Here is a 68,177-nt window from a genome sequence, read left to right on the forward strand (position 1 = left end):
CAGGGGGGTGCGGGCAGCGGCCTGGAGTGGAGGGTCTGCTGTCCGCAGGGAGGGGCGGATGGCCAAGCCCCGCCCACACCCTTCTCGGGGAGCCGCCTCTGCAGGTGACCACCCTGCCCGGCCCACTGGCCTGGACCCCCGTCTCATCTTCCCCAGGACCCCCCTCGCCCTGCCCAGTGGCCTCTCCAGTGGGCCTGGGTGACCTGGGTGCACCCACCCCCAGCCCACACCCCCTCCCCACCCTCATCCTGGGCGGCGGAGGGGTGTGGATGTCCCTGACTTCGCGCTGCCCCAGGTGCAGCCTGGGAGCTGGGGCCCAGGCACCCCAGCCTGGCCATCGCCTGTTCCCAGGGCTCCAGGCCAGCAGCCCAGAGGCGGCCCTGGGGTCGCTCACACCGTGCACAGCCCGGCCCCTGCACCCTGCCCACACGCGTGCTCGGCTCGGGGCCTCGGGGCCTTGGCACATGCTGGTGCCCTGCCCTTGCCCCACAGGCCAGTGGTCGCCCGCCTCAGCCTTTCCTCCGAGGCCCGCTCGGCCCCCAGGTGCTTGGGTCTCGGACCTGCCCAGCGTGGTGCCCGGCGTGGTGCCCGGCGTGGTGCCCGGCGTGGCACCAGCACACACAGGTGCCCAAGCAGAGGATGGGTGCTTCTAGGACCTGGGTGGGGAAGGTGGAGGGAGTGCTAAGGACATAGGCCACACGGAAGGGTGGACGTGCCCGTGGACAGCGGCGCTGCTCTGAGTGGCCACAGGTGGGGACACCCAAATTCGCATCGACGGGTGGAGCACAAAACACGTCTCCTGGTCTTAAAACCTCGGCGAACGTGAGCCAGACCAGAGGCCAGACGTGTGGCTGCCCTGTGTGAACGGTGCACAAAGGCAGGTGCACGCACGCAGAAGCAGACGCGGGCTCCTGGGGCCGGAGGGTGGGGGCGGCCGCCCATGGGCACCAGTCCTTCGTGGGTGACGATGGTGGCCTGCAGTCAGGGGCAGTGGTTGCACCACCTGGTTACGATACTGAGACACCGAGTTGTGCGTTTTGAAAGAGTGGCTCTATGGGGTGTGAATTATACCTCCATGGGGGTTATTAGGAGGAGAAGGGGGTCGGTGCCCGTCACGCCAGCCCCCCCGCCCCCGTGCCCATCCCGGGCCTGTGGTTTCTCCAGTGGCGGCTCCACTCTCCTGAGGAAACCCTCTGTCTGTCTTCTCTCCCAGCCTGTTGCCTCTGGCTCCTCTTTTGCACCAAATTCCTAGAGAAAGCTGTTCATTGCCCGAGTCCCACTGCACCTGCATCCGTCCGTTGCCCGTGGCGCTGGCGTGGCTCACTCTCCTGCGCACGGGCCTGAGCGATGCCCTCTGCCCGCCCTCGCCTGGGCTGCAGGTGTCCTCCCTCCAGTCACTCCGACACCCGACAGCCCCTCTCAGAAAGCACTCCGAAGATGAGCCCCACCCCACTGCCACCAGGTCCCAGCCACCGTCCCCTCAGGGGGTCCCCACTTCTGCCCTCGTGCCCCCAGTCCATTCACCCCGCAGCCACCAGAGTGGCCCTTAAAGCCTAAGGCCAGGTCACGTGACCCCTTCACCCAAGCACTCGCTCCCATCCCAGAGAAAACAAAATATTTCGCACTGGGCACAGGGCCTCCCTGACCCCCGAAGGCGGGTGTTTGAAATAAGATTGATGAGCTTCTGCCTGGACTGATCAAGACAAGCAAGCAGAGGCCCAGTGCTGGGGACGTCAGTACAGGTCACACAGAGCTCACCTACTGCGCTCCAGCGCCCAGAAACGTGCAGAATGTCCCGCCCGCCCGGGGGCTCTGTCAGGAACGCAAGGGCTAACCATTCAGATCGTCAAGGCAATTCTTCAACAGAATACGGGAGGAGAACACGGTGATTTCTGGAGGTGAAGAAAAGCAGCTTTGACGCAAGGCGTGGGCTTAGAAAGGTCGAAGGACACAAGATGCACAAAACAAGTCTATGTCCCCGTTACCATTCGGGAACAAATTGTAAAGTTAAACTTAACAGTTACGTCTGCAGTAGCATTAAAGACCGTGACATACTCGGGTGAACAGAATATGTGCGCTGGGAACTGTCAAGCGTGGACGACGCGATGAAAGGTCTGAATGTGGGAGACGGTTCTGAGTTCACAGCTGGGAGGGCTTAGTGTCGTCAGGGTTTTTCAGAGCCTGTATGGACTCGGCTGTGCCCCGCGCCCAGGTGGCTGTCTTTGGAGGTGACGAAGGTGAAGTCGGGCCAGAAGGGCGCGGCCCGGGTCCCCCAGGACTGCTACCCAGCATTCTCCCTCCCTCCCAGGAAGAGGGCCTCACCGGGAACCAGCCCGCAGGCACCTTGATCTTGGACATCTGGCCTCCAGAATTGAGAAAAATGCCTTTCTGTTGTGATGGTCACCTGCACAGACTACAGCCCCACACTGATCTATAGATTCAGCGTAATCCCGATTGAAATCCTAGCTTTTTTATAGACTTTTACTCGAGGCCCGGTGGACAAAATTTGTGCACTCGGTGGGGGGTGGGGGTCCACAGTCCAGGAGCCCTTGGGGGATGTCCGACTGATGGCTTAGGCCCGCTCCCCGTCAGCTGGACATCCTTAGTGCTGCCGTGGGGTGGGAGAGGCTTCTGCCACCACCACTTCGCTTGCCAGCTGTGAACCTGGCTTCTGGCTGAGCAGCACTCCCCCTGCGGGAGCACACTAACCACCGGGGGGCAGCTCCTGCATTGATCGTCTGCCCCCTGGTGGTCAGTGCGCGTTATAGCAGCTGGTCATTCTGCCATTCGGTAGATTTGCATATTAGGCTTTTATTATATAGGATAAGCTGATTCTAAAATTTATGCAAGGAAACTAGAAAAGCCAAAATAACTCTGAAGAAGTAGAAAATAAGTATTGCCAAAGGGACTCACACTCCCTTTCAAGACTGACTTGAGCCCGGCTGGTGTGGCTCACTGGTTGAGCATCGACCCATGAACCAGGAGCTCAGGATTTGATTCTTGGTCAAGGGCTGTACCTGGATTGTAGGTTTGATCCCGGCCATCGGAGCATGTGCAGGAGGCAACCCATCAATGTATCTCTCTCTCATCAATATTTCTCTTTCCCTCTTCCCTCACTTCCACTCTAAAAATCAATGGGAAAAAAAATGTCCTTGGGTGAGGATTTAAAATAAAGTCTTACAACTAAAGATTCCTGAGGAACTGCTGCGGAGGGAGCCCTTGCTGCTGGCGGGGCCCAGCGTGTGTGCCTGGTTCACCCCGAGGTCAAGGGGGGACCCGGGCCAAGTGGCGGAGGCGAAGGCGCTGGTGCACACGCTGGACAACTGGTCGGTGGTGGAGACGGTGGTGGTGCCGACCAAGGCGCCCAACATGAAGCTCATCTCTTCGGCACAGGCGCTTGGAGCAGCTGACGGAGAAAATTGGAAGCTTGTTGGAAGCGGCAGCTGTCGTTCTGAATGTGGAGAGGATGTCTCTGCCCACCAAGAAAGAACTGGAGGCCACCTGGTGCGTGCAGGTGTTCGACCGATACACGGTGGTCCTGCACATCTTCACTGCAACGCCCGGACCAAGGAGGCGCAGCTGCAGGTGGCCCTGGCCGAGCTCCCCCGCCTCAGGTCCGACATGAAGAACGACCTTGCCCACCTGGACAGACTCGCTACCTCGTGGGGTCAGGAGAACCTTTCATGCAGGTGCAGCAGCGTCTGATGAAAGAAAAGGAGATGCAAATCCACGAGGCCCTGGAGACTCCGGCAGGAGAGGCAGCTGCTGGGCAGGCAGCACGGGCAGCGGGAGTTCCTGGTGGGGAAGCACCAGCTGTGGGAAGACCACGCTGATCAAGGCTCTGACGGGTGACAGCGCCATGCAGCCCCGGGACCAACTGTTTGTGAAGCTGCACATCATGGTGCACGTGGGCTCCCTGCCGTCCTGCATGACCGTCATCTACACGGATCATTGGCTTCCTGTCCCAGCTGCCCCACAGCCTCATCGAGTCCTCGGCCACCCTGCAGGACGTGGCCCACTCTGACGTAATCCTGCATGTGAGGGACGTGAGCCACCCCAAGGCAGAGCTGCAGAAGGCCAGCGTGCTCACTGCCCTGTGCGGCCTGTGGCCGCCTGCACCGATGCAGGACTCGGTGCTGGAGGCACACAATATGGACCTGGTGCCCGGGTACCACCCATCGGGGCTGCGTGCCCTGGCTGTGTCTGCCCTCCGGCTGGGCCTGGAGGAGCTGAAGGCTGAGCTGGAAGTGGCCATGCTGAGTGCCACGGAGGCGAGTGGTGACCCTCCGTGTGCAGCTGGCGGGGCCACAGCTCAGCTAGCTGCACGGGGAGGCCACGGTGCAGAACAGGCAGGTGGTCCCTGAGACAGGCGTGGCCGTCACCATCATCAGCAATGCCACCTGTGGCAGGTTCCGGAAGCTCTTTCCAGAATGATCTTCAGACAGTCCTCCCGGCTGGAGATGATGTAGGTCCCACCTCAGTGTTGTGGCCGGAGGTTGGTGGGCAGATGTCCGGGTTCTGACCCTGCCAGGCGGTGCATCGAGGGGGGGACGCACTGTGGGGACCAGCCTCCCTTCTGACGGTTTGGCTACAGGACGCTCCCCCTCGGTCCTCATGTCCGTAAATCAGTCTTTGTCCAAAGGAAACCAGACCAAGGGCCTTGTGTCCAGAGCAGGAAGTCAGTTCTTGCAGCAAAACTGCAGCGTCGGCCACTCCAGGTGCCGAGCGCCCCCAGACCGAGGCCTGGACCTCAGACGCGGCTGCAGAACCGACGGCAGAACCGGCCCAGGTCCTTCAGGTCCCGGACACTCAGGTGCTCCTCAGAGCCCAGCGAGCTGAGTGTGTTGCTGGGGAGGTGCTCAGGGCAGGGAGTCTCCTTTTCTCACGCTGAAGCATGAGTGTGGTTCCCCCTAGACCGTGCTCACCTTTGCACGGCTGTTCCTTACGTTGTCCGGCGTCACCCGCATCCTGGGATCATAAAGGATAACCCCGACCCTCTCCTGACCAAAAATCAGAAAAAGATTCCTACAAGAAAAAATAACCCGATAAAAATGGGCGAAGACGAACAGATGCAGGCAGCACATCCGAAGGAGCTCTGGCATCATGTCGTCAGGGAAACGCACCTCTGCACCCTGTACAGCCCAGTGCACCTGCCCCAACGCTCACCGCAGCACCAGGGTTGGCAGAGTGTGCCCAGCGGGACCCTCGTGGCTGTGTCGCTGGGAAGACGTGGCCTTGGGAAGCTAGATGCACAGCAGCACCATGGCTTTCACCCCACTTCCAGGCACCCCTCCAGCAATGGACATACCGCCCACAAAGACATGCACCGTCCATCACAGGCAAAACTCGGGAACAAGCAGCACCCGTCACACAGAGATAAGGAACAGCGTGTGGTTACTGTGGGCTCACTCAGCAGCACGCAGGGACCTGCCTCACGGCACCGACGGGCTCAGGACTTGCGGAAACTCACACCGGACCATCCACAGTTGGGGTGGGGTGCGGCCGGTCTGGGGGAGACTCGGTGACATTCTGGGGTCTGGGAATGCTGCAGCCGGGCTTGGGGGTTACAAGTCCACATTCATCAAAACTCATTGCATTGTTTAAAGTCTGTGTTTCCTGTGTATGTGGTCTTTACAATTAAAACCTCGCAGTGAGCTGACGACCAACAGGCTGTGTGAACTCAGATGAGGGTGCCCGGCCAGCGCGGCCGCCGCGGGTGCTTCCACACTTGGGTGGCGAGCCCGGCGCCCTGCTCCAGGGTGTGGCCACGCCCGCTGCCCGCACACAGGATAACCGCCGTGCGCTCGGGTCTGGTGGGCACGGCCCAGCCGCGGCGAGGACGAGGTCGGCTTACCCGCCTGCCGTCAGGAGCCACGCTGCCACTGTGTCCGTGAGGGCTGAGAACTCGCCCAGCTGCTCTGGCGGGATGACCATCCCTGCGGGTGCTGGCGGGGGAAGGCCTGCTCTGGGTGCCTGCAGGCTGTGCACCCATCTTTACTCCGAGGAGGGAAGAGGCAAGGGACAGGCTGGAGGGTGAACGGGGATCCTGCGCACAGCTGCCCCGCTACCCCAGCGTGGCCAGGCAGCCCCAGGGCAGGCAGGCAGGCACGGCCCGTAGACCATGAGGCTGCGCACAGGCCAGCTGCAGGGCCCACGCTGTGCTGCCATGCTGTGCCCCCATGAAGCAGCACGGCGACCGCCTGCAGGCTGTCTCTCAGGGGTGTGATCCCAGGCACAGGTTGGGAGCAGAGGACAACCAGCACCCAAGAGTGGGGGCCAGGGGAGGAGTGCAGACAGGCAGGGTCCAGGAAGCAGCCCAGGTGGGGAGCAGGCCGGGTGGGGCTGTAAGGGCTGTGGAGGCCATCTGTGGCTTTAGCAGGCCTCAAAGGAGCAATGGGGGTGCAAGTTAACCCCAGAGCGCATCAGGGTCAGGTGCTGAGGGATGGTCCAGCTGCGTCTGAGCCCCACTTCGGCCAATGACAGAAGCTACACAAATTAGGAGGAATTGGCCAAAGTGAGCTGGGCAGTTCCTGGGGCCAGCAGAGAGCAGGGCCCTCCGCAAAGGGAGTCCTACCTGAGGCTGCGTGCAGCCAGCCCTGGCTCCCCGGCCCCTGGCGTGTGCTGACTGGGGCAGGCCGGACGGTGCGTGACCCAGCGCCCAGTCCCTGCTCAGCAACTTCTCAGAAGGAGCCCGGCCCCAGTGAGGCCTCACCAGCCGAGGGGGTGGGGGTGACGCCGCCCGCTCCCAAGTTCAGCAGGTGCCTAGGGGGCGGAGGGTGGGGGGAAGGGTCCTGCTGGTGGCCCAGCCCCTGGACAGTGCACTGCTCAGTAGGGGACAGCCCTTCTTCAGGAGCCTGAGACCCAGGGGACCCGTAGCAGGGGCCGCCTTCGAGCTGCTGACTAACGGGGTGTGTGTGTGTGTGTGTGTGTGTGTGTGTGTACAGCAGACAGGGCCAAGGCGTCAGGAAGGCAGAGCAGCTTCCGCTCACACAGAAACGAGAAATAGAAACCCTTTTATTGACATGGTTACTTGTACAGTTTATTAGCTAAGCAACATCCACATGCAACTGAGCACTAAGCACAAACCTATGGACAGCGGCGTCGGCTACTCGGTTCCCTGGATCCCAAGACGTTGTGGTTACTCAGCTGGACGTTCGTCTGTGCCAACAGCGTTTGGAGCTGAGTGCCACCACCACGCAGGCCTCGCAGGTGGCCATGGGGCCCCACGGGGGGCACAGCCACGCCAGCGAGCGACGAGAGCCGTCCATGCGAGGCACCACCACGCAGGACACGCCTGCTCCCAGGCTGGTCACGAGCAACAGGGAGGAAACTGTTCCTGAAACGTCCTGGGGTCTCCCTGGTGTCCAGTGGGTCTCCAGTCTCTGGAAGGTGCCGGAAGGTGTCGGTCCTCCCTGGACGTATCAGCTCGTCGACTCCCGTTACCAAGTCCTACGATCAAGTGTGGCTCCCAGTACAGGCTGCCCCTCTCCTTCCTCTGCTCCTAAGCGTCTGCCGTTGCTCACGGATCTTTGGTCGCAAGAAACAGGCACCGCGAGGCAGGCGCCGCCTACATGATGTACACCTTCTCGGCCTGGGAGAAGTGGAAGACCTCTTTGGTTCTCGGGCAGACGACCTTGTCGTCTTGACGGATGGAGAGCAGAGACTGCGAGATAAGACGGACGCATGAGGACAGACCACAGTGACCCCAGGCACCGAGCCGTCCCCTCACCAGCGACTTCCTGCAGGAGGCGCCCCCCCCGCCCCCCCACTCCCGTGGCCCCGGCTCACGTTGTAGCCGTAGACGTAGCCGTTGGGCAGCATCATGGGCGGGTTGTTCTCGTTCATCACGTCGCCCGAGATCTTGCAGACCAGGCGGGAGTTGGCGCAGTGGGCCATGGGCAGGGGCTGCGCCAGCTTGTTCAGGGAGCGGCTGCACACGGGGCAGTCGGGGCTCCGGGAGCTGCCGTCCTCCTTGTAGCACTGCCTGTGCATGGGTTAAGGAAGGGTCCGGGGACGGCCCCGCTGCACACAGGCCCAGGCTGGAAGCAGCAGAATTCTCCGAGGCAGAGACCTGGGCTCAGCGGGAATGCAGCCAGAGGCCGAGGGACCCAGAGGCCAGAGCCCACTGGGAGCAGGGGACCCGCATCCCAGGGAGCCCACGCCCTCACGGCGGGAGCACGCACACGGCCCAGGACGGCCACCTGTCCCCACAGGCAGGGCCTGCCCACCATGCCAGCGTCAGATGACGAGCAAGAGGCACACGGCCCTGATGGGGTCCTGGAGGGGACCCCCTGGTGCACTTGAGGGACCCACAGACCAGCATGGGGTCTGGGTCAGCTCTTTGGCCACAGGAAGGCTCCGCTCTGGGGAGCATAGCCCCTGGGACAGCAGACACTTCAGGACCTGGAACCCACCGGAAGGCTATTCTAAATGGCCCAGTCCCAGCTGCCAGGGGACACAGCCCAGAAGGATACGGCGTCTTTATGGCCGAGAGGCCGGCCTGCAGGGTGAGGGTGAACACGGAGTTGTTCCCCAGCTGGTGCAGCCGGTAGTTGTCGTACCGGAACTGCTGGATCAGCATCCTCCACCGGGCCGGGTCCAGCAGGTCCTGGAAGGGAAGGCAGAGCTGGGCCACCGGACGGCCCTCCAGCCCACGGGCGCTCAGAGGGTGGGGTCCCACGGCCTCGGGACGGACAGGTCTCCATGAGCAAGTCTGAGCCTCCTGCTGGGCACTGAGTGAACGGAAACTCCTCCTCCCGGGAAATAAGGCTAAGCCTGGCCCATGTCTGCCCCTACAACTGTCGAGTTCACACTCAAAGGCGTGTGTTTGCGTGTGTGTGTGGGGGGGGCACACAGATGAAAGGGAAATCCCTGCCCTCAGCCTGGAAGATGCAACCAGACCCCTGCCAGCCTCCAGCCAGGCGCGCAGCACCCCAAACCCAGCGGCCACCACGCCGCCCTCCCTGTTCTCAACCCAGCACAGTGCCCGGAGGTGGGGCCCTCAGCCAGGCCCGCGCTGGAGGGCAGCTCTGTGCCTCCTCTCGGCCCTCACACGCCCAGGACTCCCCGCCAGGGCCAGGCAGTCTCTCCAGGACATTCCGCAGCCTCAGCTCTATGCTTCCTGTGCTGGAAGCTGCCCATTTCCTGAGCCAAGGTTCTCCCGTGTGCCGTGGGAAGTGCCACCACAAGGACCCGCAGGGAGGAAGGCCCAGGCCCCCAACGGACGCCTGCTCCCAGGGCAGGTTGGCCTTTCTGGCCTAGCGCTTCCCCCAGAGCAGGGCGGTGCCGTGGTCCAGCCTGCGTGTGGGCTCACCACCCAGGAGCTCCAGGACCCGGGACTGACTGGGAATTCAGTCGGGGAAGCTTCCAATGCCCTGCAGAGGGGTGGGCCCCGCCTGGGGTGGGAGAGGCTGCAGGGGAAGCCCTGGGCGCAGCAGCTTCAAGGCCTGACAGCAGGGCTGGTTCAGGCCAAGGGAGGAAGTCACTTGGGTCCCAGGGCACAGGCAGGTCCTCAGATCCATGTGGCGAGGCCGGGCGGGAGGAAGGGGGCCCTGGGGAGGGGCTCAGAGCTCGTGGCCCCTTCCTGATGAGCAGCGCCCACCCCCACCCTCACCCCCCCAGCCTCCAGGACGGAGATGACCCTGGGCGGCTGCACAGCACAGGAGCTGCTCTGGACTCTGGACGGGGACAGGAGGCGGGAAGGGCTCGGGGGCGCGGGTACCTTGTAGGGGGAGATGTGGGTGTCGGGCGGGAAGGCCAGCATGCCCATGACCTGCCGCACCTCGTCCAGCTGGCTCCCCTCGGCCTGGCTGAAGTGCTTCCGTGCGTGTCTACGAGACAACGGGTCGCTCTCCTCAGGCTGGTCCCGCCTTTCAGAGCGTGAGCTCCGTCTACACTCAGTGCCCGGCCGGGGTCTGCGGGAAGCGAGCTCACCAGCGCCCGACCCCACCGAGGGACCGGGATGGGGACAGTGTGAGATGCACCAGGTGGAGTCCCACAGACACACCGGAGATAGTTACGCAGGCCCCGGCCCGAGCCCTTCCCGGGACCCTGGTCTACACAAACCCGACCCCCAAGGACCCACACGGCACCCGGACCCGGGTGACAGGACGGGTCAGCCCTCCCGTGCGTGACTGCCCGTCCGGACCCCGTGCGCCCATCTCTCTGCACACCTCACGGCGTCCAGTCTCTTGTTCTGCCGGATGAGCTCAATAAACTCCTGAATCCTGAGGCTGAACTCCAGGCAGCTCTGAGGGCAAAGACAAGACAAAGGCTCACCCGGTGGCACCGCGGAGCCCGGCTGCCCGGCCAACCCCAGACCAGCTTGATGCTGTGCACACAGCGCCCCGGGCAGGCCTGCCACCCGGCCCCGCCCGCCGTCCACAGCCCACGGCTCCAGGGTCTGCGGTTCCGGGCCCAGCCTCCCATGGTGCAGCCTCAGCAAAGCGTGGTGGGAGCAGCACGGCCACCCATGGCCCAGGCCCTCAGGGACAGCTGGGTGGACCCCACAGGTGTGACCAGGTGAGAAGCTGCCAGGGTCACGGCAAGGCTGCTGGGCCCCCAGCAGTTCACAGTGTGGTAGACACAACGTCCTGGGTGAAGCAGGTGCCCACACGGGGACAGCTCCCTCTCTGCACCTCAGAGTCACAGAATCAAAGCCACACCCACCCTGACCTGCCAGGCTGTCCCACACCAGGGCTGCTGGGGGGCGGGGGGGGAGGCCAGCCCTGTGCTGAAGCCCCAACCCCTGGCACCTGGCAGGAGAGGCTGGAAGGTGGCATCTTACATGAACAGGGGGGTGGGCAGGTGCAGGGGCCGCAGGGGGGTGGGGGTGGGGGTAGGGGGGACACAGACACCCGGGGAGGCTGGCCTAGGCAGAGCCGGCAGAGTGGTGAGGGGTCAGGAGCCCCAGGACTGGCCCAGGCCGGCTGCGTGTCTGACAGGTGCCGGCCCACAAGCTGCACACAAATTCTGGGGCACGAGCACAGCAGAGTCCCACACAGCGACACCGGAGACAGTTCTGGGAAATTCTGGGGCACCAGGAGCAGGGTCCTGGTACAGACACCCAAACGCTCTGTCGAGATCTCGGTGCCCTCCAGCCCTGTGGGTGGGGAGGGAGCAAGACGACTCTGCACCCTAAGGTGCCAGGCCGGGCGGCTTCACAGAGCGGTCACTCCCTGTGCCGTCTCCACGCCATTTCAGAGAACTGTGTCCCAACCAGCAGCGAGTCATGTGGAACGGACAGGAGGCAAGGCCTAGGGCTCCCTCTCATCCTTCGAGTCCCCAACACCCAGACCCAGGAGGCCTGACTGGAGACTGCCCACAGCAGTGAGGTCAGTCCTCCCACACGGCCGAATCTGTTTACCGCTCACGCGTGCTTCTCCCGCCCGAACCCTGGCTGCAGGCCGCCCCAGCTCAGCAGTGACTCAGCCCCATCCCTGTGCCTCGGACCACGTGGCACACCATGGACGTGCTGCCCAGACCCTGGGGCCAGCAGGCAAAGATGCGGAGAGCCACTTACCTGGTGCCCACACGCCCACTCCACAGCAGGCTCCCCTGCTCTCCCTTCCCCCTCCGCACGGGGCGGCCTTTCCCACACCTGACCTGCCTGGTGAGCAGGTGCGTGTGCTGAGTGGCAGGGTCCCGTGGGGAGAGAACGGCCTGCCTCCCAGGAGGCACCGCGGACAGGGGGCTGTGGGTGACACCAGGGGCAGCTCGCGCAGGACGCGCTCTATCGCTCACGGGGCTCTTTGCTCCCAGGCTCACTTTCAAACACAGCAGCTCCTGACCCGCCTCTTCTCACGATAATGGTGATGGGGGGGGCCACAGGACCGGGCTCTTCTCTGTGCCAATCACCCCGAGAACAACTGTCCCATTGGCCAGACCCGCGGACGCGTCAGGCGAGGACCGACTGCAGGCCGCTCATAGGCGGCTGTGTCACAGAAGCACTGTGGTTGGTGATCGAGAGCACTGACCACCGGCCACGCCTGTGCTGCCCGGGCTTCCAGACACGCAGAGTCACAGGGCTCTGCGCACACGGCCTCAAGTGTCTGGAGACCCCAGTCAGCTCCCCAGGCACTAACCTGGCACCTCCAACTACGGGACACTCGAGCCTCCGAGCTCCTTCCCTCCTCCAGGCTCCTGACTGACCTGAGACCCCGCTGGCCCTGGTGTGACCCTCCCGGCCTGTGTGCACACACAGGCACACGTGGAGAGGCAGTCGGGGCCCTGATCTGTCCAGTCGATGCCCATGAGTGTGCTGCCAGGGCGTGAGGGCGTCTTCCAAGCACACCGTGTGTGACTGCTCTTCCACGTGCACCGGCCGCCGGGCTCAGCCTGGCCCGCTCGCCCACACTGGCTGCGAGGCCGTCTGAGCACCGAGTGGCGCCCTCGCCCAGCAGCCGTGGGTCTGGGAGGCAAGGGGCTCGCAGGGACAACCTGCCCAGACAGAAGCCCATTTCCTTCCGACCCGGTTCCCGCTCTGCGGGCGGCACGGCTGTGGGACAGGCAGGGGCGGGGCGGGCGGGGGTTACGTACCAATTCTGGCTTTCCTTTTATGGTTTCCATACCAAGATCCTCACTCTCCTTAGGGGAGCCACTGGCCACTCTACTTTTCCGTCCCGGCTTCGCGTCATGCTCGCCCTGGCGGCCCTGAGTGGCAGAGAGTGTCACCCTGGCTGTCACCACGTGCACACGACAAGCTCACACGGGAGGGGAGGCGCTTGGGTTAGCACAGAAGACAGGCTTTCTAACGGAGGCGGAGGGTTAACAGGCTACACGTTCCTGCAAGCCCCACGTGGGAGCACCTTCCGTCAGCAGGTCTAACCCTGCGGCTGCAGGTGCCGTTTCTAAGCTGCTGCTGGGTCTCAAATGAAGCTGCGTTCACGAACATCCCGGCCCGGAACTCTGCCCCCTGCAGGCGGACACCAGCCTCCCTGCAATGCAGGCGGGCGGGATGGGGCTCCAACCCCAGCGGCGCCCGTGCTGCTTACACGTGGCCGCCACTGGCTCCCTCAGAGCCTCATGCTTAGGGTATCGGTCCAAACCCCAATGCAGAAGGGGGTGCGCCACCCGAAATTTCAAAACCCCACACCAAACCCAGCAGCCCCGCCCGTCCCTCCGGGAGCCCCAAGCACCTTCATCTTGCGCAGCCGGGACTTGTTGTCGTGGCACCAGGCCAGGCAGGTGGCCGTCTCGCGCCTCTCCAGGGACTCCTCCACCTCCTTGGCCGTCAGGAACATCTCGATGTTCACCAGGTCCTTGGGGGGACGAGGGGTGGGGCAGCGGCGCACGCTCAGAGCACTGACCCCGGCACCCGGACCCGCGGCCAGCAGACATCCGGGACCCTCTCCCAGGGCCCCTCTGATGGTGCATACCCACCTTGCCGGCCGCTCCCAGAGGCGCGCAGGGGTCTGCCCAGGGCAGGGTTGGGCCACAGGGGAGCCCCCCACCCAGCAGGCCCTTTGACACAGAAGGAGCTGAGGCTGGCCCACCCCCCACCCTTCACAAGAAGCCGGGAAACCCCAGCAGCTCATCCCCTCTCTTCGTTGTTCCCCTGGCCTCAGGGGAACTTAAACTGGAGGTTTTCTAAAAAGGGTGACCAGAGGGGGTGGGTGGGTGGGGCTGCGGCTGCGGTTCCGGGAGAGCCCAGCAGCGCAAGGCGGCAGGACCGGCACCAGGCCAGGCAGAAGGGTTCCTGGGGCACAGGCCGTGCACCCAGGCTCGGACGTCAGAAAGGCCCCTGGAGGGAACGGACACTTGGCGGTAAACGTCCCTCCACTGGGATGGGCTGCGGAACGTCCGACAGGAAGGCCCTGGGCTCAGGCGAACCAGCTCGGGGCGCCGCTGGTCCTGCGCGGGACCCCGGGGCCCAGGCCACGTCCCCACCAGCGCCCCGCCCTGGAAAAAGGTCCCACCAGCGAGAGCAGCACACGGGGCGGGGGGTGGGGGGTCCCGAGAGCCGTGCCGCTCATCAGGTCAGGCCCTCAGGTTCAGGGACGGGGACGCGCAGGGCGGGGCGGGGCGCAGGGCCCGCCCAGGACGCCCACCTCGATGCCGCTCTGCCGCGCCAGCTTCACCGCCGTGTTGTAGTAGCCGCAGCGCAGCAGGTGCTCCACCATCATGCGGTCCATGCGCTTCCGCTTCCACAGGCTGGCGGCCGCCGGCTGGTCGCTGCTGTGCTCCTTGAGGTGCTCGATCCTGCGCTTGCACAGCTTGGCGCTCTCGTCCTCGGCCTGGATGGACTCCACCGCCTGCGACAGGGGAGGGGTGCTCAGCGCGAAGGCCAGCAGCCCGCGGGCCGCACTGCCCCCCAACCCGTGGCGCCCCTCCCGGCGGTGCGCTGGTGCAGGTGCTGCCCTCACTCCCCCGTGGACCGCACCTCAGTTGGCTGCTGGCTTAGGCATTCTGCAGCTACGCTGCCACGCACGTGTAATTTAACGTTACAGCTTCTTAACCAGACCGTTTGTCATTGCAAACTCTCTTCCTTAAAGTCAGTTTTGTCCAAATGAACACAGCTGCCCTGCAATGTCCTAGCCCAGGCCGTCCGCACAGCCCGCCCGCCAAGTGTGGCAGGGGTGCGGCCAGCGCGGGCCAGGCGGGCACTCTTCCCACAGGCGCCACTCTCTGGGGCAGCCAGCTGCTGTCAGGGTACCTGCTGCTCTTTACAAGGGGCATCTCTCTCGCTGCTTTTAAGGTTTGTCTCAGGGTTCCACTGTTTCGTTTACTGCTTAGGGCAGCGGTTCTCAACCTGTGGGTCGCGACCCCTTTGGGGGTCGAAGGACCCTTTCACAGGGGTCGCCTAAGACCATCGGAAAACACACATATAATTAATTACATATTGTTTTTGTGATTAATCACTGTGCTTTATGTTCAATTTGTAACCATGAAAATACATCCTGCGTATCTGATATTTACATTACGATTCATAACAGTAGCAAAATTACAGTTACGAAGTAGCAACGAAAATAATTTTATGGTTGGGGGTCACCACAACATGAGGAACTGTGTTAAAGGGCCGCGGCACTAGGAAGGTTGAGAACCACTGGCTTCGGGTATGAACTGGTGCTGCTCCCGCCTGCCCTCCTCCGGACCTTTGCATCCCTGCGCTGCTCCCGGAGGCTCCTGAGGCTCCGCAGCCCACTCCCGGCTCACTAGTTCTCCCTGGAGCTGTCTGACGCACAAGTGCTCGAATGTGTCATAAGCAAACATCTGAGTTTTTCATGTCATTTGTTTTTTCTTTTCTTGAAGTTTCTTTTTAAATATAAATATATATTTTATTGATTTTTTACATAGAGGAAGGAAGAGGGATAGAGAGTTAGAAACATCGATGAGAGAGAAACATCAATCAGCTGCCTCAAGGTACATGCCCTTGACCAGAATCGAACCTGGGACCCTTGAGTCTGCAGGCCGACGCTCTATCCACTGAGCCAAACCAGTCAGGGCCATTTCTTGAAGTTTTACTTGCTCTTTTGAAACTGAATCACGTGGTCTACTTTCTGCAGAAACTTTCAAGCTGTTCTTTAGTCCTTAAACACAGCAAACCAGGGTCTCTGACAGCTGCTGAGTCTGAAGTCTGTGCAGCCCTCGCTGCACTGTCTTCCGCCTGTCCATGGTGCCCCGGGGGCCTGTACAGCACGTGGAGGATGAGACGCACACCTCACACCTCAGAACTGCGTTTACTCTGCCTGGCGCCCCTGCCAGGACAGCTACGCCAGGAAGGGCTGCAATGCCTTGTTGGGGGCATCCACTCCTGGGCACCCTCCAGAGGGGCAGTGCTCAGGGCCCCGGGTCACTGTCTGCCAGGCTCCCGTGCGCGCATGGTGGCCAGCACAGCCTCCTCCCCTCGGGCCCCTGCCCTCCTGGGGAACCCTTCTTCTCAGGAGGGCTCTGATATTTTAAAGTATCACAATCTTTGGGTTGTCTCAGTGGCATATCAGTGCCAACACCCCACCTACCATTCCCAGAAACAAAACCCCCACGTGCTGTTCTAGGTGAAATTCTAAATACATCACCCCGCTCCCGTCCAGCCTGCCCTGGGGGCTTGGGCACCGTGGAGTCGGCACGGCCGGACCCCAGGAAGAAGAAGGGACCGGAGGCCGGCCTGAGGCTCTGAGTGCAGGCGGCAGGGAGGGCCGCCGGTCAGCACAGCCGCCCGCCTCGGGCCAGGACCCCCAGCCCTCTCCGGGCAGCGTGGGCGGGCAGGCCCGGCCCAGGACCCACCTTCCTCTTGAGGACGCTGAGCTTCTCCACCACGCCATCCAGAAGGCTGACCACGGAGTCCACGGCAGGGCAGCTGCTCAGGGTCTTCTCCAGCTCGGCCACCACCATGGTGACGTGGCTGGTCTCACGGTCGATGTTCTTCTGAGCAGCTCGGAAGCGTTTGTTCAGTGTTTCATAAGGCACCTGGGGGAGAGAGGGCGCTGAGACCACCAGTGCCACGGGCACCCCCTTAGGGCTCTGGTTCTCTGACCCTGAGACCCGAAAGGAGTGAAAGACGGCATGGATGGAGGGAGGGTCCCTGGGGTTCCTGAACGCACAGACCAACGCAAAAAAGCAAACCGCCCGGGCCGGGTGGCTCAGCTGGTTGGAGCGGCATCCTGTTGCCAAAAGGTTGCCGGTTCAACCCTCAGTCGAGATGCATATGGGAGGCACCCGATTAATCTTTCTTCTTCTCTGTCCCTTCCTCTCTCTAAATTCAATAAACCGTATCCTTGGGCGAGGATAAAAAAATTTAAAAAGCAAACCGTCCCCAAACCCACAGAGCTGACCAAAACAGGGGAGATGCCACGGCCAGTTTCACAGTAGGGCCCGGATGTCCAAAGAGGAACAGGAGACGCATGATTCCACCTCCAGGCCGTCAGCAGGGCCCAGGCCCGCGGTTTACACCCTGCGGTCAGAGTCAAACTGACTGTTTACCAGGTGATGAAGAAACCACTGGGACGCACTGCTGCACAGAATCGCGGGTGGGCCCGAGGCCGTGTCCACAGACACAGCGCGGGCGCCCCCTGGGGTCACGGCACCATCATGCTCCTACAGCCGCAAACACTCCTCCTCAGCGCCCTGCTCTGGGCCGAGCCAGCCCCTACAGCTCCACTCACTCACCTCCAAGTGGCCCTGACCCGGACTTCCTGCCCCACCCCTCCCACACAAGGACTGCTTCCTTCAGGCTCCACCTTCAGCCACCCCACCCTCCCCACAGTCTGGCCAGAGCCCAGGACCTTGGGTGTGTCCAAGGTCAGGGGTGGGGCTGGCCCCACCCCCGCAGGAGCTCCTGGAGGTGGCCTCCCTGGGCCGGGTGGCTGCTGAGCCACGTGGCGGCCGCTCCTGCCAGCTGCTCCTCAGCCTCCGCCCAGGCACCCAGCCCAGCCGCTCCTGGCCTCCCACAGCCACCCTGCGGTTTGGTCCCACGGCTCCTTGCCTGGCTCCTCCTCCCCAAAGGGCTTTTGCCAAATGAAAGAAATGGAATTTCAGAGACGCTGAGGATTCCGACCACAGCAAACGATCACTGGAACGAGGGGAAGGAGGGCAGTGCAGGCGCTCGGGGACGCCAGGGTTAGCACCCACCACCCTGGGAGGAAGAGGACTCAAGGGGCCGCATGCTGACCTGACAAGCTCAGGGGAGGCCTGCATGGCAGTTTTGCAGACTCGGAGACCTAAAGTCACCACAAAGGATGGCCTGAAATTAAACGTTAACTAAAGCAGGTATGGTGGGCAGTTACGTCCTAAGCCGATATCTTCACTGACAAGGTCAACCTTTACCGTAACTGAGCCTGTCTGTCTTTTTGCATCTATGAGAACACACCCTTGAAGTGTCTGGGTAACTTGTGACTTCCCTTTTAATGGAGCCCCTGGGGCACAACCAGGTGTGCTGGGTCCCAGGACAGAGACCACAGATTCCTTCATCATCATGTTCATTGTTCCTGCACCCACCTAAGTGTGTGTCCATCATTTTACTTTTTATCCCATCACAGAGGTTTCCTGGCTTCGCTTAATCCCACCTCCTTAAATCTGTCACCAATGAATTTCATGTATAAATACAGATGTGACCTGCCATTCTCCGGAGCACTATCTCAATTCGTTGAGGTTCTGCTTCCCGGCATATGTCGACAGTTTGGCTCAAATAAACTCACAAAAATTCTTTACAGGTTTCAATGGTTTTTTTTACGTTAACATTAATTGGCGTAGTCGGCAGGATTCCAAAGAAGCTCACCCAGGACCATCCCTTGGACTTTGACTCGGTGCTAGGATCCAGCAAAGGGCCCATTGAGCCCGCCGGTTCTCCGCCCATTGGGTGAACGTGGGTGAGTGTTCTCTTGGATCCAGAACCTCCCCTTCCTTTGGTCGAAGGTCGGACTTTATTTGAGCTGTTTAAAATCCTTGAGGTGGAACCAGGGTTGCTAAGACCCCAGGTTAAGGGTTCACAGCGGAACCCAGGGTAAGGCAGGACTGGAGGAAAAAATGGGAGGCTGGTTTTGATTTCGGCTCTTCAGACTAGAATTGCTTTCTGAGAGTCTGAGCAAAAAGGAAAACCTTCGCTGTATAAATGGCTTATCTGGGGGGCCACCTTAAGGCTTGGTCTGCCGGGGCCCTAAACCTTTCCTGAGGTTTTAGACAGCCGGGAGAGAAACGGAGGCCACATTTGACCCACTGCATAACATGTCTAGAAAGTTTGCTCAGACTACAGATATTCAATAAAAATAAAGAAAATTAACATGGGAAATTGTGCCTCCAAGGCCAGAAGCTCCCGTGACCCCAGCCCTCATTTAATACTCCTGATGGGAAGCCTTTACTTGCAAGTACTTTACAGAAATGGGAAGATTTAATTAGAAAATATTAACTGAGAAATGGCTAAAATGCAGTTTGTTTGGGGTACCTATGTTAATATTTTGCATGTAAAAATTAGAAAATGCCGGCTCTGAAATTAAACTGGATGAGTACATGGGAAGCATATCTTGATTTGGAAATTAGAAGCTTCTAGAGAAAAGCATAGAAAAAATTTACTCTAATAAGATGAAAATTAATAAAATTTTAGAGACTGTCTCAGAACTATTCTGAAGTTAATTAATGTGTACACCTTGTTTTTCCTTTAGCCCATTGTTTGTTTGTTTTTTGAATAGTCCATTGGGAATATACTGAAATTCTAGAAAGGGGAAGTTCCTGAACCAGGTACAAAAGACACTGCTTTGGTAGTTTCTAATGCTGGACATTCTCTGGTGTAAACTTTGAGTGTGTTCTGTGCGCCTGGATGTTTTTGTGTCTTTGTTGTAATGAAATAGGAAAAAATTTAAAATGTCTTAGTATTAATCATGACTTTGGGGAAAATACGCCATTTGAGTCATTTGCTGAAACTTCCCCCAAGCAGGGTGTGGGGAAGGGGAGAAGGGAACACATGGCGGTCCAATATGGACGCCTCCTCCCCGAGTATTCTGATTTAAAATCTCCTTCTCGTAATTGAAAAGTTTCACAAAATTTAAAAATGCGTCTGGTACTTCTGTTCACAGGTAAAGAGAAAAGCTGGTTTAAAACTAATGCGCGCAATTGTCCTGTTTTTGGACATTTAGGTAGAGTTTTGAACTAGAGTCTCTAAACACGTGTACAGAATAAAACCCAAGACTGATTATTTCCTAAGGAAAATGGCGAATTTTACCCAGGTAAGCAATGCAGGCCTGTTCTAGCAACAAGCCTCCAAAAGAAAATTCAGTAAGATTGCCTCTGTTACAAAATTTGCCAAAGTAAATGCCTTAATAATAATAATTGGATTTGAACCTCAAGAAATTATGTAGCTACAAGTTTGCTTCTGGACTTTCCCCAGAGAAAAATGGTCGTTTTAAAGTCAAGGGCTGGGCCAGGCCTGTTTGCCAGCCTCAGGTGTGGTTTTCCAGAGCTGCTGGGAACTTGAGACCTTAAAGTTTACTGAATCAAACGATAAAACTTATGTCTAGGTATTTTGAAGTGACATAATACATAATATTGATCTGAGTGTGCCTCGTACGAAATCTAGGGAGTGGAATTGAATCTGTTGGTTGATTGTGTCTTATATTTTTGAAGTTTATTCTTAAAAATGTTACTGATTAAGAAATGCTAAATATTTGACTTGCCAGCTAAAAGTTTAAGGTTTGGATTGAATTGGGAGAAATTGTGTAGTTGTGGTAGCTAGATGCCTAAAATGTAGAAATTTTTAAGAAAATAACTGGCTTTCTCTGAAATAATTAGGAATTCAAAAAATGCTGCTTATTGGTCTGATTAAAAGGAGGATTAACTCTGTGATCTCAACTGAAATTCTTAAAACCAGTTTAAATTTAATTGCAGAGAACAGTGTAGACAGCCACTTTGGGCTGCGTGATTTGGCAGCCGCCATGATGGCCGCATGGCTTGCCCCTCCCCTGGGGGCCACCATCTTGAAACAGCAAAGGCCGACCCCTCCCTTTTAATTAGCCAATCGGGAGAGACCATGCGCCTGAGCTCCAGTCAGGAGTAAAGGGATGGTCACTGGGTTGTAACAGATTGGGAGTTTATGAATTATTTTCAATTCTGAAGACACTGCTTACAATAAGCCATGGGCCTCATTTAAAGGTATACAAATTTTATATTTTCCATGTCATTTAACCAAAAATTGTTGTCTTGGAATGTTAAAAGCAGTTTTTATCAAATCTATAACCATGCCACTTTTAAATTTTGTCATTCGTGGACAGCTTTATTCTGATGCATTTGTAGGTGTATGTTTAGAAAATTCCACGAAAAGGACTCTGACTTAATCTAAATTGCAGGCTTGTAAGCAGGTCATATTTTTGAACTGGATGAAGATTTATAGAACTTCAAGGAATAACTGAATTCAAAACCTGCTGGCAAATAATCAGGATAAACAAAAATATACTGTTGACTTTTAAATCTTTTGTTTCCCAAGTATAAGGAAAAGTAAAGAGCAGACATTCTACATTGTAGGAACTAACAAATTGGTAACAGATTCATTTCATAGTGCGCTCCTGGGAGAAGAAGATTTCAAAGATCATGGCTTACAACCAGGAGATTTGGTGTAGTGGAAAGGACACCAGATAAAAGACTCTCTCCAACCTCATTGGAGAGGACCCTACCAGCGGAGATCAAAGACTTTTCAAGGACGAGAAACAGCAGAGGTCTTTCAAGGATGAGAAGTTGCTGACCACGAAGGCAGACAGCTATCCCAAGACACGTCAACAAGGCCTGTATGCTCACAAACTGATACTGCTTGCTGTGGTGATTCAAAGTTTTTAATGGAAAATGTTATCTGTCTTTATTGTTTAAATATGTCTTTGTTGTTTAAAATTATTTAGCTAGTGAAATTTGTTTGTGTCTCTTAAAAAAAAATATGAATGTATTGCTAATCTGAGGAATGTTAATTATTTACATGTCACCTAAAAATTAAGGCTAAGAGTTCTAACTAACTGGAAAGTATGGCTTAGGTGTGATGGAGGAAAAAGAGAAATACTTCATGGAAGGTCTGAGGCATGGTTATGCATTTTTGAAGGACATAGAAAGAAGGTTTGAAAGTGTGAAATTTGTGAAGGTTTTATATGTAATGAGAAGGAAAGGAAAAATGTTGAAAGAGAGTTGAATGCATGATAAGCCAGTAAGCTGGAACAAGTAGAATAGGGAAACTGAGCAGAAATCCTATCTTCCTTAAACCAAGAACACTTGGGAGTAAATGATTTGCATTTGCCTCCCTAAACAACGGTTAAATCGTTTGTCAATCTGATTAGTGTCATTTGCTGTCCACACCCAAGGACAAATGAAGTTAAAAAAATAAGCCTTATTTTGATTAGTTCTTTTAGAATGTATGTTAAGGATTTTAAAATTGCTCAAACCTTGCCGCCTTGGGTCCGGTTCTGCGTCTGTAAGAAGGGACTGAGTCAGGTTTAGTAGCAGGAGTGGAGAGGCAGGCAGGGCAGGAGCAGGCCAGAAGAAGCTGGCAAGGCCATCCAAACCACCCGGCCGCTATTGGCCAGAGCCGCCTGAGGCAGACCTCCTCCCACTGGCAACAGCTGACTCCGACTAGGACAGGCTGGGCTCTTTCCAACTGGGCCCCCATGAGCCGATGGTCGAAATGAAGATCAGGGGCCAGACTGTGAACTTTATGATTGACACAGGGGCAGAGCACTCGGTAGTTACTCAGAAGGTAGCTCCCCTCTCAGGACAGGAAGTCACCATTATTGGAGATACCGGGACCACAGCTGCAGACTGTCTGCCGCCCCCGCCGATGTCAGTTGGGCGGCCACCGGGGGTTCATGAATTCCTGTATTTGCCAGTTGGCCTGGTCCCTCTAATGGGCAGGGACCTTTTAGCCAAGATGGAAGCAGAAACCACTTTTGCCCCAGATGGCTCAGCACAGCCCTGCCCAGGTGAAGAGACCTCCCCAATGATCCTGCCCTTAGCAGTGCCGAGGGAGGAAGAATGGAGACTTTATACCCCCCAGGCATAGGCCCCCACATCTGTTCTTGTCAGGCCCCCATCAGGGGACTTGGGCGGTGTTCCTGTTATCTGCTCAAGATCCCAAGACTGTAAAAGTACTTGTTCACTGAAAGGGTGTAAGTGTGGATGTTTATTTGATGTTTGTACGTCTACTTAGGTATAATTATTTGTCCATGTAAGTGTGGAAGTCTGCGAGGAAAAAATGTTTGATTTAAGGCTGAATGCTCTGACCGATAGCAAATGCCCCAAGCGGCCGCTAGGTTCCTTTCCCAAAGGTGCTTGCTCCCTGTCAGAGGTGGAATCGGCCCACCCAACAAAATTTCTGTCTGTTTGCTTACTGGAGATATTGATTTGCTCTGTGATATTTCTATGTTGGGTTGAAATTTTGGAATTCTGGGGTAGATTCAAAAGTATTTGTGGATAAATAGGACCCCCGGTTAGTTTCCTGGTGTATTCTGGAGCAGCCTATTCAGTCTTGACAGAGCCAATGGGACCCGTAACATCTAAGAAGACACCAGTTCTAGGAGCCACCGGACAAACTGCCTTCTTCCTTGGACATCAGAGAGGACTGTGGACCTCAGAAAGAACACGATAACTCATACGTTTCTAGTCGTGCCAGAATGCCTGCACCCCTTACTTGGACGTGATCTCTTACAGAAATTACAAGCCATCCATAAGCTTGTTCGAGATGCCCTGCCAGTGCCACCTCGGACTCTGTACATCCTTTCCAGCCTGGGACTCGGTGTGGGTAAAGTTCACGACCCAAGGACTCACCCCAACTTGAAGAGGACTATACACTGTCGCCCTGCTGACGGCATCCAGACCTGGCTACACCACTCCCAGCTCCTGCACCAGGAAATGGCCTTGATCCCGGCAGCCAGCGGCTTCATCCGTGAGATCCCTAACCTGGGCTCCACGCAGGCCAGGAGGAGGCTCGATGCCCGCAGGAGGGGAACTGGACTTCAGTGAGGACAGTACTGATGGGAACCGTGGCACTAGGGCACTTGGTAACTGTAAGAACATTTTTTTTTTTTTCCTAGCCAGTGAGCAAGTCCAGGGCCAACGGGGACTAGATGTGCTAGGGGACAGGAGAGCAGGAACAGAATAGAAAATGCTCCTAAAAGAAGTGGGGTGCCAAGCTGGCAGTTTAGAAAAATTGATTCGGTCAAACTACTTGTAGTTAGGGGCAGTACAATCCCCTCACTAGTAAGGATGAGTCCATGATTTGACTCATGTACATAAAACCAGTGGGGAATGAAATATGGTACCTATTTGCTTTGTTTAACAATGGACAGATTACTTTGATTTTCTAAATTGTATAAGTCATCCCATTTGATTGAATGCCTTATTGGTTGTAACATGACTATCCCATTGATTGTGATCTTACTGGTTATCGAAGCACATTCTTCTGTACCTGGGAAACAGGACAGCACAATTATCCTAAATTGTTTTAGTGGCCACAGATGATGCGTTCCAGTTGACTCAGTGGTCCCAAGACCAGGACAGCGCATTTATTCTAAATTACCTCAATGGCTCTAGATAATGAGTTCCTGACAACTCGTGGTCTCAGGACCCGAGGCTCTAGATGGAATGTTTCTGTCAATTCAGTGACCCCAGACCCAAAACTATAACATGCTTAAATTCTGCTTCAGTAAACTGCTTTTTTGGGGGGAACCAGTTTCCTCATTCCAAGCCCTGGGATGTAATCAATACCTTTGTGATTTTTGTGTTCATGATATGTAAATGTTATACTAGATGCAGAAAAGCAAAATTTAAGACAAACAGCAAAAAGACTCGGATCATGATGGCTCAAAAAAAAATTAGAAATGATCCAGAATACTTTTTAACAAGGACGTATAGGACCTGACTGCCTCCCATTTACCTGCCCTTTTAAAAATAATAATAATTTGACCTTAAATGCCATCTAAGGTTATGGTCTTGCCCCATCCCAGGTGGTCCACCTGTTCAGCAAGACATGCTGACACTGAGACATCCTAGGAATGAGCCTTCCTAGCACCGTGGGACTCCGTTATCCAACCAAAAGGTTGGTCATCAATGCATCCTTTGGATTGATTTATGACCAAAAGGGGGATGTGTGGACGAAAGGGGCCGTATGCTGACCTGACAAGCTCAGGGGAGGCCTGCATGGCAGTTCTGCAGACTCGGAGACCTAAAGTCACCACAAAGGATGGTCTGAAATTAAACCTTAACTAAAGCAGGTATGGTGGGCAGTTACGTCCTAAGCCGATATCTTCACTGATAAGGTCAACCTTTACCGTAACTGAGCCTATCTGTCTTTTTGCATCTAAGATAACATATTCTTGGGATGTCTGGGTAACTTGTGATTCCCCTTTTTATGGAGCCCCTGGGGCACAACCAGGTGTGCTGGGTCCCAGGACAGATACCACAAATCCCTTCATCATCATGTTCATTGTTCCTGCACCCACCTAAGTGTGTGTCCATCATTTTACTTTTTATCCAATCACAGAGGTTTCCTGGCTTCGCTTAATCCCACCTCCTTAAATCTGTCACCAGTGAATTTCATGTATAAATACAGATGTAACCCTGCCATTCTCCGGAGCACTATCTCAATTCGTTGAGGTTCTGCTTCCCGGCCTATGTCGACAGTTTGGCTCAAATAAACTCACAAAAATTCTTTACAGGTTTCAATGGTTTTTTTACGTTAACAAAGTGAAACAGACTTTGGAAGAATTCAAACTAGAAGTAATAAAAATGTATCCCTAAGAGCACAGGCAACACAATCAAAAGTAGCCAATGGGACCCCTCGAACTGAAACTGAAACAACAGGAGGCCGAGAGGGAAGCAGCCCAGACCACGCAGAGAACTCCTACAGCGCAACAAAACCCCGCAACAAAACCCCGGCAGGTCCTCCACAGACACTTCAGTCCCAGGCAACACGCACGTGAGAGGTGCTCAGTGTCACTCCAGGGAGGGGCGTTGAATCCAGAGACCAGTTCACGCTACTAGGACGGCCCCAACACAGAACCTAGTGCTGGCGGGATGAGGCCGGACCCTGCAGACTGGCGGGGTGACCAGCACCCCCACTGGCAGGGACAGAAAAGGGAACAGGGCACCAACCCAGCCTCAGAGCAAAGATCCTGTTTCCAACCGGTTGTTGGTCTAATGTGGATGGGACACCGGGGGCACCGAGGGCCAACTGTGGATTCACGGGAAACATTACCGGTGAGTGCCCGGTGCAGTCCACCCGGGGCTGTTGGAGGGTCCACCGTGCCCCTCAGCGAGACCTCTGCAGCCCCTGCACAAGCGCTGAGAAATGGGAGAGCCTGAGTGTCCAGCGATGGACGAAGGGCTCAAGAAAATGTGGTCTGGCCTGGCTGGTGGCTCAGTGGTTAGAGTGTTGGCCCTCGAACCGAAGGGTCTTGCGTTTGATTGCCAGTCAAGGGCATGTACCTGGGCTGCAGGTTCGCTCCCGCCCCCGGTGGGGGCATGTGCAGGAGGCAACCAGTCAGTATGTCTCTCACACCGATGTCTCTCTCCCCACCTCCTCCTTCCCTTCCACAATCTGAAAAAAGCAATGGAAAACCATTCTCTGGTGAGGATTAACAGCAACAAAAAAGACAACAGGCTCTACACACAGTGGCTGTCGTTCAGCCTTAACAGGCAGACACCCTGCCAGGGGCTGCAACGCGAGGAACCTGGAGAACATGGCGCTAGCGAGCTAGGCCCTGTAGCCAGCCCACGCCCACGAAGTCCTAGAGCTACGCACATCCAGACGGAAAGGGAGGTGGTGGGTGCTGGGCCGCTGAGGGTTGGGGAGCTGTTGTTCAATGGTGCCATGGCCCAGGATGCCCCCATAATTCCAGCTGAAATCCTAGCCCCGACAAGATGGGGCCTCTGGGAGGCGGTAAGTCACGAGGGTGCAGCCTCATCAATGGATGAGTGCCCTTAGCAGGGTCCCGAGGGCGCTCACTCTCCGCCCAGCCGGCCGTCTGCAGCTGGAAGTGGCCTCCCCAGAACCAACCACGCTGTACCCCCACCTGGACTTCCAGCCCCCAAACTGTGGCCTGTCTCTGGTAGTGGCCGCAGCCTGCGCCAATCAAACCACTGTTTTGGCTATTCTGGGTCCCTGCATTTCCCTAAGAATTTCAGGATTGGCTTGTCAATTTCTGCAACAGAACCAGCTACAATTTTCTTATGGCTTGTGCTGAATCTGTAGATCAATTTGGAAAGTATTGCTATTTTAATAGTAAGTCTTATTCCTAAATATTTCATTCTCGGTTTCCTTTTTAATTTTCATTTCTCAGGTATAGAAATGTCTCATGTGCGGACTCTGTATCCTGCTTGTTGGTCTGGTAGGTGTGCGTTCCTGGGAATCTTCCACGTACAAGAGCAGTTCACCTGCGGGTAGCTTTGCGGTTCCCTTTCGACCTGACCAGACCCTCAGGGCGTGGCACAGCAGTGGCGAGAGGGACCCTGTCGGTGCCTGATCTCAGGGAGTCGTGGTGCCGTGTGGGTTTTCACAGACCCCCTGACCAGGCTGAGGAAGCTCCCCGGTTGGTTGAGTGTTTCCGTCATCGGAAGGTGAATTCCGCGAGTCCGTTTGCCCGATGAACCAGCCGTGCATTCCTGTGGCGAACCGGCCGGACCTGATGTCCTCGCTGCGCTGACGACGGCTGGCACCTGTCTCTCCTCTCGTGGTAACGGCCGCCGTGGCCTGAGCTGCCTGTCTGCTCTGGTGTCGGGGAGACTGACCTCACAGGACAGGCTTCCTGTCTCAGGGCCCACACCAACCCTCTAGGCACAGACAGCATTCACCGGGAGCCCCTGTCCTGCTTCTCCTCAGGCAGAGCCTCCTGGGAATCTCTACATGTTACAGGCCTGTTCAGTCATCACTGTTTAACCTACAAAACAGCAATTTTATACGATTCAATCCAACACAATTCCCGTTTGTGCCTGTGTCCAACTCCCCAAGAGAGGTCTTGGATCTTTCTCCCAATTGCAATCAGCTCTTTAAGGTTCATATTTGGTGAGTTTTTACAGTTTGTTATTTGCTTTAAATTCTGATTTTATCTCACCTGCTAAACCAGAGACTTAAGTCTGTCTGACCGAGGTCTGCGCGGCTTTTCCTTGGTAACTGGCTGCGTTTCAGCCTTGAAGACCATGGGCTCTCTCCAGCCAGTGAGCTGTTTCTCCAGCCGCTGACCCCCCCCCCCCCCGCCCCCCGTGGCTCAAGAAGAAGCCCTCCTGTCTTCATAACTGAAGCAGGTCCTGGCGAATGTGCAGCTGAGACCTGTGCTCCCACCAGCCGCAGGCCCATCCCTCGTCTGCAGTGTTCGCTGTGGCTTTCGGACAGTATTTGCTGACAGATGTGCATTTCACTTGTCATCACAAGTCTTCAGCCATCTCTACCAGCACAGGAAGGAAGGATTTCCCCAAAGGCATGAGGCCTTTTATCTTTCACGACTGAGAAACCTCAGAAGAGGTTTGTGAACATTCATCACAAAGCCGCAGACATCTCCTAAGGTGCTGGTGTGGGCCCGCAGGCAGGACGCACCCCGAGCCCCGGAGAGCGGCCTGTTCCGGTGTGTGCTGCCCCGAGCTGACCTTCCCAAGCAGGCACGCCCCACAGCAGCGGTTCAGACCTGTGTTAAACAGGCTTCTGGTCAGTCTCGGCGAGGAGTGATGACCAGTGCAGAAGGCGGAGCGGTCAGCACTGCGCCCTCCCCTCTCAGCTCGTGCCCGCTAGTCACCTCAGAGTCTTGCTGCGAGGCGGGTCCTTTCCAGAAAGGGCACCGAAGTAAAACACCGGCTGCATCTCCGAGTCAGCGGGCATGGCGCCCACCACTGCTGCCGCGGGCAGGGCCAGGCCGCCCCCAGCAGCCCCGCGCCCCAGCCAAATCCAACACAAACCCCATGGGCACCCATGTCAGTGGCGTAAGTAACACCAGCACAGCTGACTTCCTTTAAAAAGTGTTTACTGATTTGAGAGAGAGAGAGAGAGAGAGAGAGAGAGAGAAAGAAACATGGATGATGAGAGAGAACCTTTGATCAGCTGCCTCCACACGCCCCCTTCTGGGGATCACTTCTGCAACCCAGGCATGTGCCCTGACCCGGACTCAAACTGGCGACCTCTCGGCACAGGACAAAGCCCAGGCAACCGAGACACCCGGCCAGGCACTGCCTCCTTCTTATCTGTTGTTGTTTGTTTGCTTTGGGGGGATTGATCCTCAAATGAGGATATATTTTCCATTGCTTTTCAGAGTGGAAGAGACGGGGAGAGAGAAACAGCGATGTGAGAGACATCGACTGCTGCCTCCTGCACCCGTCCCCACCAGGGTGAGGAGCAAACCTGCAACCTAGGTACGTGCCCTTGAAGGGGAACCACACCTGCGGTGCATGGACCGGCGCTCTAACCACTGACCCACCGACCAGGACTACTTTTCAGATAAAAAATACACTTTCCATCAAGGTTGTTACTGTAGCACTTCCCACCCCACTCTGGTGTCCAGCAGGGCCCAGCCCTTCCTGCTGCGTCTTATAAATGAGGAATTTCTGATCAGCGCACCAAGGCAGGGGGTGCCTGCACTGCTGCCATGAGTCTGTTCAGACAAACAGGCAGCCTCCTTCCAGGCGCTGGGGAAGGCGCGCCCGCGCCGGCGAGGTCTGCACTGTGAGGGCCGGGCTTTGTGCATAGACCACGTGCCGGTTACCGTGCTGACCTTAGTGACCGTCATCACTTCCCGCCTCGTTGGCTTGTGTCTAACGGGTATATACATCCATCATTACATACATACATACATCATTACGATGTCTCATCCATCCTAACAGTGACATTTGCTCCTGTTTTGATTCTCACTGCTTTGGACAGAATTGCCGAAGTAATATTGAATAGTCTATTTTTTAAAAATATATCTTTATTGACTTCAGAGAGGAAGAGAGAGAGAAAGAGAGATAGAAACATCAATGATGAGAAAGAATCATTGATTGGCTGCTTCCTGCACGTCCCCCAATGGGGATTGAGCCCGCAACCCAGGCATGTGCCCCCGACCGGAATCGAACCTGGGACCCCTCAGTCCACAGGCTAATGCTCTATCCACTGAGCCAAACCAGCCAGGGCAATAGTCTATTTTTTAACTGAAGAATTTTTTCTTCTCTGCCCTCCTCCCCAGAGCTTATAAGCCCACGGTTAGAAAGACACAAAGCGGCAAATACAAGGAGATGGTGGGTTTTCCAGTTTAAACCCGTGGCCTCTGGGAGGGGGCACCCGGGGGAAGGACTCTGGGCAAAGCAAGCAGGTGCCCAGGCTGCTTTTGCAGGGCGGCCTCGGTGGAGCAGTCCCAGGGCAGCAGAGGGGAAGGGGAGGGGGCAGGGAAGGGGGCGCCAGAAGGGCCTGGGGACACTACAACAGCTCTGGTTCCAACCAAGTAAGACCAGAACCTCCCAGAGACAGAATGCAGGCAGAGAGGACCAGCTGCTGGAGAACAGGGTTCAGGAGGGGCAGTCGGAGCTGTCAGAGGGGAACTGAGGCAGCGGGAGAACCAAGTGCTGCAGCAGCGGCCAGAAGGCGTGGGCCCGAGCACACGCTGACCGGGACGGGCAGCTCGCCCACCAGGTGAGGAGGCTGTGCGCTGAGAGTGGAGGCGGAGCCTGTGGGCCGCGGTCAGGACTGGCGGCCAGACCATCAGCACAGCTGGTGCTTTTCTCCAGGCCGAATAGTTCACGTGTTAAACTACTCAGGGAAGTTACTTTTCGATCTTTATTGCTGAGTCTCACATGTGTCCCCTTTCTCCTCCCACTGACCTTCTAGCCCGTCCTGCCCGTGTTTAGTTGTTAACTATTCGTTCCCAGTTATTGAAACAGTAGATCGTTCCTTTTTTCACAAGTTTTCAAAATCAGGGTCTCCGGGTATACGGACTCTAGTGCACGTTGCACCCGACACACCCGCCAGCCCCCACCGGCCTTCACGGCAGGTCAGCCCCCGGCCCCCAGCACTGGGAAGCTCCCGGGCTCTCGCAAGGGCCAGCCAGCTTTGCGCTGGGGCTGCTGTCCTCCTGGCCTGCAGCTGGGGCACCGCAGGACCCGGGCACTGGGGGGCCTGCAGTCGGCACCTCTGTGTGGCTTTGGGAACGCCCTGCGTCACGGCGCTCCACGCGACTGATGCCAACGGGGTAGGATCTGCCAAGACGGCAACACAGCCACCAAGTCCTCCCAAAACACGAGCCCACGGCCGGCCACCCTACAGGCTCCCCGCCCTCCCACCACCTGGTCGATAAAGGCTCTGAAATGCACTGTCCATGCGTTCGGTGCCTCCCTCCCACCCCGGGAGCCGCACCAGGACAGGGACTCACTTGCCTTATTCTTTCTCACACTCCAGCACCCCACAGGCCTGCGCTGAGGCCCACCGAGAGCCTGGAGCCCAGCCTGCACCCTCTGCCTCACTGTCCCGCACTGGGAGACAGAGGCACCGACAAGCAGGGCCCGTCCGCGCGTTAGGGGGAGCACAGGAGAGCAGAACCCTGAAGCCAGGTGACTGCCGGCTGCGGCCACCTGCCCGCTGGGGGCAGCACCGACTCCAGCTGAGCCGGCCCAGCATGGAGAGGGGGCATCAGAAAGCCCTTCTTTCCTGACGTGACTGTTCGAGAGTAAGAGCACTTTACACACAGCCACCTGCAGCGAGCGGGAGTCCCCCACCCGCCTGCACTCCCAGGAAGGCCCCGGCTCGCTCAGGGCAGACACAGGCGGTCAAACCTCCGGCCAAAGGCGAGGAAGGTAAGAGGGAAAGGCCAGCAGCCGCAGGCTCAGCTCTTCGAGAAGCAGGCGTTTCACCTGCGCGTCTGGGAGGAAAAGGCAGTGTGAGCCATGCTGGTGGGGAGGAGCCAGCGCTGGGCAGGGAGACAGGCCGCAGGCTGGGAGAGGAAGGGAGTTACGATTCAGGGCCGTGGACCGAAGCGCAGCAGGAGTAACGTAGGGCGACCACCGTGGAGGGCGGGACGCCTGACTTTGTAAGTAAAAAAGCCTCCTGGGGAGAGAAGTGAAGACCCAGCCGAGGCCACCACCCAGGAGCCCGCACACCCACCCCGTCTGTCTCTTATGTCCACACTTCTTGCTCACCGGTGTTTCTCCGACTGGAGACCACATATCCCCCAAATACAGCCACGACCAAGTTTGGAAAACTGCCTGAGAGTTACAATTTCAGGCACGTAACTGTCACCCACATTCTCTACGACAAGTACACACCCAGGCTTTGGAACTGTAGGGCAGACTTGGTCAAAAGGCTGTCACCGATTAAAAGCACAATTCACACGTCTGACAGAGAAGTCCTACAGACCCACACCCCCAGCCTGCGCCTGTGAGAGGGGCACTGGGGGTGGGACTGAGCTGCTGAGATGGGGCTCCAGGTGAGGACGGAGGTGGGCCCAGGTGAGACTCCAGGAGCCAGGCCCCAGAGCCAGGTGGCCTGGAGACCAATGCCAGGCCCCTTGTCCGGGCCGTGGGGACTACTCAGTTGGGGTAATAATAAAGAAGGTCTTTAAAATACTGTTTGACTTCAACTATCTGAAGGGGAAAAATAAAATACACCAGAATATTAATAGGACGATTAGCAGAATAAGTTGGAGAATAAACATTAGTTACTTTTGTAATCAGAAAAAAACTATCAAAAATAAAATTAGTTCAAGACACTGGGCTAGGCACCCAAGTTCCTGCCCTCTCCGTCCGTGGAGGCCCGAGAGGCATGACCTACACCGGACACCCAAGGGCCCTGCAGGGTAAGAACACAGCCAGGGTCAGAGCATGAGGCTGCGTGTCCCCCCAACCCTCCTGGGAGCATGAACCAGTTCCTGAAGCCAGATCAGGCCCGTGGTGCTCACATCCGGCCTGGAGGCCTTCGAGGCCACACTACTGGCATGTGGTGGGGGAGCCGGACATCCCACAGCCCCACCACGAAGAAGCACCCGGCCCAAAAGCCCGCAGTCAGAGGCCGTGCCACCCGCCCACCGCAGGACCGGGCGCCCTGAGGACAGGTGCGCAGGGCAGGGCAGCAGCGCCTCGCCACAGCTTTCTCTTCCTGGTACCCAGGAGCCCCAGGCCCTTGGGCTGCAAGCGTGAGGACTCCCATCCCGCCATCCGCCTGCGGGACACGGACACGCGCCGGTGGAGCAGAGAAGCACAGCGGACCATCCCGGACGCGGCCCTCTGCCTCCCTCCTCCTCCCCTGACCCTGCGCCCGGGCGGACCCTGCAGGGCCATCGGCTCTCCCCCTCCCGCCAAGCCCGTGTTAACACACATCCGACCCGAGGAGCCCGCTTCCCAGGGAGACGTCCCCATCCGCTGGGAGCCAGTCCTCCAGGAGGACGCCAGCTCAGAGGGACACGTCCGCACAACAGGAGTGACCGCAGGGCCTCAGCGAGCAGGGGCAGCGGTGGCGGCAGAAGCGCTGCTTTAAAATCGCTCTACAAAGAGGTTCAGCTCCTGACACGCCGGCGAGCTGCCCTCAAGCGCCAGGCCCGGAGTCCTCACCTGGAGACGGCGCACGTTCCCACCAGAGGCTGAGCAGCGGGACCAGGACGTGCGGCCGAGGACGGAGGAGAAGCGGCTCCCCGCCTGCTGTTTCTCCTCCACCGGCCGGACCCACACGACCGCCGGCGCCGGCCTTCGAGCCCCTCTACCGGCTCAAACGACAACGTGACGTGGGCGAGGACACGGCCAGCAGGTGCAGCCACTGACGCGGGGCCTCGGGCGCCTCGGACGGAGGCCTCTGCGAGCCGCACGCTGACACCTGCCCGCCCGCCGACCGGGTCCCGCCCGCCCGCCCGCCGGTCACAGAAGAGCAGGGCCGAGCGCAGCAGCCGCCGGCGCTGAGGTCCCCCCGCGTCTCGCCCAGGGGACGGCGGAGCTCAGAGGACCGGCCTGGACGGGAGTGGACGCTCGGAGCCTGCGGCCTCCCCGCCAGTGGTGACCGCGGGGCAGGCCACCGGCCACCGGGGGGAGGGGAGGGGGCCCAGGGAAGGAATCAGAGCCGCTGCGCTGCTCGGCCGCCGCCCCCTTCCCAAGGCGGTGACCTTGACCTCGGGGAGCCCGTTCCCAGGGCGTCCGCTCCTTCCCGGCACAGGCCTCCCGCGGGGACGCGGCGGGCCGAGTGGCCACCCAAGGTCACCGCCCGCAGCCGGCGGCCGGGGCTGTATTTCAGGTTTGGTGCCACCCATGAGCTGCGGGCTCCCCTCGCACCTCCCCTCGTTGGAGACCGGAAGCCGGCACCCGCCGCCTCGGACCGCGCCGGGGCAGCTGGCGCCGCGACCCCCACGCACCACCCGGCCCCACCCGGCCCGCCGCCCCGGCCGTCAGAGGGCCGCTCGGGCCGGTTCCGACGCCGGGGCTCCACGGCGGCCTCGGAGGGCGAAGCTGGCGGCGGGCTGACCCGCTCCCCGCCCGCCTCGGGCCCTCGCAGGCCGGGCGGGACGGCCGCCCCGCACGCCAACCCGCGAAGCCGGGCCCGCCGCCCCGCCGCCGAGAGAGCCCGGCCCCCTCGGACCTCGCAGACCCGAACCCCGCAGACCCGCAGACCCTGGGAAGCCGGACCCGCCGCCCCGGGAAGCCCGGCCCCAGACCCGCCCCGCGGCGCGCAGACCCACCTTGAGGGTCGGGTACTCCTGCACCTTCAGGGTCATGGAGAGCTGGGCGGCCGACTCCTGCACCGCCATCTTGCGTCGGCCAAAACATTAGCGGGCGGAGGGGAAGCGCCGCGCGGCACGCCGGGTAGTGACGTTGCGGACGGGGCGGGGCCGGGGGGCGTGGCGGCGCGTCCGCACCAATCGTGTCCGCCCACCGGCCCGGCGGCGGAAGAAGGCGCGGCAGCGGCGTGCGCGCCAAGAGGCGTCAGGCCCGACCAATCACCGCCAGCCTTTCTTTCGCTCAGCCAATCAGCGGGGAGGCCAGTTGGGCGGTTCTCTCCTTGAACTAGGGGCCGGGCGGGATGGCCTCTTGGCCCCGGGCTGCTCCTGACCGCCGGGCCTTCCGCAGCACCGGGGGATGGAGAGCGACGGGAACGGGGTCGCTGGGGCTGGGCCCATGGGGCGCGGCAGTGGGGGCGAGTGGTGCGGGGCCGCCCGCGGAACAGCCCTTAGAGCAGCGGTTCTCAACCTGTGGGCCGCGACCCCTTTGGGGGCTGAACGACCCCTTCACAGGGGTCGCCTGAGACCACCGGAAAACACATATATAATAACATATTGTTTTTGTGATTAATCGCTATGCTTTAATTATGTCCAATTTATAACAAGGAAAATACACCCTGCATATCAGATATTTACATGACGATTCATAACAGCAGCGACATTACAGTTATGAAGTAGCAACGAAAATAATTTTATGGTTGGGGGCCCCCACAACATGAGGAACTGTGTTAAAGGGTCGCGGCATTAGGAAGGTTGAGAACCGCTGCCTTAGAGGCTGGGACCCCTCCAAGCATGACCCCTCGGGTCAGTGACTCTGCAGGAAGCAGCCCCTGGAGTCGGTGCCCCCGTGGCTCTGGTCCCCGGCGTGTCTGCAGGCCGGGGCCGCATGTCGGCGGCTGGGCCCCATTTCCAGGTTAACAGCTGCTGGAGTGGCATGTGCAACCCCAGGTTTCCTACTGGAAGAGAAAAGGGGGGAGCAGCTCCCAAATCGGAAATAGAGTTCATGCCCAGGATGGGGTGGGTGTGCTCTAGTAGGGAGACCGCACTGAGTCCGCTCTCGGGGCTTTTTTATCCTTTTCTGCGGCGAGAATCTTGGGGTTTCAGCAGAATGTTCATCAGCTTCCCAGGTGCACTTTCAACGTTGATGCCTCAAAATGAGCATATGGGGGCGCGCAGGTGGGGCGCCCAGCCAGGCCTGGGACGGGGCAGGAGGAGCTGGAGCCGGCCACCCCTCCCCGCTGGGCACCACGGACATTTATACCCCCTGGCTTCACAGCGCCTCCTCTGACGTCACCCCGCGCCCCAGCCCGTTGTGGGGGGGCTCTCCCGGGCCCCTTCCCCACCCTCCCACCCGCACCTGCCTTAACCCCCTGCTGCGCCAGGCCCCCTCTACCCGGACCCGGAGCCTCCACGTCCTGGGGGCAACCACGGAGTGGGAAACCCGAGAGCTGGCGGTGCAGGCGGTGCTGGCGGTGCGCCCTGTGGGCGCGTCCTTGCCCCGGGGTTTCCATGGTGATCGCGGCCCGGGCCTGACGCTGCAGCGCTTCTCCCATCTGATGGCCTAGACCTCGGAGAAAGATGGTCAGCGCTGGCAGGCTGCAGGTGCCTGGGGCCAGGACACAGGAGGCGGCACTGCCGGGAGGGGAGGGCCCGGGGACAGCACCCACCGCCCTCCTGCCCAGCGCCCTTGGCTCCACCACCGCGCCCTCCGCGCCCTCCGTGCCCTCAAGGAAAATGTCAGTCTCGCTCGCTGCTGGGCTGCTGTGTCCCTTTCGAAGACGACGCCTTCGTCCCCAGAGACAATCCATTCTGTACCTGGACTTGGGGTCCTAGACCTGCTGTTGGTCTTTCCCAGCACCCATTTCCCTCTAAACGGGTGACGCTAAACTGCGCAGGCACCGGTCAGTGTCAGCTGTCCTGGCCTCCGCGGGCAGTGGGCTCAGGCAGAGGCAGTCCCGGGGACGCCCGCTGACGGGGACACTTATCACGGTCCTCCCTTTCCTCTTGGCTGGGCCTGGCTCGGGGCGGCGGGCCCTGGACCCCGTTCCAGTCAATAGAGCCTGAGGGGGTGCCAGCTGAGGAGGCAGGTGGGTTCCGGGGTGTCCTGTTTTTCACTAAAAGGCAGATGGCAGGGACCCGTCATGGCTCTTTGCCTCTGACCTGCGAAGGTGAACATGTGATGTTAGGATCTGTAGCAGCAAAAGTGAGACCTTGAGAAGTAAAGAGAGCCCCAGGGGAACCGGTGCAAAGGTGGTCTCCGCTGACCGGACCGGACGGGTGATCCTCGGGGAGCCTCCTGGCTCTGGACGGCTCCTTGGGAGACGACCATCGCCCGGCATTCCGGTGCATGAAGCAGAAGGCGCCCTAGCCGACCCATTTCTTCCCCAGCGTCGCCTGGGTACTCCTCGTGCCGAGCCCACCTTCTCGCTTCCAGGGTTTGCAGTTCTCTGGCCGAGACACAGGCCACGGACAAAGCCGTGCCTCCTTCCTCTGTGCCCTCCTGTCCTGCGCCTCACTGCCTGCAGGGGCGGGTGCTAAAAAAGTGGGTGATGAGGGGATGGGCTTTCTGCTTCCAGTGGAGTCCGGAGGGTCCCCAGGGCGTGCAGGGTGGGGCCAGGGGCCGTGGGGTGTGTGCTGTGGCAGCTCAGGAGGGGTCCTCCCACCTTGGGCTGCCGTGGCCCCATTTCCTGCCGACTCAACGTAATGACATTTTCCCGTCACAAATGCCTAGCGTGTTGGCGAGGGGTTTGGGTTTGTCCTGCGGGAGGAGGCAGTTGGCCACCTGCTGCTGTGGAGCCGGTTCTCCGTCCCGTAGGCGGTGTCCTCTGCCCTCCCCTTGGGGGTGAAGCTGCCAGCATCAGGGCTTCCGTCCTGGGGGCAGCCCTGGCTCCCCTTGGCATTCTTTGTGGCCCAGAGGGAGCGACATGGAGGTCTCAACATATGTAGCCCATCCTGAAGGGGCACCGTCCCTTCTGCTGTATTCTGGTCATCGGGTGGCCAGCAAGACAGTGGGTGTGTGAGTGCTGGGTGGGGTAATCGGGGGCTGCCCCCCCCCCAAGCGCCAGCTTTTGGCTTTGTTAATTCTAACGTGGGCTTTTCTTTCTAAAATATATTTTTACTTATTTCAGAGAGGAAGGGAGAGGGAGAGGGAGATAGAAACATCAATGAGAGAGAATCATGGGTCGGCCGCCTCCTGCACGCCCCACACTGGGGATGGAGCCCGCAACCCCGGCCTGTGCCCAGACGGGGGATCGAACCCTGACCTCCTGGGTCACAGGCTGATGCTCAGTTTGGGGGACATTTTCATACGGGAGCACCAAGTGAGGGGTTAAAAGCATTTGTTTCGCAAAGATACTAATTCCCCATCACCTTTATGAATCCCCCGACTTCCTCACTGACATGAATTATAAAAGCAAACAGACAACACGGATGCTTTCGGGATGGTCCCTGTCCCACAGACCTGCCCCTCAGCCCCGTGTCCGCCCCTGGGAGGCCTGGCCGGGCCCTTCCCCTCGTTATGGGTCATGGCCGGGGCACCCCGCTTGGGGCCAGGTCCCCCTGCACCTCGTGAACCAAGCACCCGCCACGCTCCCGGCAGGAGGTGAAGGCCAGACCGCCCGGGGCGGGACCTCCGCAGCCACACCTGGCGGCTCCCGGACGCCCCCCTCCCCTCCCCGCCCCGGCCAAGCGCAGGAAGCCCTGCTCTGCCTCGGCGGCCTCGGAGCGGGTCCCAGCGCTGTGCGCACCGGGGACCAGGAAGCTCGCCCGGCGCCTCCCGCCCAGGCCGCCCATCAAGCCCGCGTTTGGGGAGGTAGGTGTGCGGGGCCGGCGAGGGTGTGGTGCAGCCGGAAGGAGGACGCAGGGAGGCCCGGGCCGGGCCGATGCTGGAGCGGGGCCGGGGCGGGCGTGGGCAGGCGGGCCCCGGGCGGGGCGGGCGGGGCGGGCGGGCGCCGTCTGCAGCCGCCCGCGTGGTGCTGCGCGGTGCCCGCGCCGGGAAACAGGAGGCCGCTGGGCCGGAAGCCCCGCCCGCGCGCGCGCGCGCCTGTCCCCGCCCGCCCGGTGGAGCGGCTGCTGGCGCGGCGCGGCGCGGCTCGGACGGCGGCGCCCGGGCGCAGGCGAGCGGGCGGAGCAGCGGACGGCGCCCAGGCCGCCCCAGGCGCCGGGCTCGCGGCGGAGCGCGCCGGACTCATCGGGGCCCGCGGCCGCCCGCGCCTTTCAATGGGCAGCTCGCACTTGCTCAACAAGGGCCTGCCGCTCGGTAAGGCCGCGCGCGCGCATTTCCGGCCGCGGGGGCGGGGCGGCGGGCGGGGCCGCCGCTTTGTGTGCGAGTGCGCGTGCGCGTCGACGTGCGCGCGCCGCCGGCCTGGGGGCGGGGCCCGGGAGCGCCGAGCGCGTGCGCGTGCCGCTGCGTGGGAGTGCGCGTGCGCCGGCGCCGCCCTCCGCCCGCCACCGCGCAGGTGACACAAAGGGGCGCGGGTCCTCGACCTTCCCGACCCCGGCCTCGCCGCCCCCGGCATCCTGACCCGCGGTTCACAGTCCCGGGCCTGGCAGGTTCCCTGATCCCGGCTCTCCCAGGCCCCCGGTGCCCGCACCCCCCAGGCCTCAGGTCCCGGGGCTCGGGTCCCGGTGTCCGGCCCCCCAAACGTTAGATCCCAGGGCCCGGGTGTCCACCCCCCAGGCCTCAGATCTTAGATCCCGAGGTCCGGGGCCCCAGACCTGAGATGCCAGAGCCCAGTGTGCGGCCCCGGGCCCTGGTCTTCCCGGGGCCTGCCCAGGGCCAGGGCCTGTCGCAGGTGGAGCCCTCATCTGTCACTTCCTGGTGTAACTGCCCCCTCCCCGGGGCCTAAGGGCTCGGGAGTGGCACTGGGGCGGCACGATTAGCTGCGAACGACTCGCTTTGAAAAAGGAAGATGGTTGCGTCTGGCCCAGTGCGGTCGGCGGCCCTGCTCCAGCCTCTTGGCTGCCCGCGGAGGCGGCCAGGCTGCCCTGGATGCCGGGCTGCTTGGGAGGGTGCAGCCCTGAGGACGGAGGGTTTTTTCCTGAGCACCGCGCGCTGGGGGCGCCTTGCCCTCCAGCCGGGTGGTCTTAGCGGGGCCCTGTACTGCCTTTGGGGTGTTTTGTCCATTTCTAGAAATGTATGGAGTTATGTGGCGTCCAGCTCGTGGGGAGGGTGGCCTTCAGGGGGCACAGCCCTGCAGCCTCCGCTGGGTGCACAGGGGGAGGGGGGGCAGGCGCCCGCACAGCCCTGCAGCCGGTGGTGCCGCCAGAACAAACTGCAGGCCGCAGGCCCTTCCCTGAGCGGATCTGTTTCCACCTTAATAATTCAAGAGCTTTGGACCCAATTCTGTTTGGCTCCGTTCCCCCCTCGCCTTTGGAAGATGTCAGAAACAGGGGCCTTCGCGGGGCTCTAGGCCACGCTGGGGGGACCTGAGCTGGGCCGTGGGGGTGCAGGCTGGGCTGGGGAGGACCCTGGGGGCAGTTGGCCCGATGGTGGCTGCCTTCCTGCCCTGCGACTCCTGGTGGCCATCTTGCCCTCTCTAGTCCTTGTCAGCTCCCAGCCTGCTGGGCCGGGGCGCCCGGTGGGAAGGGCCGGGCGTGGCAGAGAGCGGCCGGTCTGCAGCCCTGGAGGGTCTGCGGCTTCCTCTTCCCGCCCCTCCCCGGCCCTCGGAGCCGGAGCCGGAGCCGGCTGGAGGGAGGGGCTGCCACACCTGAGCTGCGGGTGGGAGGCCGAGCTTTGTCTGGCTGGGCGCCCAGCCCTGCCCTCTGGCTGCTGAGAAGCCGAGACCCGGCTTTAAGCCGGCAGTTCCTGGAGCAGCCATAACCCGGCCCGGAGCCAGACCCGCACAGCGATGACCTCTGCGATGGGCTGGGGTTAGGGCAGATTCACTTCCTGTTGAGGGACGGGAGCCACCGCCATGAGGAGGTGAACTTGGCCGCTTGCTCGTGTGCCAAACCAACCTCACCTCGCTCCCCCTGCTCCCGGTGGTGGAGGGTCATCTGCACGCACGTGAGGGCCGAGGGCCTGGACAGCGAGGGCCCCTTCTCTTTGTATAGAAATACACTTGGCTTTGGGAAGCTGGGCATCAGGCTGTGAGGGGCACTGCCCTGGAGAGTGTCCTCAGAGGCCCCCAGCCACCCCTCTGCAGGAGAAGGCGCTCGGGGCTCAGAGCTAGGTCTGCTCCCCACAGCCCGCTGGTGGGTGGTGCTGGGTGGGGCTTCCTGGGGCCTCCATGGGAGTGTCCAGTGTGAGCAGCCTGGGCCCTGCGGCCTGAGGAGCCGGCTCTGCTTGTTGGTGCTGATGCACTGGGCTGGCCCCGTGTGCTGTGGCCAAGACCCCGCTGGTAGGTCCTGGTGCCGCCCGTGGTCAGGGGCGAGGCGAGTGAGGCACGTGTCCTGTGACGGCTCCCCTAGAGCGCCCAGTTCCCCGCTGGCGGCATGAGGGAGGCCCATCCCTCACTGTGGGACAGCAGGCTCAAGCCCTGGCCGTCCATGCAGGTGGGGTGACCCACGCCGCACTTCCGTCTGCCCCCGCAGGACAGGACCTCACCCCACGTCAGGGCTCATCTCCAGAAGCTCAGCCTCGGCTCAGCCAGTGGGCTGTGCACTGGCCCCTCAAGCCCCTCTGTCTCCCGAGAGGAAACCCCTCTTCCAGCAGAGCCAGGGAACTTGGGGGCTGTTGTCAGGCAGACAACAGGGAGGCCCTTAGTGCTGTTTCTGCCTATCGTCCTGGGGAGGTGGCCACAGACCTGCCAGGGCGGGGCTCTGGGCATGGGGGCGGGGCTCTGGGCATGGGGGCGGGGCTCTGGGCATGGGGGGGCCTCTGGGCATGGGGGCGGGGCTCTGGGCATGGGGGCGGGGCTCTGGGCATGGGGGCGGGGCTCTGGGCGTGGGGGCGGGGCTCTGGGCATGGGGGCGGGCCTCTGGGCATGGGGGGGGCCTCTGGGCATGGAGGGCGGGATGACCTGGTGAGGCTGGGAGTTGGTGGGAGACTGGACCGGGCTGGCCCGACCAGGGCAGGTCTCACACCTAAACCCTTGGGCAGCCTAATGCAACATGAGGCGACCCATTCGTGCCCCCCGCTGGCCCTGTGGCTGAGAGGACCGACTCACTGCCTGGGAGGTGGCCTGGGCACTGGCCACCGACTCCCCACTATGAACTGACCAGGTCGCCAAGGGGGGCTGTCCCTGTATGGGCACGTACCGCTGAGCGAGGAGACCTGCAGGCCCCTCGAGCCACTCCTGGACCTGGAAGCACGGCCAGCTGTCGGCCAGCTGTCGGCAGAGCAGAGCTTCCTTGATGCTGTTTTCATGAAAGATCGGTGGTGGGCACGGGGACCACAGGGCGCGATGCCCGAGCACCGCAGGGCCTGGTTCACCTCCGAGGGCGGCGAGGACCCTCGGGACATGTGCGCAGCGCCAACGCGTCACCCTGGGCTGAGCCCCGGGCCCCTCGGAGGGCAGGGACCGTCCTGGCCATCAGGCGCGTGGCAGGTGTGAGGATGGCAGCTCGGCTGCCTGGAGGGAGCTGCCTGTGGCCACTCTGGGAATCTCGGGAGCGAGAAGAGGTGAAGGAGTTGGTTCACCTTGGGCTGCAGGCCTTTGGGGGCCTGGGGGAGCCCCTCCTGCCGGGGCCAGTCCCACCGCGGGAGGGGGTGCTGCAGGCCGCCTCGCTGCTAGGACACGCAGGCCCCGTGCTCCGAGGAAGCCCCGCTGGGCCCGCCGAGGCCTGGGGGCTGGTTCCACCCGCTGGCCATCACGTGACCTGCGGCCGGTGTCCTCCGGGCCGCGTGCTGCCCCAGGCCCTCGCCCCTGCAGTCCCAGTGTCCTCTTGTGGAGGTCGGGGGGAGGGCGAGACTGGCCTCCGGCTGGCCTGCCGCCACCTGCTGCCCGGTGGGCAGGGCCTTTGGACAGCGCCCTGTCCCGGAGCCGCCCAGGCGTCCCTGCCCTGGCCGGTGGGTGGCGGCTGCGGGACTGACTCACTGAGCACTTCATGCCTCGAAGGTGAAGGTCCGTCATTTGCAGTGGAAGCGTTTCCCGTGTTCTGTGTCTGAGTCACGCGTGTCGTGAAGCTGAGTGCTGAGTGGCTGTGAGACTCTGTCATGAGCGGTCGGGAGGGGCCCCTCCTCGGGGTGTCGAGTCCTTCACATGGGAGCCGCTGTCCATGCGGAGTGGGCGTGGTGGGGACAGGTGCGTCCGGCCTGGGCGGGGTGGGGCATCCGTGCCTGGCACTGGGAAAGCCCGTGCCCGCCTGGACCTGCTGCCCTCCTGGCCTGTGAAGAGCTGATGGTGGTGACTCGAGGGGTCGGGAGGGACGGGCTCTGCTGCCACAGGGGTCACCAGGAGTGAGGATCCGGTGGGGGACGGCCTGGCGGGCCGGGGCCTCAGGGCGCTGCCACGGGGGACTGAACTGAGGCTGCCGTGGACCCGTGTGCCGGTGCGAAGCCCACCGCAAGGAGGGCTCTGAGTCCTGCGTGGCAGGGGCCGGTGATGCGGGTCGGTGTGGCACGGGGCCCACAGGGAACAGAGGGAGATGCTTCCAGGTGTGGAGGCCTGGGGAGCAGCCCGTCCTCGACGCCTGGGACGCATGGCTGCACCTGCTGCGGCTGCGGCTGCGGCTGCGGCTGGCTGTCCTCACCTGGCTTCCCGGGAGGGTGAGGGCTGTGCACATCCATGGGGCCATCCCGGCTGTGGTGGGGCCAGGCTGCCCGGTCTCCCCGGGGTGGGGACAGGGCCCTCCTGTGGAGCCTGCCCGGCGCGGGCCCCAGGGCCGCCTGGTGTCACGGTGCACACCTGCGTGCTGCAGCAGCCTGTCTGGTCAGCCCTGTGTCCGTTCCCAGCCCGGAACCGCCTCACGCTGGTCCCTGACGGTGTGAGCCCTCCGTGCCCTCGGGCCCTGGCCACCTTCCGGTCACTGCCCGGGCAGAGCTGTGCAGGCAGCGCTTTGGGGAGAGCGGCTGAACGGAGTGCCGGTCCCTGGTGCTGCCCGGGAGGCCAGTGGTGCGTGTGCTGACCTGGGGAAGCGCCCACCGGGCTCACTGTGGGGACTGGCGTCCCTGTCGGGGCTGCACCTGCGGCCCCTCCGCGGTGGCCGTGCTGGAAGTCTCAGGCCAGGGAGCTATAGGAACCTGAGGTAGAAGCTTGCAGAACTGGCTGCAGACCTGCTCCCTCGCCTCCTGGTTCATGGGCACCGGTGGCTCCGGGTGGGGACAGAGCTCTGGGGGGGTCCCGGGTACATGGAGGGGACATCGGCTGGACGTCAGGGCAGGCCTCGCGCAGTGTCTCCGTCCTGGCCACATCCCCGCGGTCACTCCCTCGCCAGCGTAAGGCCCCGCCCCGGCCGGCGTGGACCGAGCTCCGCCTGGTGCAGTGCCGGCGTGTGACCCCCGGCAGCCCTCGGCGGCGTTAACGTGTCTCTTGTGTTTGATTTTTAGTCAGACTCTGAGCCTGGCGCGGGCGCCGGTGGCTGCCGTGGACCCGGAGCCTAAGAGCTTTGGTTCAAGACAATTAAGACGTGGGATGAGGATCCAGTGACAGGACGCAGTTCTGCCTGGGGATTCGAAGATAAAGCGTGTTGCAAAGTCGAATTCATGGTCGTGGAAGCCGAGCCCATTTTAGGCAATGTCAGGTTGGTAGGGGAGTCGGAGTGGAGGCAGTTCTAACCCTCCCTGCCTCCGCAGGGGGCGCTGCACCCGGAGCGTCCCGTCCTCTGGTGCCGCCGGGGCCTACACACCCCGTGCAGTGGGTCAGGACACGAGGTCTCCTGTGAGGACGGCGCCCGCTGCTGTGGTGGCTGCTGTGCTGGGTTTCTGTGGGGAAGCGTCAGGGAGGGGGTGCTCAGACCGTGCGCAGGGGGTGGCCCTGGGGCTGATGGACACCTGCAGTCCCGCCGGCCACCCAGCCCCTGGCAGGCGGACGCCGTGTCTGCTCTGGTGTCGGTGGCCTCAGTGCTGGTGAGGGTGTCGCTGCTGAGCCGTTCCTGCACCACCTTGATGGTCCCGGCCCCCCAGCCCCCCACCCCCACACGTGGCCGTGGGCCAAGAGCCCTGATGCTGAGCGCGGGCAGCCTGCTTCTCAGTCGCGGCGTCCTGGTCCCAGCTGGGCCTCCGGCACCCGGTGCCTCACCGCGGCCTCAGGTCCAGGCAGCAGGGTCAGACTGCCGCCTGCTCTGCCCGTGGCCCGAGGACCCTGCACGTGTGGGTGTGGGTGTGTCGTGTGGATCGTGTGGATCTGCTGGCATGGGAGGAGGTGCTGACCAAGTCACTTAGCAACGGCAGCGGGAACCTAATTCTCGCGGAAACGAAAGTGACTGCTCTCAGGTGGAGCCGGAGGCGGGCCTGGCGTGTTGCTCTCTCCGCTGCGCGGGCGGCGGGCGGGCCTGAAGCAGTGGTCTGGCCTTGCAGACCCCACGTGGGCCGCTGGCCGCGAGGCTCGGCATCTCCGCACCATTGCTGTTTGTGAAGGCGGTGGGTGGGCAGCGCCCGCGGGAGTAGTGGCCGTGATGGGCGGGTGGCAGTGGGGGCTGGCGGTCACCCCCTGCTGGCTGCTCATCCTGAGCCCTGGACGCTGGCCCGTGCGGGGGGCTCCTGCCAGGAGGCGGGGGTGGCCTGGGAAGCCGTGTCCCCTTAGCCCAGAGTGCGGAGCAGCTGCCTCACTCGGGAGGAGCTGGCTTTCGTAACTCTGAGCCCTCGCGTGTGGGAGGTCGGGGTCTCGCTGCGTCCGTGTCCACCCGCTCTGCCCAGCACCATCCTGCCGGGGTCGGGGGCAGCCAGGCCGCAGCCTGAGGCAGAAGGGAAACGTGTCCCAGTGTCACGTGGAGACGACCCTGCAGGGCCCGGGCCCCACGCCTGGCTGCCTCCGCCCGTGCGTCCGGTCACCACGGCGTCTGTGTCATGGTCAGTGAGCTGTCGTTTTCCCACTGGTTTCCACTCACATTGGACGAGGGCCAGGTGACTGGACGCGGAGCGTCGTCCCCAGGGTGGCGTGGCGGGCGTGGGGGTGGCTGGGCAGCGGGTTTCCCGGGCCGCGCGGGAGGCTGAGCGCCGTGTCTGTCGTTGCAGGCGTCCGACCCCCGATCATGAACGGGCCCCTGCACCCCCGGCCCCTGGTGGCGCTGCTGGACGGCCGGGACTGCACGGTGGAGATGCCCATCCTGAAGGACGTGGCCACGGTGGCCTTCTGTGACGCGCAGTCCACGCAGGAGATCCACGAGAAGGTGACCCGGTGCTCGGCGTGGGGGGCAGGCTGCAGGGATTTGGGCCATCGTTGCCGGCGGCACCGCCCTGTGGGGAGGAGGAGAGGGGATTCACTGTGCTGTCAGTCGTCTCCATCACAGCAGCTCTGCCAGGAGGCGAGCGGGGGCTGTGGAGGCAGGGCCCGGGGCCCTGCAGCCGCCCCGGTGTCTGCTTGGGGGTCCTGGCTCCCCACGATGGGAAGTGTGTTAACCTGGTTTTCTGTTTGTAGTCACGGCCGACTGGGTCCTTCAGAACCACCTTCCCACTGAGACAGGGAGGAAGCGGGACCCGGTTTTAAAAACCCAGCATCCGTGAGCCAGCGGCCGAAGGCCGGTCCTCAGGAGGGGCAGGCCTGGCGTGGCATGCCCGCTGTTCTGGACGAGGCAGCCTCGCCGCCGACGGGGTCGTGTGGGCCCCCTGGTCTGGGTCAGGCCTGGAGAAAGCACCACACGGAACCCAGCACCGTCTACGGTCGGCATGAGCCGTGAGCTCACGCCGTTGGCCCCGCACCTGCCCCCGCAGGTGGTGCCCTCCCCTTGGGAGGGGGCTGGTGGCCTCGGCCTCAGGTTCCTGTGGGTCGTTCTAGCGCCACGTTGTCCACAGCCCAGGTGGCAGGCAGCGGAGGAGAGGATTGCTGAGCGGAGACCCAGGCCGCGAGCACAGCCACAACCACAGCCACGGAGAACAAGCGTGAGCGCGATAAGGAACTGGTGGCTTAGAAAGTGGCAGCAGATTTGGGTAAACGCTGCAGAGGATCCAGCTAATGGGAGGACTCAGTGGGTAGGAGGGGCCAGGACAAGGACATGGGTAGGGAGAGGGGTCACTGTGGCACCCACACGCTTCTAACGGAGTCTCCGAATGACGGGGGGGGGTGGGGAGGGGGGCAGACACCTGCGGAGACGCGGCTCACGGTGCCCAGGGCCAGCGGCGAGGCCGGTGCGGCCCCAGGAAGACACCTGTGGTTTCCCGATAGCCTGGCACCTGCCTGTCACACCCACGGCCACACTTTTGGGTTTTATCCCAGAGAAACACAGCTCACGTGCAGGAAGGTTCCTGGCAGCCTACTCCTGGCTCCTGCCCCGAGACACAACGTCCCTCCCCCGGGCGACGGAGGCTGCAAAGGGAGAGAGCTGCCCAGAGACCTGCCCACCTGCAGAAGGCGCTAGGGCCACGGTGCGGGGGCAAGGCTGACGTCTGAGGGTGGGCGGTGCCCTGCTGGTCTCTCCAGCGATGAGATGCTGGTGGGCCACACGTGACTGAGGAGCTGACAGGCGATGTCTGTGGTGCTGGCGGCCCAGTCCTGTGTCCATGTGACTGCTCGAGTGACAGGTGGTCAAATCCCGGAGCTGGGCGCACAGGCACACGGGCAGGGCAGTTGGAAAGTGGGCGAGGTCGTCCCGAGGGAGCTGGCTGGGGACAGCTACCCTCTGCAGTGTTGGCCACTTGTGAACCCTCAAACTTTCGAACTGGAAAGACATCCCTAAAAAAACAGTTCATGGGACGAAAGAGACACGCAGATGGGAGATTTAAAAAAGTCATCGGCAGGAGTCAAACAAGTTTTGCCAGTAAGTTTGAATACTAAGACCAAACAGATGCTTCTTCTAAAGTTGTAACTGACCAGAACTGACTCAGCAAGTGAATCCCATCCCACGGGAGCCAGTGACAGCCCCCGGGCAGGGCCGGGCCGGGCCCTCGGCATGACAGCCCCGCCCCACCTGGCAACGGACAGACGGCACCTCTGCCCTTGGCGTCCACCTCCCGGAGGAGCGTCCTCAGCTCTGAAGCGCCTGCTGCCTGTGCAGGGAGCACCCTCAGCCAGGACGACGGCTTGCCCAGGAAGAGCTGGCCATTAAAAGGGGTGGACATGAAACGTTCATGGGAAAGTGGGCAGGACAGTCCAGAGAAGCCAGAAGATAATGGCAAGGATGAGAGAGGAGAGGCCGCTGGCACAGGAGCGCTGTGACCGGCTGCCCTCTGGCGTGTCCCCAGTGGACAGTCCTGGGCAGCACTTCTTTCCCGGGGGGCGGGCGGGGCAGAGCACCGTCCCTCTTTCTGCTGGAACCCAGACGTGATGGCTGGTGCCTCCGCCGCCCTCAGGACAGGGATGCCCAGGAACAAGACAGGAGCCCAGCTCCAGAGCATGGGGCTGACACAGGCTCGCTGGCTGCCCGCAAGGCTGTGTGAGGCGGGGACAGTGGCTGCCATGTCACTGGGTGGGGAACCCCGTCCCCTCAGAGCAGCTGGATGTCAACCTCCTCTAAGTGCTGCGGAAGGAGGCTGTCATCACAGTGTGTGCGGAAAGGCGCCTGCACTCCACGCGAGTTCCAGGTTCGACCAGCACCGGCAAAACCAAGGGCCAGCCCAGCTGCAGTGGGTGCTTGACAGCTGCTGGACGGCACGTGGATGGAACTGCTCGTGCAGCACAGGCTTCCTGTGGAGGAGGAGGGAATGGTGAGAGGAAGGTGGGCGCCCAGACGCTGCGTCCATCGGGGCTGGTGGGTGCTGACCTCACCGGGAGCCAGTCCCAGGACGAAGGCACTGGGCCGGGCAGAGAGGAGAGAAGTCCAGGAAAGTGCAGAAACACTTTGTCGTGGCGGCCGGGGGACTGCTGGGAGGCGCGTCCGAGCTGAGAGGGTGGGACAGAGACGGGAAGCAGCCCTCCCAAGGGGACCGAGTGGCCTCCAGTCAGTGGGCAAAGGCCTGGGTGCTGTCCGAGGTCCCTGGTCCGTGGGCACTGGAGGACCGTGGCGGGGAGACGCTTGCTGCCCTGAGACCAGGACAGCCCGTCCTGCAGGAAATGGGGTAGTAGAGGCCGTCTGATTGGACGGCAAGGAGCCGTCACATGTGGAAGTGCCCCAGGCAGGGGAGATGCGGGGGTTGGCAGGACCTGCAGCGGGGAGGACCCCCGGACACGGCCGATGCTCCAGGCCCTGGAACCGCGAGCCAGCAGGGGACACCCCCACCCCAGGCGCTGGGCACCGCTTGTTGTGGGAACCCGAGGGGCCGTGGCCCAAGGCAGCTGAGCTCTTGCCAGGAGAAATTGAAGTATCCACGCTGGTCCTGCATGTGGCTGCTCGTCGTGAAACCTTCTGGAAGGCTTCAGAGGGGCCCTGCCTGTGTATGTGGACTTGGGAGACCAGGGAAATGGAAAGAAGCCCCCAAAGCTTGTGCTGGTGCCCATCAAACCCTGGCTTTGCCACGGTGCCCGAATGGCACCTTTGGGCCCTGCTGCCATGGACCGTGCTCAGAGGCTCTGCGTGTGGGACCTGTGTCACCCGTTCTGGGGTTGAGGCACCGAGTTAAGTCACTGGTCACATAGCTGCAGGGGAGGGGCCTGAGTGGACATCGGCCTGGGCACCTCTGGGCGGCGGTAGGTCCCAGGGACAGACTCTGTCCCGGGGCCTGCAGACTTCCTCCCGGGAGGTGACACGATATCCGGGTGTCGCAGCTACTCTGCAACCACAGGAGCTGTGGGAACCTGCACGGAGAGTGGCCTGGAGGCCAGACAGCACGGCCGTGATGGTCCCTGGGCGGAACGGGCCCTGCTGTGGGCTTGCTTCTGCATTGGAGCGTGGCCTCCCTCCTCCGGCTGGGGCGGGAGCCGCTCTGAGTAGCGTCGCAGCCCTTATTCTGAGCCTGCACCTGGCGCCAGGTGATTCAAAATAGGCAAGGACGTGGGAAGATAACTTACAAGGCACATGTGGGCAAGTCACACTCGGCTATGCAAATGGAAGCTAGAATCCTGGATGGCAATTCGCATCCATCGTATTTCCCATTTAGTGTCTGCAGCTGAGCCTCGTCCTGGCGAGAGGCCACGTGTGCCCCACCCAGCCCTGCACAAGGCCTCGCTTCTGCCGGCCTCTCGCGTCTCCGAGGCCGGGGCTGCTGCTCCTCAGGCTCCATCGATGGGTCCACCTCCATTTCTGGGGCACGGCTGTGCCTGCCCACAGCGGATACCCTCCAATCTGCCCACCCTCAACTTGCCACAATCCCTCCTCACCAGCTCTTGTGACTGCCCCCCCAGTTCACACAGCAGAGGGAGTCCAGAGGGGGCTTCCTGGGTCCTACCGGCCAAGCCCTCCCCCACCCCTTCCCCCCTGTGGCCTTTGCCACGCTCACTGCCTAAGCTGTGTCCACCTCCCCACGCCCTCCTGTCCCCTCTGCCCCATGGGCACTGGCTGCTACTCTGCTGTCACACAGGGCCCTCCCCTCCCACACCACGTCCATCCTGGCACCAGAGGTCTGTGCCTGTGCTGCCTGACATCCCCTGACCCCCGCTGCCTGGGGCAGGGACCCAGCAGGTCAGCCACACACCCACTCAGCTGCTGCCCTGCCTCCAGGAGCTGGTCCCAGACCCCGGGCAGGAGCAGGCCACTCCCTTTATCTCACAAGTCCTGGCCAGCCCGGTGCCTGCAGGACCAGGGTCCAGGCCCCAAGGGAACTGTCTGTGTTCTGGTTGGCTGTCTGTCCAGCGACAGCCGAGGCTGTTGTGGGAGGAGGAGGTGGGCAGTTAGCCCTGCATCCCCCACGTGGAAACCCACTCTGCTCGCCCACCTAACGGGTCCCACGTCCAGGCTCTCCTGGGTGCGACAGGCTTCTCCCTCAGCTCACACGTGGTGCATGGGAGCCTGGGAAGTTGGGCGCAGTGGGCACTTGGCCTCCCTGTCCTGGGCGCCCAGGTCAGGTTGGCCTCCCTGCCGTCTAGGAGGCTCAGCCTGCAGGGCGGACAGCAGCCCAGGGCTCCACCGGCCACTGTGTTTCAGCGACTCGGGTGTCCTTGGCTGCAGGGCCCCCTGCTCCGTCCTTGAGGGAAGGACAGGCCCTGTCCCCCAGCGACCGCACGTCCTAGTCGTACCAGTGCCTCCGGCCCTTCTCGGAGCGGTGGCTCAGGTCCATGGCCTCTGCCCTGGAGCCCGGAGATGGGATGTTGTGTGTCATCCACCTACATCTGGCTGTTGCCAGAGCATTTCTCCCCCAGAACCCAACCCTAGGGTTTGGGCCCGATGCCCTCCTCGACCACAAGGGGCCCCCTGGGGAGCCAGGTGTGCTGGCTCTGGCTCTGCATGAGGGCAGCCGTGCCGGGCCCTGCCTGTGGGGAGGTTTGTATTCCTGTCCGTGGTTTGGCAAGGAAAGCAGTGAGCCCTCGGTCTCACCTGAGCTCTCGGGGGACACGCCGTCCTCTGGCTTTGGTGCCGCGGGGGTCTGGGCGCTGGACGCGGTGTCCTCTGGTGCTCAGCATTCTCCATCTTGGCGTCTGGTGCCCGTGCCTGCCCTTCCCATGCTGGTGGGGGGCAGGGACCACGGGTTTCCTGGCTGAGGCACCTGGTCGGCTCAGGCGGCTTCTGACCCGAAGGCCTGCTGCGCACACAGGAAGCTATGGGGCCCCTGGGGGCCCAGCCAGGGCGGGGCTGAGGGGCGGTGTCCACGGGGCCTCTGCCCGTGTTGGGCCAGGCACTCACGGCCGCCGTCCTCGCCGCAGGTGCTGAACGAGGCGGTGGGCGCGCTCATGTACCACACCATCACGCTGACCCGGGAGGACCTGGAGAAGTTCAAAGCCCTCCGGATAATTGTCCGGATCGGCAGCGGCTTTGACAACATCGACACCAAGTCGGCCGGGGACTTAGGTAGGAGGGGCCCTTTCTCTCTGCCGTCCGCCGGTGTCCTTGGAGTGACCTCCCCACGTTCTGTGCGGTGCCGGCTTCTGCTTCACAGCAAGCCTCCTGCTGCAGCCCCCGCGGCTTGGCTGCAGGTGGCCTGTGAGCTGGTGTCTTGGGGCCCCACGCGGTTGGCCCCCCAGCACGTGCAGGCTCCAGTGCTGCCCACGCCTGTGCTGTCAGGGCAGCTGGCACTCGGCCTCAGCTTCCCACACTCCCTGGGGCCGGCGGCCAGTGTCCTTGGGTTTCACACGCCCCGTCCAGGAGACGCTGGAAAGGCAGTGTGTGTTGTGAGTTAGGACATGCATGAGTGTGTGCACACGTGTGACTACGTGCACACATGTGCACATGACCGTGAAGCGGATTTAACGTGGACTGCACCCTGCTGGGCTGCCTGCCCTTTCCTCGATGCTCTGCTGTCTCTTCCCCTTCCTGTGCTGGTCACACCCAAGCAGACCCGAGGCTATAGCCGGCACCCCTCCCCCCAGGTCCTGGGGTCACTGCTGACACCTCCTGCGGCCGTGTCTCTGGGGCGGCACCTGCAGGTGGGCTGCGGCCTGGACACTTTCCAAGCTGGTGTCCTTGGGACCTGTCCCTGCACAGCTGGCCCTCAGTCTCACAGTTTCACGGCTGGGCTGACCGTTAGCCAGGGACAGTCTGGGCATGCCCTACTGTCACCCGCAGGCCTGGCCGGTGGGGATGCAGAAGTCCTGGGACCTGCTGCCCCTTCTCGGGTGGGCAGCAGCTTGGTTCCCACCTGGCCTCCCTGCACCCCCTCCTGCATTTCCCAGGGAGTTGGGGTGTGGCCCTTCCTGGGTCCTCATGCAGCTGTTTGTGTGCCCGGCCCCAACCCAGCCGCCGGGGGCCTCGTCAGGGAGACGGTCGACGGGAGACAAGGGGTGCGCCATGCAGGCTGCCGGGGAGGAGGGCGAGGGCCAGGGCTCAGGGAGGGGGATGGAGCCACTGGGGCAGATCCGAGGTCCTAGGACCTAGGAGCAGCGTTGCCTCATGGTGGGACCCACCAGCGTGGGTGAGGGCCACGTGGAGAGAAGTGGGGACTGAGGCTTGCATGGAGAAACTTGAGCCAGCTCGCTTTCCAGGGTCACTCTGCTGCTAAGGGGACCCGGTCAGGCTGGGAGGACGGGGACATGGGGGCACAGGCTTCAGGGGATGGGAGGATGGCCATGGGGGCTGTGGGGATGAGAGGGGGGCCCATCTCTCTAAGACGAAGCCTCCATTGGCCCGGGGAGCCCAGAAGACAGGAGTGAGACCTGTAGGTGTGTGGCTGTGGGGCTGGTTCCAGATTCTTCCCTGACCACGACCCCTTCCTGGAAGGTGGAGGAGCAGGCGGTCCAGCCAGGGCCCAGGTGTCCCAATTGTCCCGTCTCCTCCGTCCGCCCATTGGGCGGCTTTCCCACATGGTGGCCTGGGGGCATGTCCTTGGCTCTCACGGGCGAAGCACTGGGATGGCCGTGGTGACCACCCAGCTGTCTTGTGTCCCCAGGCATCGCTGTCTGCAATGTGCCGGCGGCGTCCGTGGAGGAGACCGCCGACTCCACCATGTGCCACATCCTCAACCTGTACCGCAGGACCACCTGGCTGCACCAGGCGCTGCGGGAAGGCACTCGGGTCCAGAGCGTCGAGCAGATCCGGGAAGTGGCTTCTGGGGCCGCCAGGATCCGTGGGGAGACCTTGGGCATCATCGGACTAGGTGAGTTCACCTCTGCCCTCACCGGACGATGAGGTCCCCCACCCAGAGACGCTGAGGGGTGGAGGGGGCTCCGCCCGAGGTTGTGCGGGCCTGTGTGCCCAGGAACACCAGCCACAGGCCCCACATAGACATCACACAGGTGCCCACAGGCCACACGCACACGCATGCTCGCCCTGCTGCCCTCCCTGCCTGTGGTGATGGCTGAGTGGACGTGGCCCTCAGATGAGGGCCAGGTGGCCCTGAGGTCCCTTCGCCACTTTGCCCGCCAGGGCTTGTCCCCAGCAGCGGCTGTGGGGGGAGGAAGGTGTTCCCGCTGCCGTACAGTCCTTCATTCACCCGCCGGCTCCCACAGCAGCGCCTGTCCTGGGGTGGGTGGCGTCTGGCCCAGCATACACACGGGGCAGGCCGGACCCTCAGCCCCACCCCGTGCGCTGCCCCCTCGTGTCCACTGAGCGTCCATGTGTGCTCCCTCCAGCCCCTGCACGGCCAAGTGGGGGGCCCCATGCTCAGTATCGGGGGGCAGAAGCCTTGGAGCCCAGAGGGTCTGCTCCCACGCTGAGCATCTGCACTGAGGCAGGGGGCCCTGGCCGAGGTGACGCCGGTCTCCCCCCAGGTCGCGTCGGGCAGGCGGTGGCGCTGAGGGCCAAGGCCTTTGGCTTCAACGTGATCTTCTACGACCCCTACCTGCCGGACGGCACCGAGCGGGCCCTGGGGCTGCAGAGGGTGAGCACCCTGCAGGACCTGCTGTTCCACAGCGACTGCGTGAGCCTGCACTGCGGCCTCAACGAGCACAACCACCACCTGGTCAACGACTTCACTGTCAAGCAGGTGGGCGGGCGGGGTCAGAGGTCAGGGCCGGAGGGCAGGGCGGGGGCCAGGCGGAGGGCCCGCTCTGCCAGCACAAGGCATGCACAGTGAGCGGCAGAGACCCCTGCTAGCTGGTCCCAGGGCCACCGCCCTTCCCCGCACAGCCTGCTTTGGACTTTCCCCACCAGTAGCTCCTAAAAGGCCGAGGCCTATGGCAGAGGTGAAGCCGTGGAGCTTTTGGTGTCAAGTTCCCCACAAATGGGGTGGACACAGGGACCGGAGGGTCTTGGGGCCGCCCGAGGGTGGAGGCTTACATCACAGCAGAATGTTGCCCTGGGCAACCCATACGCTCACCCAGTGTGTCCTGAGCTGCCCTGCACCCGGCAGGGCTGGAACGGGGGCTGCCCCCACGTGGTGGTGGTGGTGGTGGGGGGACCACACAGGCTGAGCCCGCGGCGGCACAGCCCCAGGCCTCACCGGCAGAGCCCGCAAGCCTGGTGCCTGTCTGGGAAGCGCCCAAGTGCCCTCCTGACCCCCCTCCCAGCAGCAGGGTAGTGAGGCAGCCTGGGGTGACTTGCTCTGGGTGTTGTTTGGTGTCTTCAAGATGCGACAAGGGGCCTTCCTGGTGAACACAGCCCGGGGCGGCCTGGTGGACGAGAAGGCGCTGGCCCAGGCCCTGAAGGAGGGGCGGATCCGCGGCGCGGCCCTGGACGTGCACGAGTCGGAGCCCTTCAGGTGACTCCTGGCGGGGCTTTGGGTGGTCCCAGGACGGCGCCTCTCCCCGCCGGGCACTCCCTCTCCAGGCTCAGGCCCCTCACTAGCTGGCATCAGCACCCATGACGTGAGGCCCGGTGCCCACATGCACCTCCAGGCCGCAGCCTCCAGCGGCCAGCCGTCCAAGGGCAGGGGTGTAACTGGGCTCCGTGTCCAGCCCATGACCCTGCTCCAGGAGGACCTTCCCCCCCAGGCCCGGCCAAGTCTCAGCAGGCGGGCAGCCAGCATAGCACCTGGGCCAGGACAGCTCTCAGGGCCTGCACCTGCCAGAGCCCAGCGCACAGTGCTGACGGGTTGCCCAGGTGTGCCAGGTGGCCGGCCCCCATGTGGCAATGTCCAGAGGCCCCACAGCCAAGAGGCCAGTCTGCGGCACAGGCCGGCCTGGGAGGGTGGTGTCCTGGAAACGGTGGTGCCAGGAGGGCCTGGGGTCTGAGAGCCAGAAGCTCCTGGGACCAGTGTTCCCTCCAGGTGAGGCCCCGCCCCCCGCCATCGGGAGCCCGTGGTCAGGTGTGACTGCCTTGAGGACCCCTGGGTCTGATGGAGGGTGGGTGCCGGGCTGTGGCTCTGACCTGCGCTCTGCTGTCCTAGCTTCAGCCAGGGCCCCCTGAAAGATGCCCCCAACCTGATCTGCACCCCCCACGCGGCCTGGTATAGTGAGCAGGCGTCCATCGAGATGCGCGAGGAGGCGGCCCGGGAGATCCGGAGAGCCATCACAGGTGGGCTGGGTGGGGCACCAGCAGGGCCCGGGGTCCCTCTGAGGCTCTTTGAGGTGAGCACTCACCAGGAGACCCGGGTGGGAGCACCTCCGCCTCTCATTCAGCTGAATCCGTCCTGTGCTGGCCCTGGGCAGGGAGCAAGAGGGACCCGCCCTGGGGGGACACCAAGGCCAAGGCTGGGGAGGTCGGCCTGGTCTTCCCTCTGGTCGAGCACGGGCAGCCCAGGCCTTCTCCCGCGCCTCCCTCATGACCCTCCCTCCCTGTCACCCCTGGGCTTCAGCTGAGGTGTCACCCATGCCAGCCTTGTAAGTCAGACACTTGTCAGCCTGGCCTGGGCCTAGTGGACAGGGTGGGGGTGACGAGACCGACGGCACCTCCATGCTGAGGGGAGCCAGGAGGAAGGGAGGCCTGGCTGGGGGACCCATGTTCTCGACCGAGCTGCCTCTGCTGGGGCCCCCAGTGGCAGCTGTGTAACACGGACACCGTCCTCCCCGTGCCCTGCCGCCCAGGCCGGGTCCCCGACAGCCTGAAGAACTGTGTCAACAAGGACCACCTGGCAGCCGCTGCCCCCTGGGCCAGCATGGACCCGGCCGTCGTGCACCCCGAGCTCAACGGGGCCGCCTACAGGTGAGCGGGCGCGGGACAGTGGTCAGGGACACAGGTCTCGGGGACGGCTCTCGGGGGAGAGGGGCTCAGCCGGGCTCGGCCTGGATGTCTGTGCTCCCTGGACCCGGTCGACACAAAGGTCGGGAGTTAGAGCCTGAGGAGGGTGGCCTTCAGGCTGGGTGGGAACAAGACCATGTGGGTGGAGGCCATGCTGGGAGCAGGGTCCAGGGTACGGGGAGGCGGAGGGGGCCCGGGCGGGGTCCTCTCAGCAGACAGTTTAGGGCGCAGCACCCTGCCCTGCCACTGGGCTCATGGTGGCCTCCCTCTTTTCCTAGCAGGTACCCCCCGGGCGTGGTGGGCGTGGCTCCCAGCGGCATCCCGGCCGCTGTTGAAGGCATTGTCCCCAGCGCCATGTCCCTGTCCCACGGCCTGCCCCCGGTGTCCCACCCGCCCCACGCCCCTTCTCCCGGCCAAACCGTCAAGCCCGAGGCGGATAGAGACCATTCGAGTGACCAGTTGTAGCGCGGGCGAAGCTCTGCAGCCTCGGTGCTGGTGGCCGGGCCTCGGACAGGCGCCAGCGGAGGAGGCGCCCTTGGGTGGCGGTGGCACTCCAGAGACTGTCCCGGCGCCCAGCAGCGGAGGTGGCGCCGGCCTCCCCGAGTTGACTAGTCCCGTCCTGAGGGCCCGTGCTGCCCCGTGTTTTTGCGTCTTGTTAAGCAAAAGAAGTTAGTAGTTAATTCTATCATGAATGTCCTTGTCTGTGTGCAGCCTTTAGAACATCACCAAGGATTTGTTTGCTTAGCTGTCACCACCAGGCCGAGGGCGTCAGCAGCCCTTCGGTCGCTCCTTCTCTGCGGAACGTGCCGTGCACGGCAGTTGGCAAACTTCTCAGGACTATGGATCCTTCCCGTTTTCTTTCTATGCCACACAGTGCATTGTTTTTCTATCTGCTTGTCTTATTTTTAGAATAATTTAGAGAAACAAAACCAAGGCTGTTTTTCCTAATTTTGGCATGAACCCCCGTTCCAAATGAAGACGGCACCGCGACATAGCAGCAGGCGGGAGCACGCAGTGCTGGCCCTCGGCGCTGTCCCAGGGGTGCGAGCGCGGCTCTGGCCTGTGCGGTGCCATCCTGCTGATGTGGTAGGCTAGCAGTATTTTGGTTAAAATCATGTTCGTGACTGTAACCATTTGTATGAATTATTTTAAAGAAATAAAAATCCCAGAAAGAGCCGGCACGCCCAGCCTTTTAGTGCTTTGTCTCACAGGACCCTGGGTCTCCGTGCCTGCTCTCGTGGCCTCGGGGGCTGGAGCGGGCAGCCCTGGGACACTGCGGGGCAGTGGTCCCCACCCTCATGTGAGGGGGCCTCGTGCCTGGGCACTGCTGCGGAAGGGGTGCCAGCAGGCGGAGGGGGCTACTAGTGGGCAGGGGGCTGAGCTCCAGCCTGGCCAGTGGCTCACCTGCTCTCACAGCGGCCGGTCCTAGAGCAGCTCCAGGCGAGTCCGTTCCGTCTTCTGACACAGCCGACTGCAGTCATGGCCCTGCTGAAGCCCTGTTGGCACCGAGCAGAGCCTTTGCGCGTGGGAGCACCCTGACCCCTGAACCCGCCCTGTACCCCATGGCCTCAGGATGCCCCCGAGCCCCGTGTGGCCCTGCACCCCACTCCGTTCCTGACCTCTGCCCTCCTGTGCCCCGGTGTGGCCTGGATTTGTGGCTGTGCTCACTCAACTAGACGGGCCACGTCGGCCTGCGCCGTCCTCAGCCGGACGGTTCCCTCCCAGCCACCACCCACTGCTCGAGATGCAGGGCACAGTCCGTGGAGGACACACCTTTAGCAGGTGACACGGGAGCTCACTGGGCAGAGGGCAACTCCTGGTGGGCAGATGTTGGGCCGAGACTGCCGAGGGCCTGGCACACCCTGCTCGGGGCCCTGCATCCCCAAGAACAAAGCATGAACCCTGGTGCTGCAGTGAAGAGGCGGTTCCCTGGGCAGAGCCGGGGGCAGGGGGGGGACCACAGGCCTAGTCCCAGGCCCGGCCCAGCCACCTGCCTCCACCAGGCTGCCTCTCTGGTCATTCAAGGAACTCAGCAGCCACTGCCCTCAGCTCTCTCCCCTCAATCTGGGGGTTCAAGGCCGTGGGGACACTGAGTGAGTACAGGTTGGGCCCTGGACAGGAAGTTGGGGACAGTCCCGAGCAGGGGACAGAGCAGCAAGGAAGCTCCCCCCGCCACCCCCCCATAACCTCAGCCCCGACCCAGCCTGGGCCCAGCCTCCCTGCCTTCAGGCCCAAAGAGAGGCTCCAAGGAGGCAGGTCCGAATCCACCAGGCGCCTGCTGCTCCCGGCCAGGCCCACGGGGCTTGTGGAATTGTCTTCCAGCAAAAACAACCCCAGGGAGCGCTGAGCCAGGCCAGCTGCGAGCTCTTCAGGGCTTTCCGCTCTGGCAGCCGGCGCTCCTGCGTGAAAAGAGCCATCTGGTGTGCTGGGCCGGCGCCCGGCCCCCGGAGGACCTCGGACCCCATGACCAGCACTGCTCCCCCGCTGCCCCGCAGCCTCTCCCCCGGCACCCGGCATTCAGGCCAGCCTGGGTCACGGGCACCGAGCCTGGTCGCCTGGCCTAGTGGCCCTGACAGGAAGGCATCAGCCCAGCAGTGTCCCCAACCCTCAGACCTGGGCACCGTGGCCAGAGCAGTAGTCAGCTCTGCTGCTGCACCCCGACCTCCCACCCGAACGCCGGCCGCCTGCTGCTCACTGCCGTCCTCTGCAGACCAGCGGGTGTCCCTGCCAGCGTTGCTAGACCAGCACCCTCAGCAGCTGCACCCCAGCAGCCAGTGCGTCTCCTGTTTATGACCACGAGCATCAATCACCTCTCCCACACGGGCGCAGACACGGTTCTTTTGTTGTTGTTAACCCTCATCCAAGAATATTTTTTCCATTGGTTTTTCAGAGAGAGTAGAAGCGAGGGCGGGAGGGTAAGAGAGAGAAACAAGGATGGGAGAGACACAGCAACTGGTTGCCTCTGGCCCGCACCCCAACCAGGGCCGGGATCCAACCTGAAACTCGGGCACTTTCCTGGAAATGGCGCCGGAGGCCCTCTGGTGCCCCAGCCCACACTAGCTCCTGAGCCACACCGGCCGGCCTCGTTCTGTCTTTACTCCCAGTGCCCTGGTGACGTCAGCACCTGGTGTCTGCAGGAGGCTGCTGTGGTCACCCCACTCCTCACCTGCCCGGTCCTCCTGTGCCTGCCCACTGCTTTTACAGTGGCTCAGCCTGGGCTTGCCCTTGGGCCGATCAGGGGCGCAGCTCCCCACAGCGAGCTGCAGGGGTTCACAGCCGCAGCTGGGAGAGTGCTCTCCCCACAGCACCCAGGCCCCGAGCCATACGCCGTGTGACTCACATCCGTGTGGGGGTGGGAACGGCCCCGCTGGGCCAGCTCACGTGCTGTCTCCTCGTTCCAGTGGGACTGCACTGCCACGTCCCGTGTCCCAGGAGGTACCTGTTCTATGTCCTATTTGGGAACCTGTGGCTGGACTTTCTCTCACTGGTTTTGAAGGGCTCGGTACTAGACCTTTAACCTACAACGAGTTGTAAATGCAACTCTTCCCTCGCTGTTCACTTCATTGTTTGCTTACACACTTACCATCCCTCTCTGCCCCTGGGTGGCCAGCCCTGGACGACAGGGACTGACCACTGTCCAAACACAATGTCCCCTCTCCCAGGAGCGGCTCCAAGTTCCTCGTCCCCACGCACCCTGAAGCCCCTCCCACCCAGATCCAGGGCACCGGCTCAGTGGGGGCCCTGCCTTGCCCAGCACTCTGAACACCCGAGTCCCCCGGGGGCGGAGGCTCCCTCCTTGCTGTTAAGGGCCAGGGGACTCTGGTCCATGGCAGCTAATGTCTGAGGTCTCATTGGGCCCAGCAGCTAAACCCCCTGGGGAGGAACACGATCCCAAATCAGCCGAGGGCCAAGGTTGGTGAGGGCCTGTGTGGGGCTCATGCGGCTACAGCTCCAGGAGCAGAGCAATCCCACATGGAGGCCAGGCACAGGGCAGTGGCTCCTCTCTGTGCTTGAGGGTCAAGGGCGTTGTTCTCAGCTAATTCCACATCCCGGGGCACTGGCCACTCCCTCTCAGCAGCAGGCCCTCACCTGCTCTGTCCCTCCTGGTTGTTCCAGCGTATCCCCCAGGCCCCTGTACACACAGCTCCCATCCCCACAGCAGGGGAAGGGCCCCCTCCCTGGCTGTCTCTGGGGAGGCCCTGCTCCAGGAAGTGGCCCTCCCAGCTCCTCCCCTCGCCTGCCCCCTGACCTGTACATCTGGCGTGAGCTGGGCCTCTGTCCCCTGGGGGCTGCAGCTTGGTGGGGCCAGAACAGAACGGGCCCTGCCCCCTCTGCCCAGGCACAGGGAGGAGGGGGCGCTGGGAGGGCAGGGCGAGAGGAGGTCCTGGAGCAGGGCCAGCCCAGCTTGGGGCGAGGCCTGGGCAGGCTGAGTGGAGGCCAGGGAGAGGCCATCTCCATCTCGGTGGGAGTCGGGGCTTCCGGCCTCAGCGACCCCATCTGAGCGGCTGGTCATGCCTCCCTGGCTTGGCCGTCTGCCCTGGGCACAGTCCCCTGTAGCACCCTGAGGTCTGGTCACCAGGACGGGGCAGCCCAGCTCAGGGCTGGGCGCCAGCTTTCCAGTCAAAGTGATGAGTGTCTCAGCAAATGGAAGGGCCTGGAAGCTGCAGAGGAAACCAGCCCTGGGCAGCCAGGCGCAGAGATGACGTGATGGGTGGGAGCAGCGGCTCTCGGCTCCTGGGTCACAAAGAGGGTGCTTAGCTGGCCTGGGCGGGCCAGTCGGACCAGGCTGCACCCTCACCTGCCCCTACCGGCCCCCTCACTTGTCTCCTCACGGCCTCTCCCTTCCCCTCCACCAGTGGCTGCAGACACCGCTCTCACCGCCGTACCCACAGGTGGGCTCGGGTGGGTTTGACCTTCTGTGCTCCTAGTGGGGTGCTAAACCACAGCCCTTCAGGGGGCTCCCCAGCTCTTCTGAGCCTTGACTGAGACCCCCCAGGACAAGGCCTGCTCCCCCTCAAGGAGCCCCTACAACTCTCTCCCAGAGGTGGGTCAAGTGCTGAGCCTGGGGGAGTCTCCTACTTGGAGGTGCCGTGAGTGCCTGCTGGGCATTGCTGTGTCTGGGCACTGGGGCACCCCTCCCCCAGCAGGTGGCCAGGGCCCATGTCCCACTGAGCCCGCTGTCCCCTGAGCAGACCCAGCCTCCAGTGCGCTGCTGTGGGTCCCGCCCCCACGGCCCTGTCACCCCGCCCATTTCTTTCCACAGTGGCCCACATCCTCCCAGCTCTCATCAGCTGGACTCTGACCCCAGGACATCGTCCCCATGGGAGGGTGAGAACTTTGTGTGGTCACCACTGTGGTCACTCTGGTGGCAAGAGTGAATGGACAGAGTGCCCAGCAGTCAGGGGGTGGAGTGGCCGTGTAACCCAATGGCCTGGTGACCTTGGCTGTTGGCTCCCTGCCCTGGCAGAGCTGTGGCAGCTCCTGTGGGCCCTGTGTTCAGCCCAGGGGCGCTGGGGCCTGGTTGGGTTTGTGCACTGGGGGATGGGGGAGGAAGAACCCACAGGAGGAGCCATCACACCCACAATGAGAACCACATGCTGGGCTGGCCATTCCCCAAGCCCAGGCTGGTCAGTAGGACGGGGCTCCCATTCCCCCCTCTTGCCTAGCCCCTTCCCCGTGGGGCTGGGGGAGGCAGAGGTCAGTGCAGGTCTCCATGTCCACTCGGAGCCTCCAGGAGAGCTCAAGGCTGGGGGTCAGGGAAGAGGTTGGTTCCTGCTGCCCCGTCCCTGGAGCCCCAAGGACCCCAGTTCCTATTGGCTGCTGAGCGCTGAGCCTCCACACCCAGTTAAAATCTGTCGGCTGCCCAGGCAGGGCCACTGGGTGGGAGCCTCGCATGGGGGCCTGGGCAGTGGCAGGCAGCCCAGGCATTTCTGGCTGGGGCGTCCGGGTGAGCGAGGACAGGTGTGTGGGAAGGGGCCTGGTGCATTGCACCTGATCAGCAACAGACGACGCCCGGCCCCCTGCAGCCACCGGCCCTAAGGCTGTGGTCCTTGAAGGGGCCACTGGTGACACATTGGGCGTCTTGGCCAGGTGAGATGAACCCAGCAGGCTCCCATGGGGCCCTGGGGACAGTGTGTGCTGGGCTGAGGCGTGGCCCCACTGACGGACATTCAACCTCCCATCTGTGGCTCCAAACTCTAATGCTCATCGAGCCCCACGTCCCCACCCCGGTCAGGGACTGTGCTCTCAGCCACACGGGCACAGCCAGTTCCATGGAGACATGGACGGGAGAAGCAGGGTCCCGGGTATTCGCCCCGTGCAGCTGCTGAGAAGGGGCCTGGCCTGGAGGACCTCCCAGGGCGATGCCAGCGCGGCCTTCTGTGCCCAGGTGCTCCAGCCTCACTCCGACTCCGTGTGCCTCCAGCCAGGACGGGGCACTGGGGCAGGATGGCCTCCGCTGGCCAGGAGCCAGAAAGAGTCCAGGACACCCTTCCTCCGCCCGTAGCCTCGAGCAGCCCCGGGAAGGCCCCCAACACTGCGGGCGCCACGGGAGAAGGCGGAGGCAGCTGCGCACAGCGAGTGCTCACCAGGAAGAGATGAGAAAGAGAAGGCGCCGTGCACACTTGTGTGCCAGGTGCGTGTGGAAGCCCTGAGGGCGCCGAGGAGGGCAGGCTGTGACACAGGCAGGTAGGTGCCAGCTCGGCCTGAGCGCGTTGAAGTGCCACCCACCGACCACAAGCACCAAAGAGTCTCTCTATCGCTTGACTAGAAGGTCACTATCGAAAACAAACAAGGGCAGCCAAGGACATTCTGGAGCAGAAGGCCCACGAGGGAGCCACGGCCTGGTGTCAGCGTGCCGTCTCGGACCACATCGCAGCCCGGAGCGGGGCAGGTGTGTGAGCGGACGGGCCGCTGTCCCCGACAGAGCGAGGCAGAGCTCAATACACAAGCAGCAGCATCTGGGAGAGGGGCCCTGCCATCGGTGGGACCAGTGATGAGGTACATGGTGCCAGGCCACCCTCAGGTGCCCACCCTCCAGCGTGTCCTCCAGCCGGTGGCGGTCACGGAACTACTCTTGGCCAAGGACAGAGCAGCAGGCATGTCTGTCACCTGCAGGGCAGGCAGCTAAAAACCGTTAGAGCGCAACCATGAGTTAAAGGGACAGAGACCCCGATCAGACCTCTCTCCAGAGGACACACGGCAACAGACACACGGAAAGATGCTCCACATCACCCGTCAGACGCCAATCAAACGAGTGAGCATCCCCCCACGGGAGGGCCAGAGCCAACAACCAGACGCCAGGTGCCGGTGCAGGCGCGGGCGGAGGGACCCCTCACTCGGCGGCGGGGGCGCATTGGGCAGACCTCACCGGGCGGGAGGCAGGGCACAGCCATCATGACCAAGGAAGGGCTCAGCCCTGGGCTTGTGCAGAAGGAAACCAAAGCGAAGGGAGCTGGGCAGGGACCAGGCCCTGAGCTGGACGGGAAGTCTCCTGTGGGGCTGGGCCAGGCCCTACAGGAGGGTCTGAACCATCCAGAATGTTCCGGCCTGTAGACCGTGACTGGTGGGGTCCACAGAGAGCTGGGATGCTTCGGCCAGTGGTCTAGAGGGCGGTCCATCCACCTGGATTTGGGTGCCCAAGACTACGCAGCAGGGGTGTAGGCCCCCTGACCTGGGGCCGAGGGTCCTCAACACAGTCACCACCACCTCTCCCCCTCCACCAGCCGGTGATGCCCACGCGGGGGGAAAGTGCTCACCCAGCCTCCTGCTTTGCTGTCCTGTCTTCCCACAGGCCTGCCCTCTGCAGCTGGTCCCGGGCAGGGGTGATGGTTTTGGGGGTTTGGGGATGTCCACACCTGGCCTGCAGTTAGCAGCCTTGGCTTCCTGCTGGAAAATGAGGGGCAGCCAGACCCAGGAGCCCTGATGGGGAGCAGCTGCCCACGGCCCGCAGCCAGCGGAAACCACGTTCTCCAAGCAGTGAGCTCACGGCGGACACATTCTCGGCAGACTGAGTAGGTCATGCGGCTGGAGGCCTCCAGCTCTGCACCCAGCTCTCCCAGCACTCCTGCCTCGGCCCCCGTCCCCCAGCTGTTCCTGAAGGACCTCCTGGCCACCATCTTCCCCAGTTCCTCATTCAGGGGCCTCTTACGTGTTCCGGACCCTATTCCGGGCGCTGGACGAATCGCCCTCCATGTCAGCAGTGCACAAGTCGGACCTGCAAAGAGCACTAGGCAGGCTGAGCCTGACTCAGCTCACCAGACGCCAGCTGCGGTGGCAGGCACTGCTCATGCATCCAACTCACCCACTCACACAACCGCCCCATTTGACAAATGTGGAAACTGAGGCACAGGGAGGCTCAGTCAGTACCAAGGTCCACAGCTGGTCAATGGCAGAGTCAGGATTGGACAGGCCCTGAACCTCTTCTTTTTAGTTTTAATTTTTAAAAATGTAAGGATTTGAGAGAGCATGGGACAGAAACATCAATTTGTTTTTCACTTAGTTATGCATTGATTGATTTTTTTTAAAAAAAGCTGGCTTTCATTTATTTATTTTTGCATTTCCCTCTTCTTTTTTTAATATATTTTTATTTTAGAGACAGGAAGGGAGAGGGAGAGAAACAGAAACATTGATGAAAGAGAATCATTGATCGGCTGCTTCAAGCCCGCCCCCTACTAGGTATCAAGCCTGCAACCTGGGCATGTGCCCTGACTGGGAATCAAACTGTTCATGGGTTGACCCGCAACCACTGAGCAACACCGGCTGGGCAATTGATTGGTTCTTGTATGTGCCCTGACAGGGGATGGAGCCCACCATCTTGGCGCGTTGGGGTGACGCTCTCGTGGACTGCGTGCTCCCGGCCGGGGCACCCCTCTTCTTCCCTTTCAGGTGCCAGGCACTGTTTTTCCACAGCAATTTGAAGGTTGCTGCATCCACTTTGAAAAGTTGGGATTCTGCCCTGGCTGGTTTGGCTCAGTGGATAGAGCGTCGGCCTGGGGACTGAAGGGTCCCGGGTTCGATTCTGAACAAGGGCACATGCCTGGGTTGCAGGTTCAATCCCCAGTAGGGGGCGTGCAGGAGGCAGCTGATCCATGAACCTCTCTCATCAATGATGTTTCTATCTCTCTCTCCCTCTCCCTTCCTCTCTGAAATCAATAAAAATATATATTTTTTAAAAAGAACAGTTTGGATTCTAACAGGAAGTGCCGGCACCCATGACCCTGGGAGCTGGCGGAGCCTGGACATCAGCCAGGACTTCCTGTGAGCTTCTCCCCACGTCCATTCTGCATCTTGTCTGTCCAGGGTTTTAGTTTTTATCGTTGAAAAGATTGCCTGGTCCCTTCTGAGACTGGCAGCCAGGTCGCAGCCGGTGAGCGGCAGTTGGCCTCCCAGGTAGGTCACCCGTGCCAGGCAGCACTCCGATGCCAGACGGCACCTGTGTTCTGGTCCCTCTGGCGAGGCTCAGGCCAGGCCTGAGGGACCTGCTTTGAGGTTGCCTTTCACTCATAGAAGCTGGTCCACACCTCAGAGTCAAGAAACATCCCATAAGGGATGGAAAATTGGGATTATTACATTTAAGGTTTCTGTTCCCCAGCAGACACCTGAGAGAGCATGGAGAGGGAGCCAGAGGCTATCTGCATCACACGTCTGCACCCTCTCTGGGACCCCACCCCACGGAGCTGGGTTCTTGGTCCTTGGACTGGCTCTAATTCCACAGGGATGGCCTGGGGGCACGGCGGGGGACACACAGAGGGGACACAGAAACCAAGGTGTGCGCAGGCCTCCCCAGCACAGGTTCCCAACGGCGTTGGGGTCGGGGTGGATGGAGGTGCGGGGGCTCTGGCACAGTCAGCCCCCTGCCTCCCGGACCCCAGGCCCCGAAGGCCCCCTTTCCAGGTACTTCCTGGGCTCTGACAGGGCAGCAGAGGCTCAGGGGCTGTGGGCCCCCCTCCTCTCCTTGGCGAGGCCGGGCCGAGGGCTCCACACAGGCCCTTCCAGGCCCCACGTCCTCATCCTGCATGTCCACGCCCTCGCGAGGCTTCGGGTTCTCCCTCGGCCGAGTGTGGGATGGGATGGGCTCACCAGATGGCTCAGCTGCTCCGTCCCCCACATGCCTCAGTGGCGAGATAATCCCTTCCCGCGTGACCACAGGCGGCCAAGCAGCGTTGCTGCTCTGAGTCAGCCGGCGGCCTTGGCAGCCCTTACCAGTTGGCAGGCTGACGGTGGACCCTGGGAACGGGACCGGAATTGGGGGCTTGTGCTCTAGTTTCGCAGTCTCTTCCTCCCCATGGACTTTCCCTCTACTGCTCCCACAACGCCGTGCTCCAATGACCACTAGGGCACGGGCTGAGTCTCCACAGGAAAACATCTTTCAAGGGACACGTGGCAGCCAGAAGGGCCGGCCTCAGTGAGACTGAGCAGAGGGGTGCACGGAAGAGGGGTCAGGCTCCCAGGGAGAGCCGGAAGCACCCGCACCCCCACACCAGCTCAGCCCTGGCGGCTCTGTCGTCCCACGCCCAGCAGGGCCAGCCTCCAGGAGGACAGGGAAAGGCCTTCCTTCCCCCACAGGACCCACCCTGAGCCTGGAAAGTCTGCGCAGGTGCTGGCGGCCCACAGCCTGTGGCGGGACGGCCTGGCTCCAGCCTCCTGTGGCCGACTTCTCGCCGGCACCATGGAAATGTGGGTCAGCGTTTGCTCACATGGCCCGGGGCCAGAGCTGACGAAGGAAGCACACCCAGCTGGGGCTGTCTGGGGTTCCAGCCCCACCCCAGCAGCGACCCCGTCCCCACTTCCTGATGCTCGGCCAGAGGGAGGGCCTGGCACACGCGGCTCACAAGATCACCAGGGCCCCACCTGGGTCTCTCCTGCGCCCTTCCTGCTGTGACTCCATGGGGTACGAGGTCGGGCTGGCTCGTCACCAAAGGCAGCACCCCATTCTCCCTGGCCCACTTCGCCCCACAAGCCTCACCCGGCTGGGCTGACCTGGAGGGCCCCTCACCCATAGCACCCAAGCCCGATGCCTTTGCCCCCCAGGGTGTCTGCACCCTCAGCTGCCTGGGCACCCGATGCCCAGAGCTCCACTCTCCAAGGGCCAGGTGCCCTGGAGTTGCCCCTGCTCAGCCCCTGCTGCAGGTCACGGAGAGCAGAGCCTGGGGCGTGGAGCCAGCGCCCTTTGCCAGTGCCCACGCCTCCTTCTAGGAACTCCCAAAGGCTGTCTTACAGCAAAGGAAGGAGAGGCCTTGCTCACAAGGATTTAAAGCAGCGGTGGCCAATTTAAAGGAATTGGCGACTGCTGGTTTAAAGGAAGGATCAGCTCTCCCCAACCACCCAAAAGTGAGAGGGAAGAGTGAGGGAGCCCCAGCATGTCTCATCTGGGGGTGAAGCGGTGGGGCAGGGCTGTGGAGCCCACCTCGGAGTCCTGGAGGCCTGTGTTGGGACCGAAGGGGTGGGAGGGTGGGGCGTCTTCCCTCTGGTGACCAGGCAAACTCCATGTCTTCTGCTTAGAGCCTGGGGCTGGCCTGGGGAACAGGGGCAGGGCCCCCTCAGGCAGATCACACAAGCCTTGCCTCCCACCAATTCTACTGCCAAGAAATTTTTTTTTAAAGAACACACACCCGTTTCTGAAATAATTTTAGACGTACAGAAAAGTTGCAAAAATGGTGCTGTCCCCATACCCTCCGCCCAGCTTCCTCTAACACTACGGCTTTATCCCCGCACAGCGCCGACACCTGTTGCTCTCAGTTGCAGACCTCGTCCATCCTTCAGCAGCCTTCCCATTCGTTACCCTCCCCCCCACTGCACAGCAGCCAGGTCTCCTTAGAACCAGTCCTGGAGGTTTGAGGGGCTGGTCAATTCTGTATTGGCTCTGCCTGCCAGGCCCCTGCCTGGAGTGAGGCTGGTTTGGGCAGAAATCCTAAGGGAGGAAGGGATGCCTGTCCTTTTTCAGGGGTCAGGTCAGGGAATGTGCCCATTGCCAGCATGTTTTTTATTTTATTTTTATTGATTTCAGAGAGGAAGGGAGAGAGAGAGGGAGAGGGAGAGGGAGAGGGAGAGGGAGAGGGAGAGGGAGAGGGAGAGGGAGATAGAAACATCAATGATGAGAGAGAATCATTGATCAGCTGCCTCCTGCACGCTCCCTACTGGGGATCGAGCCCACAACCCAGGCATGTGCCCCTAACCGGAATCGAACCCGGGACCCTTCAGTCCACAGGACGATGCTCTATCCACTGAGCCAAACCGGCCAGGGCTATTGCCGGCATGTTAATCACTGTGTGGAGCCTGGTGATGAGTCCTCAAGGTCGGCCACGGGGACTAGCTGGCTGGGGCCACACTCCCCACCCCACTGGGCACAGGCCCTGTGGATGCAGATCTGACATGTGGGTGGATGGGTGGCTCTGGCCACCATGTGCAATGAGCAAGGCTCAGCTCCCCCGGTCCTCTGCAGGGTGACACTGTCAGGCTTGACAATCAGAACATCTGATGTCCTGGACACCTGTGACCACAGCCATTGGCTGGCACCATGGCTCT

The 68,177-nt window shown here is 61.6% G+C and overlaps 2 protein-coding genes and 1 pseudogene across 7 annotated transcripts; 2 read left to right on the top strand and 1 right to left on the bottom strand.

The window, feature by feature from the left end:
• Positions 1-2,105: 2,105 nt before the first annotated feature.
• On the top strand, positions 2,106-5,550 carry LOC138997616 (putative GTP-binding protein 6; annotated as a pseudogene).
• Positions 5,551-7,485: 1,935 nt separating this feature from the next.
• MAEA (macrophage erythroblast attacher, E3 ubiquitin ligase) lies at positions 7,486-34,148 on the bottom strand. Of its 4 annotated transcripts, none has more exons than XM_070400664.1 (10): positions 34,059-34,148; positions 16,222-16,404; positions 14,049-14,252; positions 13,137-13,259; positions 12,538-12,651; positions 10,173-10,249; positions 9,722-9,830; positions 8,475-8,608; positions 7,789-7,984; positions 7,486-7,663 (listed from the first exon to the last, which is right to left on the bottom strand). In XM_070400664.1, the coding sequence occupies exons 1-10, from the start codon at positions 34,125-34,127 to the stop codon at positions 7,568-7,570; spliced, it is 1,305 nt and encodes a 434-aa protein (XP_070256765.1). In that variant the 5' UTR covers positions 34,128-34,148; the 3' UTR covers positions 7,486-7,567. The 4 variants fall into 4 exon arrangements, with proteins under 4 accessions (XP_070256765.1, XP_070256781.1, XP_070256775.1 ...); XM_070400680.1 differs by lacking the exon at positions 34,059-34,148 and adding an exon at positions 21,843-21,860; XM_070400674.1 differs by lacking the exon at positions 12,538-12,651.
• Positions 34,149-38,190: 4,042 nt separating this feature from the next.
• On the top strand, positions 38,191-56,833 carry CTBP1 (C-terminal binding protein 1). 3 transcript variants are annotated; one of them, XM_070400706.1, is made up of 10 exons: positions 38,194-38,355; positions 43,528-43,721; positions 45,154-45,308; positions 50,807-50,951; positions 52,486-52,692; positions 53,306-53,520; positions 54,104-54,234; positions 54,862-54,989; positions 55,499-55,616; positions 55,931-56,833. In XM_070400706.1, the coding sequence occupies exons 2-10, from the start codon at positions 43,715-43,717 to the stop codon at positions 56,115-56,117; spliced, it is 1,293 nt and encodes a 430-aa protein (XP_070256807.1). In that variant the 5' UTR covers positions 38,194-38,355; positions 43,528-43,714; the 3' UTR covers positions 56,118-56,833. The 3 variants fall into 3 exon arrangements, with proteins under 3 accessions (XP_070256799.1, XP_070256803.1, XP_070256807.1); XM_070400698.1 differs by lacking the exon at positions 43,528-43,721 and having other exon boundaries at positions 38,191-38,355; XM_070400702.1 differs by lacking the exon at positions 43,528-43,721 and having other exon boundaries at positions 38,191-38,355; positions 55,934-56,833.
• The last annotated feature ends 11,344 nt before the right edge of the window (positions 56,834-68,177 follow it).

The sequence above is a fragment of the Myotis yumanensis genome, unplaced genomic scaffold (genome assembly GCF_028538775.1).
Source record: "Myotis yumanensis isolate MYYU_CA2020_CCGP unplaced genomic scaffold, mMyoYum1.0.hap1 SCAF_1, whole genome shotgun sequence".
In the NCBI taxonomy this organism is placed as follows: Eukaryota; Metazoa; Chordata; class Mammalia; order Chiroptera; family Vespertilionidae; genus Myotis; species Myotis yumanensis.

Coding starts and splice junctions, on each gene's coding strand:
- CTBP1 (XM_070400698.1), top strand. CDS start 38,316: ATGGGCAGCTCGCACTTGCTCAACAAGGGCCTGCCGCTCG. Junction 52,693..53,305: donor CTTGGGCATCATCGGACTAG/GTGAGTTCACCT, acceptor GTCTCCCCCCAG/GTCGCGTCGGGCAGGCGGTG. Junction 54,235..54,861: donor CACGAGTCGGAGCCCTTCAG/GTGACTCCTGGC, acceptor CTGCTGTCCTAG/CTTCAGCCAGGGCCCCCTGA.
- MAEA (XM_070400664.1), bottom strand. CDS start 34,127: ATGGCGGTGCAGGAGTCGGCCGCCCAGCTCTCCATGACCCTGAAGGTG. Junction 12,652..13,136: donor CCCGGCTGCGCAAGATGAAG/GTGCTTGGGGCT, acceptor TCTGCCACTCAG/GGCCGCCAGGGCGAGCATGA. Junction 10,250..12,537: donor TAAAAGGAAAGCCAGAATTG/GTACGTAACCCC, acceptor CTTTGCCCTCAG/AGCTGCCTGGAGTTCAGCCT.